The sequence below is a fragment of the Panthera leo genome, chromosome A1, assembly GCF_018350215.1.
Source record: "Panthera leo isolate Ple1 chromosome A1, P.leo_Ple1_pat1.1, whole genome shotgun sequence".
Lineage (NCBI taxonomy): Eukaryota > Metazoa > Chordata > Mammalia > Carnivora > Felidae > Panthera > Panthera leo.
In genome coordinates this window covers 104,367,311-104,437,985 of record NC_056679.1, presented here as the reverse complement: position 1 = coordinate 104,437,985, position 70,675 = coordinate 104,367,311, and the positions used below count along the sequence as shown (strand labels likewise).

Genomic DNA, 70,675 nt, shown 5'->3' with positions numbered 1-70,675 from the left:
AAAGCACTGAGAGGGAAGGATGGCCAATTGGCACGAGCGAAAAGATTTTCTCAGCGTTTGGGTCTCGACGGAAAACTCACAAGTGACTGCCAAACATGCTCCAGAAATCCTCTCCGTGGTCCCATTTGAGCCCTGAGCACATGGGGCACCTGGACCGTCACTGTCCTCTTTGGTTTTAAGCAACAAAGGTGCCAGTGTGGCCAACCTGTCACAAGTGTTGACAGAGCTCCCAATGTCTTCTTCCAGTAGAAATGGAGACGGATCTGACAGGGACGCCGCACCTCTGCACGGGGGAGGCGAGCCACGGGACTCCATGTTTAAATGATTTGGAACAAATCGGTACAGTGGGGACCACGGCAGGGGAGAGCCGACATTTGTCTAAAACGGAAAACTCAGAGTGCACTTTCCAAAGCTTCTGACTGGGAAGTAGTCATCTAATATTCGCTTTTCAAAGAAAAAAGAAAAGCCGATGTTGCTATGCTACCCCTGATTTGATGTTGCTTTTACACACCTGTCTGCACCTGGCTGGGGGGGGGGGGGCAATGTTGGGGGGTGGGGAATGATCCCCTTTCAGGTATGGGTTTCTCTACGTGAGTGACTCACAAAGCCTATCTCCGGGCAGGCTTCAATCCCCAAAACTCCCAATTTCCAGGTGCTTCCAGGTTCCAGCCCAAACCCCATCAGTGACAGAGGGCAGAGTCTAGTCTCGGAGAGCCCCAGGACGGTTCTGAATTCCTCTCGGGGGCTGGGTGAAGGACCTGACAGACGTGGGCACGTTCGCCTCCCATGGTAACAATGATCGACCTACACCCTTGAATCGGTGCCTGTCAATTTTAGGTCCAAGAGCACCCGGGAGAGGGGCCGAGACGCAGGCCGTGGCTGGTGCGGATACCCCCCTGGGGATCTGACCGCTCTTCACTGTTCCGCCTCCATCTGCACAAGGGAGCCCTGACTGGCAGTTGGACTGACTCAGGCTAGAGCGAAACGGCCCTTCGGGACCACCCGATGTCCCCTTAGCTAATGCTGTGCGAGGCGGCGGCCACCATTTCCAACAGGCTCCAGTAACCCTACTACGCACGAAGCCAAAGAAGTTGAACACAGTGAAAATCACGCCTGTCGTGACTGTGAAGGTGTGGGCAGGGGAGCTCTTCCCAGGTGGCGAGAACCCGTCTTTGAAACCCAGCTTCCCACCGGACGTGTTTTCCCAATGGCCATCTCCCATGGGAGACCAGGCGTCTCGAAGCCAGCTGTGTGGTGCCGTCCCACGGCGGTGCGGGGACGTATCTGTGCGATTGTTCGGCTGATGCCCTCCCGGAGCTGCAGCCCCATCGGCGTCAGGGCAAGATTTCTCTGCAACACTGCCTTCCCGGGGCGTAGGGCGCAGCTTGGCACTCTTCGAGCGCTCACGAGACGTCTGTGGGGTTAACATCTATTCACCAAGTGAGTGAAGTGTGGGATGCTTCCGGCATTCTCAGAGGCATTCCTTGCCTGAGCACTCAGCCGACGGGGAGAAACGTCAGCTCTGACCTGCACTGTTCTCACACGGAGACTTCCAGACACGAACAGCCGCGCGATGAGAACCTCACCCTACTTGCCGACACCCCTTGTCAAAAATTCTGAAGTAACCATTCGCTTTAAATGACTACCTATCGGGGGCACCTGGGGGGCTCATTCAGTTAAGTGTCCGACTCTCGGTTTCGGCTCAGGTCATGATCCCCTGGCTCGTTTGTTCGGGCCCAGCATCGGGCTCTGCCTAACGGTGTGGAGCCTGCTTGGGATTCTCTCTCTTTCTTTCTCTCTCTCTCTCTCTGCCCCGTTCATGCTCGCTCTCTCTCTGCAAATAAATAAATACACTTAAACAAATCACTATTTATTTGTTTAGACCTACTGTCTTGGCGTGATCTTTCCTCGGGATCTAATACGCCCATCAACACTCTTTTGCGACAGGACTTTTGGTCTCGGTTTGCGGATAAGCAAATTGAGAAGCAGGAATATCAGCTTTCTCTCGACCACACTTTCTGGGACGGCGACTTCTTGTCACTAAGTGCTGCAGTCTCCAGGGGTTTCCATTCCCAAAGCTGGGTCAAAGGTGAAAAAAATGCTGCCTTTTCTATTTACAGCCCGTCTGAGGAGAAGGCCCACCCATGTGGGGAAGTACAAACTTGGAACATAACCCAGGACCGAACGGGGCATGGTTTACACAATGATTAATTCTCTATCATGTAACAAAAAAACAACACCACTATTTTTTTTTTTTCACCTCCTTACTAATCAGAGCTGAATCACCACCAGTTGCAATCATTCCCGTTACTCACAGGCCGTCCACCACCCGCTAGGAGGACTGGGGGTGCTTGTTCCCGCCCCGGGACACAGCCCACAGTTCCCAGATATATTAGTAACACGTTGCCTCACCGAGGCCCGGCCTGCTCTGCAGGACTTGTTGCGTCTCCACCACCTCTGTTTAGCTTACCTAATGGTGACTATCCCCCAGAGGTGACTTTTACATCACAACACTTCATTACCTCCCTGACGGCAGGAAAAATGCATCCTGCAGGGGAGGCGGCCCGCTCCGGCTCCGGGAAGGGCGGCGCGCGGGCAGCGCGCGCGCGCCCGCCATGGTTCCGACCCCGGAGAACAGAACAAGGCAGAGGCCGGGGGGGAGGAGCCAGGAAGGCACGGCAGGGGGAGGGGCGCGTCGTAGTGGGGGAGGGGCGCGTCGTAGTGGGGGAAGGGCGAGGGGGGTTAGGGGCGAGCGGGGGCGAGCCTCCTGGAGAGCAGTCAGCCCGCCTGTCCCGACCAAGCCACGGCTTTACAGGCTGAGAGGCACAAGTCGGGTCGGAATACATACGTGAAAGCGCTTGCTAAACTGCACCACGCCAGTAATATTTATTACATTCGCCATTAATTTGAGGAACATTCGCAACAGAGATTTGAACTAGGGATGTGGGGATTATCTGACAGCTGGAATTGTTCCCGTTCATTCTGGACAACGAATAGCACGGTTTTCATTTGTAAACCGGCTGTGTAAATTATTTTCTGACAGCTGCCGGGGATAAAGTAGGCAGAGCTGTCGGATACAGGCCTGTGTGAACAGAACGAGTTTTTCAGAAAACCACTGGATCTCTCAGCTCCGTATTCCAGAAGCTTTGTCTGGAGGTGGCCGCCAGGCAAACGCAAATTCCCCGGGGTATGGTTGCTGAAGGAATGAATGAGTGAATAAATGACTTCACCTCTAGGCAAGACAGCCAGTCTGCAAAGCAAGGATACCCCTTACCCAGTGTGGTACAGCAAACTTTAAGTTAGGAAACCTTTAGGGGTGCCTGGATGGGTCAGTCGGTTAAGCGTTTGACTTCAGCTCAGGTCATGACTTCCAGGTCCAGGACGTGGAGCCCCACAGTGAGCCCCGCACTGGGATCTGCACTGACAGCTCTGGGTCTGGAGCCTGCTTTGGATTCTGGGTCTCCCTCTCTCCGCCCCTCCCCTGCTTCTGCTCTCTCTCTCTCAAAAGTAACCGTCAAAGGGGGCACCTGGGTGGCTCAGTCGTTTAAGCATCCGATTTCAGCTCAGGTCATGATCTCATGGTTTGTGGGTTCGAACCCCAAGTCCGGCTCTGTGCTGACAGAACAGAGCCTGGTTGGGATTTTGTCTATCTCTGCCCCTCCCCCATTAGCAAAAATAAACAATAAAAATTTTTAATTAAAAAAAATAGGGGCCCCTGGGTGGCTCAGGCGGTTGAGCGTCTGCCTTCGGCTCAGGTCATGATCTCTCAGTCTGTGAGTTCGAGCCCCACGTCGGGCTCTGTGCTGACAGCTCGGAGCCTGGAGCCTGCTTCCGATTCTGTGTCTCCCTCTCTCTCTGCCCCTCCCCACTCATGCTCTGTATCTCTGTCAAAAATAAGTATTTTTTTTTAATTAAAAAAAACAAAAATATAATTTTTTTTAAGTAAGGAAATCTTTGATGTGCCACACTGCATTTCCATAACCCTGTCCCTGCTGTTTTCTCTTAGTTGTGTCCCTAGAGTCTCCCAGGTGCATGACACAGCCAGGGGCCCTGCTTCAGGCTCCTGTAGGAACTTCTGGCAGGAGGCCACCCTGAGCCTCCCAAACATGCCTCTCTGTGCCCAAACCTTTCCTTCCCCACCCAACGACCCCTCCCATATTATAAACCTAAGCACTGTTCCTGGTGGCCCGCAGCTGCAGCTGAGTCCAGGCCAGACCCACCATCCCCTCTGTGCCAGTAGAGGGATGATTACACAACAGGCACTTAATCAAGACTTTTCAGCTCCTTTTTTCTAAGGTTCAAATTTCCAGTTTTTCTCTCAGCAGGAGAAAGACTTAAAAGAAAAGAGCAACTGAGAAAATGAATCATAGGAAAATTTTGGCTCCACATTTAGCCTGGGTTCAGTCCCCTCTTGACACTGGCTGGAAGGTAACAAAGGAGTGGGGGGGAGCTAGCAGCAAAGAGGAAGGAAGGCTGGGTGGTTTCACAATCCCAGGCTTGGGAAGACAATGTTCCAGTGGCCAACAGCTGGGCCACAAAGTAGCCTTTGGTGAAGGGTGGTGTGAGCTGGGACTCTCCCTGGCTCAAATGGAGAGCCTGGAGAAAAAGAAGGGAAAAGAAAAGAAGGGTTCTGGGATTCAGACTTCGGGGAAGTGAGACAATGAACAAGTCCTCTGAAGACCACGCTCAGCCACTAAACTAGAAAGCCAGCCTCTGCCAGATGAGACCAACTCAGCACAGGATACCCGTGTCCCTCTGGTGACACTGTGGACACTCTAGCTAACACTGGGAGCTTAAGGTAAGTCCTGGCACACAGGCCTATGTGGAAGGCAGTTACGGAAACACTCCGATGGGGGCACCTGGGTGGCTCAGCCGGTTAATCGTCCAGCTCCAGCTCAAGTCATGAGCTTACAGTTCACGGGTTCGAGCCCTGTGTCGGGCTCTGTGCTGACAATTCAGAGCCTGGAGCCTGCTTTAGTTTCTGTCTCCCTCTCTCTGCCCCTCCCCCGCTCACGTGCTTGGTCTCTCAATAAATAAATAAATAATAAACATTAAAATAAATTTAAAAAAAAAGACTCTGGTGTATTCAACAAACTAGACCCTTTGAAAATAATTCCCCAGAGTGTATTATAAACACTGAGGAGAAAGAAATACTGGTGTAGGTACCTCCACTCTATTACAGTTCCATGGGGAGATCTGCCCCCAATGCTGGATGTGTGGGGAAAGTGAAGCCTGGTGGATGTGTCAGGGCCAAGAGGATTAGGACACCCACTCTGAGGGCTGAGTTTATCATGAAAGGAGGCTTAGAAGGCAAGTGGGGGCACATGGGTGGCTCAGTCAGTTGAACATCTGATTTTGGTTTAGGTCATGATCTCATGGTTCATGAGTTCAAGCCCCACATACATCAGGCTGGCTGCTGTCAGCATGGAGCCTGCTTTGGATCTTCTGTCCCCCTCTCTCTGTCCCTCCCCTGCTTGCATTCTCTCTCTCAAAGATAGTAAACATTTTTAAGAAGGCAAGTGAGGATTTTCTTATTCTAAATCAAATAAACCAACAGCAATGTTTAAGAAAATGGTATAAGAAATTTTCAGAGAAACCATTAGGCTCCACACACCAGGGCCCATTTGAAGCACTACAAAGCCAAAGGAGGTATAAAAACTCCTGAAATGGAACAAAAGCTGTGTTTCTCTGAGAGCAAACTTGGCTGACACTTAAACTGAGAATTCCAGTTCAGATTGGTGGAGGAAGCACTCACATAATAAATCTGGGTGGATATGTGCTTTATCGTTGTAACGTTACTTAAGCTACTGAACCGGCTGTCTCCTTGAACTGAGAGGTGCATTTTAGCCTCTGGTGAAAAGTCAGCAAAAGACAGAATTTACTGTGCTGTTAAAAGTGAAGGCAAATATGTAAGAGAAATGAGAGAAGGGGTGTGGGTTCGCACTCTAGGTCCGGTGCCGGTCTCCAGGGCCAACTGGTGACTGGTCAGCCTCCACGATGATCCTCTGCCCTTCTCTTTGCATGACCCTCCAGATCAGCCAAGCTGCATCCATTCCCCACTGATTAACTATTCTTCCCGTTCAGCGTGCTCACATGAAGCTCCCTCCACAACACCTTGAAAACAACTCCTGTGAGCTTTACTTGTGTTTTGCCTAAATATTTTCCTCGCTGCCATCAGTTTGGTTCTGAAAAGTCTCCCTAGTAAGACAGACAAATGGCAGAAACACAGAATACTAGATATTACATCCTTCTGTGCCTTTTTTTTCTTCTGGCAAGGGAGGGAAGGAGTGTTCCCAGTTTCAGAATTCTGGGCCTTCCTAGGTAACTACGTGGAAATACCAGAACATTGCTTCAAGGGGCCCAAGTCATTCTGTTCTCCATGTGATTTGGCCGGGAAAAGAAAGGGCATTCAAATAAGTTTCTTTGTAATTTAAGATTCCATGAAAGGGATGGTGGGTGAGAAACTGAAACCAAAGGGAACATGATTTAGAATCAGCATCTCTCTTAAAATACGTACACATACACACAGGCAAATCGATGTGCACATGCTTGTATTGGTGTGTGATGAGGAAATAACTGACAAGGAGGGGCTCCTTCTATCACTATAAAATTGATAACCTGTAATTAAATCTTTGTTTTAATAGAGAGCCAAGCTTAAAATGAGAACCAAAAATGCCCAGGTGCCATAAAGGAACAAGAATTCAGAGTGTGAAATGGAAACTTTCAGGATGGAGGCTGAGGGGTGGGGGTAGGAAACAGGGCACGACTCCGTGCAAGGGCAGGACCTACCCAAAAGGGAGCTGGTTGCAAAAGGTTCAGAACCATAAAGTGCTCCCACACCTCCCATTACAGCAAGCCCAAAGACCCAGAGCAAAGGCAAACTTTTTTTTTTTGCTAGAGCGAAAACGTGTGCACGCATCGGTGAGGGGTGGGGGGGTGGGGAGAAAGAATCCCAAGCAGGCTTCACACTCTGCGCAGAGCAGACAAGGGTCTTAATCCCATGACCCTGGGATCGTGATCTGAGCCAAAATCAAGAGTCGCACACTCAAATGACAGAGCCACCCAGGCACCCCAATGGCAAACTTCTGATGCAGACCGAGGGGGAGCATGTGGAAGTTACCTGTGAGAAATAAAGAATACCCATGCACCAGCATCCAAGTGGATTTTTTTTCACTACCACCAGATGAGAAAACAGCAACAAAGGTCCAATCCACTATCATCATTGGGGAGCTGGAACAGAAAAGCACCAAACTACCCTGTATGTTAGGCACACAAACCACTCACAGAATAAACACCTGCTGAAGGCAAGTTCACAATCTAAAAACCCCATGAGAAAGCAAACCATTTTTGGCTCTCAAACCATTTTGGCAAACCAAATTAGGCTCTCCATAAGAACTCAGGAAAATATGTTAGAAACCATACAACAAGTATGCCTAAAATGACCTTTAAAAGAAGAAAAGAACTATAGTGAAGAGCTGAATTTGAAAAAAAATCAAATTCCAGAAATTAAAAGTATATAAATTACAAACTCAATGAGCAGGATAAAAAAATACAGAGATAAATAGAAAGAAATTACTGAATACAACAACACAGACAAATCTACAAGATATGAAAGAGAATGGGTTCGATAAAAAATCTAAAAGAAACCCCAGAAGGGAAGAACAGCAAACAGGAAAGAGATCATATTCAACAAAATAGGAGCATCCAGAATTTTCTTAGTGAAGAACAGAGAGGAGACCTACCCACAAGAGAAATTAAAAAAAAAAAAAAAAAAAAAAAGAATAAAGAAAAAAAAAAAAAATCCCTGTCCAAACATAGGGGTGAGACCAGAAAACCAAAGAGAAAGCGGAGGGGAAACCTCATGCTGGGTGTAAAACAGGTCAGTAATCCAGAAATGTATCCCAAAGCTCCGTGGATGTGGAGACACAGAGCATACACAGGAGGCAGGTGCTCGAGCCCTCTGCCTCTCCTGCTCCGTGGGAACAGATAACATGTGCAGCTCGTTTTCAGAGAACCTGTAATTTCACCTTTGTCAGACTAAGTGAATGCCACCAGCTTCTGCTTGCAACACACCCAGGGCACCAAACCGCGTGGGTACAGGGTCCCGGATTTTCCCCCTACATCACCAGACGTGCGTCTACGTCGCCGGAGTACCTACTACTCTTCCGTGTCACGGCCGTCGATTCTTAGTGCCCACCTACTAAAAAGGGTTGGTTTCTAGAACCTGACTTACCCAGCAGGAAAGTACCCTGAGTGTATTTTGATGACAAGAACCCCATCTTGTGGCAAAATCTGTCAAAGCCGAGTCTGACTGCACACTGCAGTGCCACGCTCATTGTGAAGACAAATCTGTGCTGAGAAGTTATTTTATCTGCTTCACCTGACACCGTATCTTGCCCGGCATTTATCTTGTGTCTGTGATGGCACCAGCGTATGCAGTAAATCTGCAGAGCACAGTAATTCTGAGACTTTGTGAGTTATTTTCCAGTGAAAGCCGGGAGTCTTTGCGCAGCTTACTGCAGGAATATTTTAAGGGAAAACCAAACACTGACTCCGGGCTGGCTTCCGAAATTTATCATCTGTTCGTTCGACGGATGGTGCAGGCATTCCACTTCCCACAAGATGAACACACTTGGAGAAAGCAATCACAAGACAAAACTGGCCCAAACCCCTAACAAACGACACCCTAGATTACCACTATACATGACAAAGCCACCCCATAAGCACATGGCCTCCCTGTCACATCGCTCATACCTTAATCCTCTAACAGGTACGGTTACGGATATCTTTTCTCTCTTTTATAAGTCAGTAAAACTAGATTCTAGAAGAGTATTCTCTCCCTCTTCTCCCTTTAAAAGGAATATCTTCCTCAGTGTCTTCTGCCACTGTCCCTGTTCCCACTTGACTTTCCCATTAAAGGAGATTTTGAAAGGTCTAATTGTTAATAAGCTGAAAAATATAAAGCACTGAGCACAGTATCTGACCCCAAAACATAAGCTACTATTATTTTTTTAATGTTTATTCATTTCTGAGAGAGAGAGAGAGAGAGAGAGAGAGAGAGCACGAGCGCACAGTGGGGGAGGAGCAGAGTCAGAGAGGGAGACACAGAATCCCAAGCAGGCTCTGAGCGGTCAGCATAGAGCCCGACACGGGGCTCAAACTCAAGAACCATGAGATCACGACCTGAGTCGAAGTCGGAAGCTTAACCAACTGAGCCACCCAGATGCCCCTATTATTACTTTTATTATTGTTATTACTGCTATTGGTGAAGACAGAGTACTGAAAGGGGGAGGAGGGGTAAAGACCTCAGAGTGGTTTGCGGTTTCCTCATTACCAAAGCTTAAAGAAACACCTAGTTTATTTATTTTTTTATTTTAATTTTTTTTTTTTTGAGAGCGAGCGAGTGCGAGTGGAGGAGAGGCAGAGAGAGAGAGAGAGAAAGAGAGAGAGCCCTCAGGATGGAGCCCAATTCGAGGCTCAGTCCCACGACCCTGGGATCATGACCTGAGCCGATATCAAGAGTCAGATGCTCAACCGACTGAGCCATCCAGGCACCCCAAGAAACATCTACGTTAAACAAGAAGCCAAATTATTTTTATGAAAAGCACAAGTAAAACAATACTTTTCTTCCCCCCAAATCAGGTTTTTAAAGTTAAAAGAGACCAATTAATATTAAAACAGCTTTTATTTGTTAATGTATCATAGGAAATTAAAGCAAGTTACACTATCTTTAAAAACACAGCTAATGCATTTTAAGAGAAACCCGTCCCTCCCACCCGCTATCCCCGCATGAATTAAGAATCTAAGAGAAGTAACCATAAAACAAAGTTTTGTGGAATCCTTCATCCAAGAGTGCTTACATGATGATTAGGTTAATATTGCCTTCTTACAAAATTTCTTTTCTATTAAAAAAAATTTTTTGTAGCCTTGATTGTTTATTACAAAAAAATTCAGTACAAAAGTTTGATATATTGAAAAATGCCCCCCCCCCTCACAGCACCGTTATATATAGCAGAGAGTAATCAAGAGCAGATTGCTAATCTAGATGGAGCAATCTTCAAATTATACCCAGACACACAGTGGTTTATTTACCCTCCCGTCCCCTTCTTGTAAGAACTTAAAAAAACACACATACAAAAAAATGTCAAAAAATTTGAGGAACCCTTTCCAAACAGTACACAGTTAGTTCAGTGTCAATAATTCACATCTTGCAACAAAGTGTATGGATATGGTTTCTTTTACAAAACTTTTTCAGTGTCAAAAAAGGAAATTAAGGCCATCAGATTCGCAGCTTAAAAATTCACATAAAGGAAATATAAAAATATTCTGTGCTTCTGAGAAGGCTCTGCACTGCATGTTGGTAAGGATTACCGTATTTCTTTGTGTTGAGGAAGACCGTTGACTTGAGAAGTTTACATAATTGCACAGCTTCTATTGGATGCTCTTGGGGTTCCCTGACGAGGAAAAGTAGAAAGAAAAATCAGTGCTAAGAAAATGGAGGACAGCACTTTAAAATAAGGCAGAGATAGGACAAAACCGTATTACATAACTTCAAATGAAACTTTATCATTTTCTCATTTTTAACCTCCTCTTATAAACTTCTTCCAACAAATTCCACAACAGTGACACTAAACTCCAGCTGCACATTCAGATCCTGAAGAGCTTTAAAAAAAAATTTCTGATCTGGGTCTCTAGATAAGAATTTCTTATTTAAATGGGGAAGTATATCTATTTATATATAATTTTAAAACTCCCTAAGTAATTAATGATATGCAGCTAAGGCTGAAAGTCACTATTCAATAAAGAACCTTCTTTTGTAACCGGAAACAGGAGGTCAGCAGGCTCCATTGAGAACAACCACATCAGGGAGCCCAGCCGGCTGGGTCCTCTGCTTGCACATCCCAAAGCACAGGCTCCGGCATCGTCCTCGGACGTGAAGTCAACATGGCTCTCTCTGTTCTTGTCTTTCACCACGCACTAATTCCTTAAAACCACACAGTCGGACCTGTCACTCACCACCAGACTGGGCTGAAATTGGTTTCTTGAAGGCCACCAAAAAACCCTCATCAATTCGAAAGGCCACTGGACCCATTCTCTAATGAGAATTCAAAATATCTACCCTTCCATCTTCCCTCTTTTAAAACTTGACATCATTATCTACTCTGATCACCAAAGCTAAACGCCTCACACATCTGCCTTCTTCTCCTTCTCTCCCCTCTCAAGTTCAGTCACTAGGTCTTAATGACCCTCCATTCACAGTCCCTCAGTGTCTCTGTAATCTCCCTTCTGGAGTCAACTGCAGATTAGTATTAGCGTCTCCTTGGCTCCAACATGTGCAGAAGCTCTCTGCCCAGGCAGCCCAGACTGCACACTTACCACCAAAGCTTCCCATTTCATCTATGTATGACGTGTATCCTACGATACAACTGGATAGATACACCTAACACTGACATCCTGACACGCCCTTTGTGGTGAACAGAAGATCACCACAGGTTCTCTGCCTCACTCCTCCCCATCAGAGCTGAGGACTATTTGCCCTTGCCTACGGCTGAAGATGGCCTACAGACTCACTTTGTCTAAGAGAATATGGGCCTAGCCTTTAAGAGATCTGGTGCTCTCTTTCTCCCCCTTATGGAAGACAGCTGCCATGTTATAAACAAGATTTCAACCAAACTACCAAAAGATAAAACAACGTGGGGGCGCCTGGGTGGCTCAGTTGGTTAAGTGTCCGACTCTTGGTTTCAGCTCAGGTCATGCATGATCTCACGGTTTCGTGGGTTCAAGCCCCACATCGGGCTCTGTGCTGACAATGTGGAGTCTGCTTGGGATTCTGTCTCCCGCTCTCTCTGCCCCTCCCCAACTCACACTATCTCAGTCTCTCCCAAAATAAATAAATAAACTTAAAAAACAAAAAAAGATAAAGCAACGTGGAGAGAAACAAGGAGAACATTCCAGCCCCAGCCAAGATCCCAGCTGAATACAACTGTGTCATTAACTTTCTCTCCATCACATGGAGCAAAAGACTTGCCCAGCTGAGCCCAGTCAAACCACAGAATCAAGGCAAGTAAGAAACACTTGTTCTAAGTCACTTATGTTTTGGGGTGTACGTTAATGCAGCCAACAGGTAATGCAAACACCACTGTGGGTCTTCTGATACCCAAATAACTGCCCAACTTTCAAATTACTGGACAAGCATACTTCCCAGGGATCTTCTCAACAATTCTGGTGGCCTAGACAGTCTTCTCCAGCATCTGACCTGCTACAAACCATACTCTGAGCCACTTCTCTGCCACCTTGAGAGATCTCTTACATTGTTATTTTACTTCCACTCATTATAATGCTTCCCACTGGGGGCAGGAAATGGATCTTGTCCTGGTTTCTTGTGGAAGTTAAGGCTAAAGTAGCTGTTCTTGAACAGTCCTCCAAAATGTATTAGGAAGTATCCCAAAGTTCGTTCTACCTCATACAACCCACATCAAGTGGTTCTCAACCCTGGGGGTTAACCACCTAAGAGAATGTTTATTCGGAGTAGGACTGGGGCCAATGAAGCAAAATGAACCGACTTATAAAGCTGGAAACATAGAAACAAAGTCTTATAAGGATAAGGGTAGGAATTTTGATTAATCACCTGACTCAAACAGCTTGAGACTATAAACTGAAGGCTTATTACTTATTAATAATTCCAATTTAATTAATTAAAATCAAATTTGGAGTTTATTTCAAGGGCTCTCAAAAGCCCAAGCATCAGCTAAAATCTATCTTATAATTAGATGATTTGGAATTTAATATAGTTTAACCGACTGAGCCATCCAGGCGCCCCTTGGAATTTAATATAGCAAGAATTTTTGTTTCCCACTGCAGTAGAATATTACTCTGGCTTTTTTAAGTTTATATGCAGATACTCTAATTACTGATCTAAAATAAACCTCTATCACAGAACTCTCCAGTAAATAATTTTGAGCATGCATTCCAACCCATATATACTTATTTATAAGTGATACACAATATGTCCTGCATATTATGTACATTATGAAACATGATAAAAACTGAAATTGGATATAAGGAGAAAAAAATTGTTTTAAAGAAGTGCTATCATTCTCTTCTAACACTCTCTAACGTACTATCTTGAATGTCCCCTCGGGAAAAACAAACCCCAGGTGGCAAATCACTCATCTGGTTCAAGTAATAGGGAAAAAGACCAAATCCACTGCTGATTTTGGTTTCTGTGTAATTCTTTCAATAAAATTTTAAATAAATATATTAAAGTGATACCTGCTGGTGGAAAATCTCTTCCTCAACAACCACTTCAGGTGCCGCTTCCTCCTCCTCCTCTTCTTCAGGTATGGTTGTTTTAAAGACTGTACTTCTTTGAGCAACCTCCTGAAAACAAGAGTAACTTTTAAGTCAACGTCACAACTATCGCAAAGGCAGTTGGGGAGAGGGAACTTATCTTTGCTTAACTTTTAGAAACAGCACCTTTCCTGCATCAGGGATTATTTTCTAAAAAAGAAAAAAGTGCTTCATCAATAGCTTTAGCTAGTGAACAGGATATTTTACACGACTAGTAGCAGCTGTTAGATTTTCAATATTCCCCACAGAGGAGCTACCGGTATCCAATCTGAAATACCGGCTGCAAAGATGCCAATGCTTCTGATCCCATTCGTTTACTAAGAACTCTGTGAACTATCTGGCACACGAGACTCTTTGTAACACTCAACATGAATGCAGCTTCGAGGTTCTGGCTCCTCGCAAAAAGAAGGCACTAAAGAAACTCTGAATTAAATGAAGCTGAAGGCCAAATGCTGTGATCGCAGGCAACATGGTGGCAACAGTCCACCTTCAACAACTTTCCTCTCAGGAGATGGAACCAAGACAGATGAGCGCCATTTACTAATAACACACCAGTGAAGCTCCAATGTATTCTGCACAGAAAATAGTTTCATCATTCACCGTTTCCATTTTCTCCTGAAAGGCACAAGTACAGATGCCTCTCCTGTGGAGAACGCTGACTTGCACAGCACAGCAGTATTTGTGTGTGAGCAAGAGGCTAACCTGACGATCTGGCAGCAAGTAAATGAGTGTCCTACAGCCTGCTGCAGAGCATCTCATTTTATTCTGTACCAAGTCCTAAGGTCACTCAAGAAGGATAACTCCACAGACAAAGATGCTAAAATTCCATCAGTAAAAGCTTATCTGGAATTTAACACACAACCAGCTCGTTTAAAATAGCAGAGAAAGAAAACCAAAGAAGGTTGTCTCACAAATCAGAGTTCAACTTTAAATTTATGTCCAGGGATGTATCTCATAAATGAAGCAAGGTAGTACACTAGTGTTTTGTGGGGAATTTTCATTACGTTACACGGCCAAGGAAGACAGACCATTGTGAGAGTCTCAGCTGGAAACTTCAACTCTGTGAGGTCAGTCAGTGCTCAGGTACACGAACAGCCACTTCACAAACATCAGCGTGCTCTGACCAAATGAGCACTAACAAAAAAGCATGTGAGCCTTACATCAATTCTAATTCTTTGAAGTCAGATATCAATTGGGGGATGGCGGCATACAAAATAGAAGAAGAATTCTCAAAAAGTGCTCAGAGTACCCAGCCTTCCACAATTCATCCTAAAACGAGGCAAGAAAAGTCAAAGAAACCCTGCTACAGAATTCTCACATTCCAGCTCAGGCAGCACGTGACAAGTGTATACACCTCATCTTGCAGACATTCTTAAAGCATGTGACGTTATTTTCCTCAAATGTGAAACTCCGTAAGCAGGAACTTGCCCAACTAAGTTAATTATAAGTTAATTCACCTGAACTACTTTTTATTTTTATTTTTTAAAAAAAAAATTTTTTTTTAACGTTTACTGATTTTTGAGACAGAGAGAGACAGAGCATGAACAGGGGTGGGTCAGAGTGAGAGAGGGAGACACAGAATATGAAACAGGCTCCAGGCTCTGAGCTGTCAGCACAGAGCCTCATGCAGGGCTCGAACCCACAAACTGTGAGATCATGACATGAGCCGAAGTTGGACGTTTAACCGACTGAGCCACCCAGGCGCCCCTGAACTACTTTTTTTTAAAAATGTTTATTTTTAGGGAGAGAATGAGAGAGGATGGGCATGAACACATGTGGGAGAGGGGCCGAGAGAGAGGGAGAGACAGAATCTGAACCAGGCTCTGCACTCTCGGCACAGAGCTCAATGCGGGGCTCAATCTCACGAACCCATGAGATCATGACCTGAGCGGAAATCAAGAGCTGGACACTTAACTAACTGAGCCACCCAGGTGCCCCTCACATTAACTACTTTTTTTTTTTTAATGTTTTATTATTTATTTTTGAGAGAGAGACAGAGCATGAGCAGGGGAGGGACAGAGAGAGGGAGACACAGAATCCAAAGCAGGCTCCAAGGCTCTGAGCTGTCACTGACACAGGGCTGGACCCCACGAATTGTGAGATCATGACCTGAGTTGAAGTTGGACGCTTAACCAACTGAGACACCCAGGTGCCCCTTTAGTTATTTTTAATATAAGCCTGCTGTTAAGCACCTTCCATGTGATGACATTTAAAAACCAAATAGTCCAATGCAGAAGGCCTGTATAGAAAATCACTGTACTAAATAATGTCTAAAAACTGATAGAAAAATCATAAAACACATTTAGAACCAAAAATCGTTGGAAGGTTTGGGCCCAGGAAATTATTAGTCAAGGCGCTAGTAAGTGTCTTTATCCAAAAAGTTCCTCTCATCCAACCCTATCAAGTGCCCTGAAAGACACATATAAATGGCCTCTCTATAAAATGTATTAGGAGTCTGTCCCTGTTAAGCCTTGCACACACAAAGGTACGCTATTCAGGCATGCACTGAAGCCAGCCAGTACCAGCTGATGCGCTCACCTCTGCCAACTGTGCTCAGTCATGACATGCGGATATCCCGGAAACACCACAGTGACAGTATGGGATATCCACAGCACAGAAATCAGCAAATGTTACAGGGCTGTTTTTCGATGGAGGAGCTATTAAACTATGGTATCTCTGTAGAGACAAGCAATCATTCACATATATAAAAGCTTCAGTTATGACTATATTCCAGAAGGTAGAGACTTTTTTATTTCTTATTTCCCTCACAGAAGAACATTTTAACACGTCAACACTTGGTGTTTTTAATCATCTAGCACCTCCTCCCTCATTTCTCAGTGACAGTCCCCAATTTCACCTGGGTACCCATCTTTCCCGTGGAGATGGGACAAATGAGTCACAAGGAGCAGAGGGGATCAAGCTGCTAGAGAGAGAATACTCAAGCTCTCAAGTCCTCCTGACTCCAGGAACCGGGTTAGAAGGGAGCCTGTGAGCCATGCTGGTACGAGGAGAGTAAAGCCCAGGGTGGGAATGTCACAGGGAAAGAGGCTCTTTCCCACAAAAAGCCAACCAGGAATGATGCACTTCCAGGAACTCCAGCACCCATCCCACATCAACCACAGAGACGCTCAGCAAATAGACAAAGAAGATCCTTGGTGACAGTGAGTGAACTCCTGGATCAAGTCCACTACTGCTGGATTTCTGGGTATGTGAGCCCAGATATTCCCAGGAGGGTTGGTTTAAGTGGGTTTTCTGACATTTCCAATGCCTCAGGCAAGAAGAAAATATATGTAAAAAAATAAACTGACTTATTACCTACAAACTCACAGAAAAATGGTCTTTATGGTAGTGATTATGGATTGTTGCAAATATGGTCTGGAATTTACTAATAAACACGGTTTCAGAATTAACGAATAAATACCAAATTTACTTGGCTGGCAACCGCAAAAATAGAAACTGTATTCATCCTACTTTCCTCATTTGACAAAAGTCACTTTAAATAGAGCCTAGCAAGCAAAAGACAGAAGTTTGTTAAAAGAACAAAACCGACCAAGCAAATAATCTAATACTCAATGGTTTAAGTTCTGCAGGGAAACCAAAGCTTCAGTCAGCTTTATCGAAACGTCGCTGTAATACCACCTTCAAGCCTGACCCGAGTCACGGGATCTGCTTTGTTCACATGTCACTCTATCTTGTGGGCTTTAAACTGCTACATTCCAAATACCTTCCCATAAGACCACCTCTAACTAGATAGGCTTTCACAGAGAAAAGAATGGTACACAGGTGATGACTGGATTTCCATGGTTCACAAAAGCCCATCTCATCTGCCAGGGCCCCTTCTAACGGTGCTTTTCAACCTGAGCAAATCGCCACTTTCGGCAACACTGTGAGAGTGTCACGTGTGCTGCCCACGTCAGGTGTCGGGGGAATGCAGCACTTGGATGGCGGCCCCAGCGACCCTGGGAAAGCTTCCAAAGTGCTGACGGCAATAAGCCTCTTCTTTCTCCTGCGGACAAGATCCAACACCTTGAAGACGGAGTAAGCAACAGCAAGTGTCAACTACTCCCCCACCCGAGAAGCTAGCCAAGGACCTGGAGGGGAATTCTTCACGCGTGCCCTGAAATCTCACACGACCGTACTGAGGTCTACGGTCAATCAGAACCACTCTCAGTCTGAGATCAAGGGCACTCTTCATCCAGCAGACCGTGAATTCATGTGAAGAGCAGTCCCAACACCAGCGCATGTGTGCAGTGAGAGACAGACGGGAAGGTGGCACGGCACGGGGCTCCTGATGCAAACACCCCACACCCGCATTGCAAACGTGTTACTTTATTTCTCTGAACTCAAGGGAAGGCCCACGTTTAATTTTTAAAATTTTTTTATCCAGTAAATTCTTACTGAATTACGTGCCAAGAAAATTCACTGTAGGTCCTCACCCTCAATGTGCTGTGCTGATTACTGTAATGAGACAGGCCAACCGGACAAGCCCCGTACAGGCGAGAGGTCTGCACTCGCATTACAGCGGCGGAGAAGGAAGCCCTAAGGGGCTGCTGCGAGTTGGCCTGCAACCGCTCCTTCCTCCGCAGACTCCCACTTCTTGGGTGGGCGTGCACGTGCACATATGGTAGGGGTGTCTTTACCTGACAGCACGGGTAGGTAAGGTTCTTTGATAAGAATCTAGGACAGACATGTTAAAAATAGAAATATCAAGCAGATGTACACTCAAAGGTCTTCAAACCCACAGTTTCACAAACACTCTGAACTAGCAACAAGGTGAAAACATAAGCAGTCACCAGAGGCCAGATGCTGTTGCAAGCATTTCCCAATGATTATCTCATTTATATTGTATTCCTCCCATTAATACCATCACAATTATATTACTTGTCTTTATCATCTCCACTGTAAAATGAGAAGACTAAAGTAAAGGAACTTGCTGAAAGTCACAAAGCCAGTGGCAGTGGAGACAGAACTACTGTCCTGTATGTTCAGTGTCCACAATACATTCCTACTTCACTCCTAAAATCTGAAGTCAGCTTCGCTTGGATTTACTGAGCGGCCTTGGTCTGGTGTAAGCAATCAACTACTTCCCATTTCAATGTGATTTCTGAAGAGAAATAGTCTTGCACAATGAACTTTCAAGGGGAACATACACTGTGGTAGTGCTGACAAAATGGTCTTACCTCTCCCTGAGAATTTTTCAATATCACCTTCACATCTTCACCAGTGCCCCAAGAGTTCTGGTTCTTCCAGATGAGGTCAGTGGGAGGACTGGCTGTGACGCCAGCATTTGCAGCCCAAATCTAGAAAAGAGAAAGGACATCAGTCGATCCAGATCCCAGCTCTCCCACATCCCAACGACAGCAAAGTAACCAAGAGACTTGGATACTTTATAAGAGAACAGATTCTAACTCTCAGAACTGAGTCCCAGGTTCAGAGACCTGCTGTATGACTAGCTGTGCATCCAGGAGAACCTTTCTAGGCCTCGGCTTCCCCAACCAATAAATGTGAATGGTGACGCATATGGATCTGAGGGGACGTTGTCCACATTCACCTCCTAGCCTCTCAACATGTCAGCTGAATGTGTGCAAGTGACCTTACTCTCATTAGGCATGAAATGACAGAAGTGAAACCTGTAACGCATGGGATTACTCTACCCGCACAGAGGGGCTGGCTCACTCGGCAAGGCTCAGCTCTCACTGTCGCTACTGTTACCCTATGGGTTTTATGAGCCATTCTTTCGGGGTGGAGCCCTGTGACCAGCTCCAAGAGTAGCCTCCAGCTGCCTAGAGCAGGAAGTGAAGAGATACCGCTAACTTCTCTCAAAACTTCTGCAGCAGACAGCCCACCTAGAATATTCTAATATAAACTAGTAGGTCTCCAACTAGGGGCTCTGTCACAATACGTCAGGAGTGTCTGATACTGAACTCCCAAAAGAAAACAGGAAAGGAACAAATCACCCATTACTCACTGATAAACAGGAATGCTACTGAAATAGGCAAAACCAAAAAAATTACATTCCCTCCTAATAAGCATGGAAATTCGGCCATATTTTTAATGTATTTTATAGGCAAAAGAGTATTTATTGGTAGAGCGGAGAAAATGTGAGTCAGAAACTCTGGCTCTGAGCCAGGGACAAATCACTCCAGCTCCACAAACTCCATCTGTAGGGACACCACCACCAATCTTGATACTTCTGAAAGAGTGTATGAAAATAGAAAGGAAAGTCTTACACCCCATAAATTATTTTACAATATAAATGGCTACATGATGGCAAAATGGAGACTGGAGATCATACAGGCAGACATCTTTTTAAATGGGGAGGAAAATCTATGAATTACTAACTAGGAGGGAGCCCATCCTCTGTAGATGCTCACCTGAAGCTTCAAGATCTTTCATCAGCATTATAGCTGGAAACGGACAAGGAGCATTTACTGGGGTAAAACAAAAAATGAACTGGAACTGGGCTGTCAGGTTTGTGGAATGTTAATGTTTTCCTCGTTTCAAGCAAGACATTTTCACTAGTCCGTATGGAATCATATAGTTGGTTTAGTGTTGTTAATAATCACAAAATGTCAGTAACCTTACTGGGTAATTTAATCTAAATCTAAAATGTCCCAGAGTCTGGGGTGCCTGGGTGGCTCAGTCAGTCAGGCGTCCAACTTCAGCTCAGGTCATGATCTCACGGCTTGTGAGTTCGAGCCCCGTGTCGGGCTCTGTGCTGACAGCTCAGAGCCTGGAGCCTGTTTCAGATTCTGTGTCTCCTTCTCTCTCTACCCCTCCCCTGTTCATGCTCTGTCTCTCTCTGTCTCAAAAATGAATAAACGTGAAAAAAAAATAAAAAATAAAAAAATAAATTCTAAAAAAAAAAAAAAAGGTAAAATATCTGACTTAATAATTTTTTATAGTGTTCACATGTTGAAAGAATAGTATTCTGGATATACTGGATTAAATAAGATATAACACTGAAGTTAATTTCACATCTTTTTTACTTTAATGTGGCTACAAGAAAATTTTAAATTAAGTACTTTGTGTTCTAGAGCTTTAAATTAATCTTTGCTATTGCCTAGTACAATTTTACAGGACGATTACTTATCACTACTATGTTCCAAAGAGCTTCTTATCATATTTAAGGCTAGCTACTTAAAAAAAAAAAAAAAAAAAAAATCACATTATTTTATATGATAATTGAGCTCCACTAGACCTATAGTATATTTATCTATTTGGTCCCTGAGGAACTATATCTCATGGAAAAAGCCTATGATTGGCATAATGGTTTCACATTACTTTACAGAGACAGAGAGCACACTCAATTCTGAAATCTTCTGAATTAAAATGTCAGATTCTCTCCACCACATTATGCAACCTCCAAAAGACATGTAAGAGGACTGAACAATTTTCTCTCACTATAGTAATGACTAATGAGAAGAAAAGATAGTATGGTTAGAATATTTGTTTCCATTTTTTACCCATTACTACAAAATTAGCATCTCATATTTTCCCAATGTGGTATCAAGCTCTAGGACACTTTTTAAAAGAAAAGTCCTAACTAGTTTGAGCCTCTGATCTTAAACACTAAATGTGTATCAATCATAAATTTAAAAATATGTGTTTAGTATTTTTTAAAAGAAATTGATAAAAGTTACTTCTATATCCTTCAAGAACGAAAATATGAACCATTTTCACATGTTTATCAAAGTTAACAATTTACAAAATCTACTGAGAAAAATAAAGAAATTTTGTGTTTGCTCAATGATGCTACTTCTATAGAAAGTATGCTAATGACATTTAGTAACTATTAAAGATGTGATGTTTCAGAGCACAGCCAACGGTCAGTGAACCACTTAGAACTCAAAATACAGAGTGACACAAAAAGCCCATCTCTCTGCAAATCTAGAAATGTAAACACTATGTATGTAAAAACCACGTTACCCTCGCTAAAATATTATGTTTAAAAAAGTGATTCTGGGGGCACCTAGGTGGCTCAGTCAGTTAAGCGTCTGACTCTTGGTTTCAGCTCAGGTCACGACCTCATAGTTTGCGAGCTCGAGCCCATGTCGGGCTCCGTGCTGACAGCGCAGAGCCTGCTTGGGATTCTCTGTCTCCCTTCCTCTGCCACTCACATGCGTACACGCTCTTTTTCTCTCCCTCTCTCTAAGTAAATAAACTTCAAAAAAAAAGTGATTCTTTCTAGGATCTATCACTTAATGACTATTGTTCAAACCACAGGTCCCTAATCCAACACCAGAGACGGTGACTAAGGGTGAGGTGGGGCCTGGACACCAAAGCACTACCCAAATGATGCTGAAGGTCAGTCACCCAAGGCAGACAACTGTCATTTTAAGGCATACCTTAGCATTAAAAGATTATCCTAATAGTTCTTTATGCTAAGCAGTATCTCCTGAATCAGACTGACTACAATAATGTCAAGAGACAGCTGTTTTATATCTACTGGAGTAGACAAAATAAAGATTATTCACAGGTCAATACTTTCACTTTTAATAGTCAATTACCACTCTCAATAAAATAGGATTTTAAAAATCTTTAATAGTACTTGTAATTCCCTAATAATGTCAAAGATGTTTTAATGCCCACTTCTAAAATGCTTCCCTTGAAGCCAAAAATTTTCTTGAATTACTTTAACTGTTAGTTAAGACACTGAAGTTAAATTAAATGATGATTAAATTCACTTACTGTAACAGTCTGGCCTGCCTTCAGCACATATCTTGAGGTATATTTATAACTGACTGATGTGTCTCCAATTTTTCTGATCATTTCCCAGCCTCCCATTGGCTGATCCTATTCACAAAAAGAGTAAAACAAGGTCACATCAAATATACAGAAAGCGATAGATAACCATATAAATGAACTTACACAGGCAGTTAAACTAAGAAGGCTCTATGGAAGTCTTCCTAGGAATCTATTTTCCTACTATAAAAAGAAAACATGGTTTTGTCATTTAGCAGAGTAGTAACTTCAATAGTGTTACAGTTTTAATATTAAGGTACTTTATTTTAAAGAAGACAAAACTGGAATAAAAGGAATGTGAACCAAACTAAATGGTTCATAGTCACTGCTAGGTCAGGTGGGTCTTTGAAATTTACAACACAATCTAGCGGCCATAATCACGATTATAAACATCTAACATTTGATTAATTTAAGCTTTAAAAAAATACAGACACATAAACTTAAAAACAGATGGAAGAAAATGTGTCCTTTATCTTTTGCACCTATACCACTTCTGCCCACATTTAACTCCCTTACCTCAAAGTATGAGGGGCTGAAAAAGGGTCAGTGATGCAATGAGCCAGTCCCAAGTGAGGTCTATCACCACGGGCCCCCAAGCTACCCAGGGCTGCCTGACACCCGAGAAAAGGTGCAGGGTATTTAAAGCAATTAGCTGGACTGATCTATATCCATCTCTAACTCAAAGCCAGGAATAAACCAGGCTGAAAGCCAGCTGTAGAATAACTCAACACAGGGCTATTAGGCCTTCTGAAAAACAGCCAAACTACAATAATGGAGCAGCAGAGGCTACTCTTTTTCTTCAGGTTTTGAAGTCGTGACTAAGAGGGCATAGAGCCCGTTCTCTTTTAGTATGTGAACTACTAGCTTTCCTTTGCCCATCCAAATTATGTATTCATACACACACACACACACACACACACACACACACACACACACGGCAGCTTCAATAGCTCTGGTGAGAAAAGAAGTGGTTTTCACAAACAACATTTGACAAATCCTGAACAATGCTTCAGGAAGTGACATTCATCCCCCTGCACCCCCCACGGAACCCCCAGGCCTGCCATCCAGCATCATCGCACACACCCCTTCATGGCCTCCAGCTCCATGATGCCTAGCCAGGAAGGAACTTCACTTCTGAGCTCTCAAAAACCCCAGCTCAAAACCTCACAATTCCCTGCTATGAATATTTTGTTTAACTTTTAAACAAATAATTTCAAGATAGGGCTCCATACAATTCTTCATATAAATTAAATCATGAGTTTTTATTCATTTATTCATTTAAAGAGCAAAATACTCCCTGCATATATGTGACTCTAGCCTCACATTTCCTTCCTTTTCTGATGTTAACGGCTGTGAAAAAATATCTCCCATTTTCACACTCCCACTCCAACTTTTCCACCAATCTGGCTAGGGAAGGGTGTAACAACAACTCATCCTTAGGAAGGCCACTGTGAGAGAATGGCCAAGGGTGAGAAAAAGCTGTGGCTCTGTACAGAAAGGCTAAGGAAGGACATCTTTAAATCACTAAGTGTACCCTCTCCTCTTCCTCCTCCTATTTCAATATGTATTTCACTTCGTGAATTTAAGTAAAAAATAGAGGAGGGCAACTCTTATTCTGTGAAGACTACTGAATCCAAATAAAGGCTGAGGAATTATTAGCAATGCAAAATAGTCTACCAATCAGCAAAGCCTTCCTAGAAAAAAAGGGGGAATCTGTTTTTCACCTGTTCAGAAGTGTTCTTCAAGCGGATAAATTTCCCATCAACATCGATCTCTTCAATGCAGACATTGCCAGTGGCCGAGGCGGAATGAGAGATGCTGACGCTACTGCTCGCCTCAGACTCTTCTACGTCAACTCTCTTCCGCTTCCCTCTGGTCGTGCGCACGCTCCTACTTGAGGATGCTCGGGACACTGTCACACGAGATGAAGGGCTTGGAGAGAGCTTCAATCTACAGGGGAAAAATAATCCATTTATGAGACAATTATGCACTTCCAACTTTAGTAAAAACGGTATTAATATCCTGCACATGCATTTCTAAAGCAAGACATCACTGAAGATCTGCTGAACAAGGCTGATATACATCTTAACTAAGACGAAAGTCTTTGTGCTAGATAATGTTCTTTAAAAAATAATATCGGAATGTTTTTCCCTAGGAACAGAATGTAATTGTTATGCAGGAAGTCTGGAAAACATGGGGAGAGGAACCAACCCACCTACTCCAATGTATGTAACACTGAAACTAAATGGCTTCTCATTCTAAATTTTTTTTTTAACATTTATTTATTTTTGAGAGACAAAACATGAGCAGGAGACGGGCAGAGAAAGATGGACACACAGAATCCAAAGCAGGCTCCAGGCTCTGAGCTGTCAGCGCAGAGCCCGACGCGGGGCCAGAAGTCACAATCTGTGAGACCATGACCTGGGCTGAAGTCGGATGTTTAACCGACTAAGCCACCCAGGCGCCCTGGCTTTTCATTCTAAATCAGACACTTATGCTTTGAAACTTTTTTCTAAGAACAGGTATCAAAGGATTTATACACTAACCATATTTGAAAAATAAGCATAAAGGTCTCTTTCAGCAAATGTAGTATTTTACAACATATTAATCAAAATATTTAAAATCTCAAGTAAAAGACTCTGCATCTTGACACAGTCCCGCACTTAAAATAATAGTAACAGGGACATCTGGGTGGCTCAGTTGGTTAGCGTGTCCAACTCCTTAAAATATTTAAGGTTGCCTTAAATGTTAAAATAAAATTTTTGCAAAAGCTCAATCCTATTTACTACCCTTAAATAAAAAGGGGAAGGACAAAAAGTATGGGGCAGAGTGACACTGAAGTTACTTACCTCTCCTCTTCGCCCTCTAAGAGCTTCCTATAAGCACTGATTTCCATGTCCAGGGCTAACTTTACATCAAGAAGTTGTTCATAATCATTGAGCTGTTGCTGCATCTGATCCCTTATTTCCGCCATCTCTCGCTCTTTGTCAGACAGCATGCGCCTAGAGTTGTCTCTTTCTTTAGCGAGCAAGTCCTCCAACTCTTGAATCCTCTCCAAACATGCTCTAGACTTCAGAGTCAAGGGAACACAATTACTTTCTAGGAATGTTTCAACATTAGCACAAAGCACCTATCTTAAACCATTTCCTGGATGGGAAAACAAAGCTAAAAATTTTCAAAAATAAATAAATGAATAAAAGATTCTATCCCTCTTCCTCTGCCCCTCCCCCACTCAGGCTGGCTCTCTCAAAACATAAAATAAGAAGACTGCTTGAATATTTTTTGTTAAGATCGATAGATATATGATCTCCCTCTTTCTCAGTCCCTTCCCACTTACATTCTCTATCTCTCAAAATAAGTAAACTTAAAAAAAAATTAAAAACCAAAATCTCTCAAATACAAAATACAGCCCTTGGGAAGTTTTGACTTGTAAAAGACTTTAAAAAGAGGTAAATTCTTCAAATGCAGTATGTCATAAACGTACATATAATTTTTCTGTATTTGGCCAAATAAAACAAAATTTTAAAAGTTGTGGTTTTAGTAAAAGTCAAGTCTGGCTCCCCTACAAACCTTTTCACTCAAAAGTATAAATTAACAAAAGTAAAGAACAAAAAATATAGGAAACTCAGTAGTAGAGAACGAAAAAGGTAGGAAACTCAATGACAAAAGAAACCTAAGGGTGAAAGTATGCTTTGGAGAACTGCTGGAATTATGCAGAAACCACAGAAAGGGATTCTGGTAACTCCCAGGGACAGTGTCCCTTTAGGACTGCTGCGCTCTCATGATCAGGCAGCATACAAAGACTGTACAATATAGTGTGGTTTGTAAGATACTATTTTAAGCATAAAACTTTGCATTTGGTATTTTAAAAAATGAGAAATCACACAGCCTAAGCCAGAAAGTTCATCTGAGAACCTTGTGGCTCACTAGGTTATTATTCTTCTGCATTTGTCCAAGACAGAATTCATCTCAGTAACCTCAAAAAATGACAAAGGTGATCAACTCAAAAAGCCTGATAGATAGTTCACACCCTTAGAATCACAAGTAGCTGCATCAGAGCAGAATCCAAAGGGCATGTATCGTGCAAAAATTAAACCTAGAAGGCTAAAAATCAAAAGAGGATCTACACTGTGCAGAAACACTACCCTTTAATCAGTTTATGTGTTTCTCACAGGGGTATGGGTTAAAATTTTTGAAAGTGCTTTACATCTATACTTGGGTTGAACAAATAAGTAAACAGGATGGGAGAAACTAGGTTTTTTACTCTCAAAGAGAAAAGTTATAGACAAGCAAACAAGAAAGCCTAAAATGAACCCTGTGGGATGGGGTTAGTCAGAAACATCTATATTAACTTGGGTTTTGTTTAATATAAATACAAGTGGACAGAAATACATTATACATTATAACATAATACCTATAGTAGCTAGCTCCATCCACAAGAGGGCCTAGAAGCAATGACACCCCCAGACCAGTGAGACACTCAGTGTCCAGATCATCATTTCTATATACTATTCTCTAATAAAAAGAACCAAGGCTCCATGGAGACATGTCTGATTCTAGGGCTAGTGCAGGGAAAATACATGAACCTGGAGTATCTTACAGTACTAGAAAGTAAAGAAGTGCTTAAAAGGGGGGAGCGGGACATGATAGGCAATCTGACAGAACTCCTAATAGCCAAAGCTGGGACCATCTAAGCCAATAAAGGAATGTAGAATTCGGGGGCGCCTGGGTGGCTCAGTCGATTAGGCAGCCAACTTCGGCTCAGGTCATCATCTCGCGGTCCGTGGGTTCGAGCCCCGTGTCGGGCTCTGTGCTGACAGCTCAGAGCCTGGAGCCTGTTTCGGATTCTGTGTCTCCCTCTCTCTGACCCTCCCCCGTTCATGCTCTGTCTCTCTCTGTCTCAAAAATAAAATAAACGTTAAAAAAAAATTAAAAAAAAAAAGGAATGTAGAATTGGATTAACCCAAAAGATAAAATAAATATCCATGAGTCCATACTAATATAAACAAACAAAATGAATGAATAAAATATAAATAAATTTTAAAAAGAAAAGACACATCTTTACTAGGGAATTCCACTTAATAAATGTAGATACCCCTTCAGGATGGAAAGCTTATTTCCCATCCCTTAACCCTCAAGAGTGGGCTGGACTTAGTGGGTTGCTTTCCAAGAACAGAGTATAAAAAGAAAGAAATGGTAATGACAGTGGAGAAACCTGGCAAACACTACCTTAACCAGTGATGAACGTTAGTATCACCAATGATGTCATGTGACCCCTGACATGATGAGACAAGAAAGGCACTTAAAACCCAGAACCCCAGGCTAATCATGAGAAAAACACCACACAAACCCAAATTGGGAGACAGTATACACGGTAAGTGGCCAGTTCTTCTCAACACTCTCAAGGTCATAAAAAACAAGGAAAGCCTAAGAAACTGTCACAGGCCTGATGAGACTAGGGAGACAGGTGGTACCCTGGAGAAGGAAAACAAGTGCAATAGAAAATGTGATAAAATCCAAATAGTCTGCAGTCTAGTTAGTAGTACTGTACCAACAGCGGCGCTTTCATTTTGACAAATATACCATGATAATATAAGATGCTTACAATGGGGGAAAACTGGTTGAGGGAGACAGGGGAACTGCCTGTACTACCTTTCTAACTTTTCTGTAAATCCATAATTATGCCAAAATAAAAAGGTTACTTAAAAAATAATTAATTAAAATCCAGAGCAGCATCTGACAGTCCATATCAGAAGCAGGCATTCATCTTAAGAGTGATACTAAACATAATCCCTACCTCGAAAACTTGCATTTATACTGCATTTGTAGGGGCGCCTGGGTGGCTCAACTGGTTAAGCATCCAATTCTTTGTTTTGGGTCTGGTCATGATCTCACGGTTTCTGGGTTTGAGCCCCGTGTCAGGCTCTGTACTAACAGTGAGGAGCCTGCTTGGAACTCTATCTCTTTCCCTCCCCTGCCCACGCTCTCTCTCATTCTCTTGCAAAATAAACAAACATTAAAGGAGTTGATGAAAGGCATGAAGTACCCAAGATTCAGAGGTAACCTCTGAGCCCAGATTTGTAAACCTAAAAATGTCTCTACTTTTCTGCCTCTGATAGTACAGAGCTATATAAGTGGGGAAAAAACAAAATCAAGGTATAAAAAAGTTTTAAAGTTACTCTGAATCATTTAGAAATAAATTGTATATATATTTTTTTAATTTGAGAGAGAGAGAGAGAGAGCACAAGTGGAGTTGAGGGACAGAGGGAGAGAGACAGAGATAGAGAGTGAGAGAAACAGAGAATCTCAAGGAAGTTCCAAGCTCAGCATGAAACATGATGCAGGGTTCGATCCCACAATCCCAGGATCATGATGTGAGCCCAAATCAAGAGTTGGATACTCAACCAAGCCACCCAGGCACCCCTAGGAATAAATGATATTTTAAATAGCTACACAACACCTGTCGTGTAGGCAAACACAAAGAATACAACATGAGAGACAGACCTAGATTCTTCTTGCAAGTCTGCCATTAAGTACCTTCGAAACTCTGGGCAAGCTGTAACTAACCTCACTAAACCAGTATCCACATTTGAAAAATGAAGAAGTCAAACTAGATTATCTACATGTATGATCTTACCCCTCACTCTAAAATACTTTATAGCTGACTTCTGCTGGTTTTGTTTGTTTGTTTGTTTGTTTTAATAGTATGTAACATAATTGTACTAGTTTATTAGGGTCTAGCTACAATAGAAGCTTCCAGAGTCTGAATGTTAGAAAGAAAGAAAAAAAAAACTTAGAGGTGCTTTCAAAGTGCTAATGGAGAGTCTTCTGCAAGCCAGACAGACTGTGATCAACCAATTAATTTGGCCACTAAAAAACTAGACAGAAATAAAAGAAATGCTGTAAGCAATATACGAAATTCCTAATTTCAAAACAGACTACTACTATCGTATCTATGTTATTTAAAAATATTTTAAGTCAGCATTTTAAAGGCTATGTCAATTTTATTTTTTTAGTATTATTATTTTTTTTATGTTTAAGCAATCTCTACACCCAACGTGGGCTCAAATTTCCAACCCTGAGATCAAGAGTCTCATGCTCTACCGCCTGAGCCAGCCAGGTGCCCCAAGGCTAGGTCAATTTTAAATCAAGTTTAAGAAGTACCTCACTAGCATAAGTCAAATAACCAAAAGGAAACTGTATGGCCTAAGAGGCAGCATGAGGAAACAGGTATGGCCCAACAACAAATGCAGTTAAAATACACAATGGCAAATACTGGGAGGGGTGGCTTTTTGCTTCTCTTTCTAAGAGGCTAAAGTTTATGAACTAATGAAGACACTCCTCAAGATATATTACTTACCATAAAATCTGATACCAGTAATGAATAGAGGAAGGACACCCCGCCCCCTGCAGCTCCCCAAAGTCAAAGAAATTTAAAACTATTCTGGCTGAAGGAGGTGCATCTCTCCTATTTCGTAAGGAGTTAGCTCCTGGAAACCCCCAGGGCCCCGCCTAACACTGTTTAAAGACCATTAACCAGAAGTTAACAAAAAACTGTTAAGGACAGGAGTATAACTAAGAAGCCAAGAGGGAAACAGCCCTGAGCCTGAGTCAGGAAAGGTGGCTACCAAGTTTCACAACCTATCACTATTTAAGAGGCAAGTCTGTGCCTCTGTCTGTAAAACATCTATACCTAGCATAACTAAGTGGAATATGCAGCTGCCAAGAAAAAAAAGTGTAGGGGCCATGTGAAATTCAGAGAAAGGGGATGACTAGAGTATGATTTATTAAATGGAGAAAAATAGTAAATGTCAATACATAGTAGGAACACAGAAGCCTATTTTTTTTGGAAAGGTAGCTCTTAAGATGGTGCAAAGGAAAAAAAGATTATCTTTAAAGAGTACGAGGGGTAAAAGGAAAAACAGGGAACTAGGAGAAAAACCCATCTATCAGCCTGCAGCCTCTTGGGCAAGTATTTAAACTCACCTAGATCTGTGTCAGACTGAGTGAACTCAATCACTTCTCTGCCTTTGGCCTAAGATTATGTGCGGACTGAGTGAACTCAAAGATCCTTCTAGTCCTATTGCTACATGAAAACTTCAAAATACTGTCAGGACAAAATAGGTCTAAAATAATTTTTTAAATTATGTCATGAATAATAAAGTACACAAAATAGGCAATGTACAAGTTTCTTTCTTTCTTTTTTTTTTTAATTTTTTTTTTAACATGTATTCATTTTTGAGAGTGAGAGAGATAAAGCATGAGCAGGGGAGGGGCAGAGAGAGAGGCAGACACAGAATCAGAAGCAGGCTCCAGGCTCTGAGCTGTCAGCACAGGGCCCGATGAAGGGCTCGAACTCACAGACCGCGAGATCATGACCTGAGCCAAAGTCAGATGCTCTACCCACTGAGCCACCCAGACGCCCCCTCTTTTTTTTTTTTTACATTACCCCATTTTATGTAACTCACTGTTTACCTTGTTTTCTAAATTCTTGCAAAAAAAAGTCTTCAGTTTTATAATCAGAAAAACATTTTACTAAAAATAATAAAATAAAAATAAAAATAAAAATAAAAATAAAATAAAATAAAATGGAAGGAAAACTTGATCAAGAATAGAGTTTATTCTTATGGGGAAAATTTAAAACAACAAAAATTTCCTCCCTGACGGGAAATGGAGGCTGAAGTTACTTCCCAAGTAATTAAGGTGAGCGGCAGATTATCAAAGCATTCTGCATACTTAAGTGGTCGCTTGTGTACTTTGTGTCCACATCAACACCACCCGTACACTGAGACCGGTTTCGAGCGGCGTCCCCACCGCCTGGAGATGCACCTTCAGGGCCCCATCACAACTGGGAGGCACTTAGTCAGCACAACCAGCAATGTCATCATTTGCAACTTAGGTGTACTGATGAATGAATCAGTTGCTAAATTCTTAATAGGCAACTAATGCTACATCTGATGACCCTAATTATTACGTAGTTCAAACATTGAGAGAATCTGTCCAAAATCACAAAGCATTTACCACTCACAAAGAATTTTTGCATATTTTTCTTATTATGGCTTCCAAATGTGAAGAAAAAGGATGAGGCTGCTAGATGGTTCAGAAAATCTGGGTCCAAGGGGTAAGCCCTAGAAATAAATCAGCATGTCACTTCCTAAGGGAAACCTCTTTAGTTCTGGGTAATCTATTAATTTAGGAATAACAGTCCTACCCAGGGGACGTTTATGTAGTGCAAAATGAACAAACCAGGAAAGCCCTGTGACACAAGAGTGTAGAAAACTACGATGCTCTCTGCACAATGACATCAGACTGAGCCAAGCAGGTGAACGACAGTGGTCAAGGTGGCCTTCAAGAGCAGTTTACATTATTCTTGGAAGAAGACACTTACTAACCTCTTTCTGTAGATTGGAAAGCTGAGATGAAAGGCTCTCAATTCTCATACGACTTTCCATCAGCTCTTCCCTGGCACTGTTGACAGTAGAAGTATTCATCTCTGAGGACAGTCTGGCATTCTCCAGCTAAAAGAAGAACAAGCAAGAGTCAGCCTTATCTAGTGACTTAGAGCAAACAAATGAGGAAGTATGATTCATCTCAAGGCATGTCAGTTCAAACCTAAGCCCTACTAGTAACTGGCTGATGAAACAGGAAAAGCATCATGAAGTTTGCTGACGTGGTATGAATTATCTTACACGTCTTTCTGACTTTAGGTTCAATTCCCAACATATGAGCTTAATGATGGTAATACATGAGGTTCTCTCCCCAAAGTTTATTACTTACATATTTCACCTGAGTACTTCTAATGTGTTAGGTAATACTGCTAATGAGGAGACTAGGTACTAGCAACTTAATTGTGGGTGATGTCTGTAGAAAAATAAACATCACATATCTCTAACCCACCAAATCTAATTAGAGAAGATAAAGCCAGGGGTGCCTGGGAGGCCCAGTCGGTTAACTGTCCGACTCTTGATCTCTCGGCTCAGGTCATGATCTCACCGTTCGTGAGTTCCAGCCCCACATGTGGCTCCAAGTTGACAGTGTGGAGCCTGCTTGGGATTCTCTTAAAATAAATAAACTTAAAAAAAAAAAAAAAAAAGATAAAGCCAAAAGCAGAGAGTACTAACTTATAGATTATTTCCCACCCAGTAGAACACTTCCTTTCAGAAGCAAAATATAGCCCCTTAGACAGAAACATCCTATTTCTCCAAATGCCCATAACATTCAGTTCTGCGTGTGCCTCAGACACATTTTTCTGGACGTTGTTAGTCTGTTGGCTCCCTCTGGGGACACAGTCTATGCGACGGACGAAACCTACGTTATACTTTGGCTCCTTCACTGCCCAGCACAATGCCTAGTATGGAGTATCAGACAATTCAACGTAAGGTTTCAAAGATCCCTCCCTTTCACTAGCCAATGACTACTTCAGAAATGAATTCAAAGCAACATCAACAGTTTGAGGCCATTCAACAGAAATTATATTCAACATTTCGATGACCTTAATTTTTCTAAGTCTTCCACTAACTCTTTTTAATCAAATCATTTACATTTCACACACTGGGATAAAATCATTTATGAGGAAAGCCTACACTCATTGGTGTTAAAGATTTTTGCATGATCTGCTAACACAAGTGGAAAGTTTCTATAGTATTTTTAGATGAATAATGGCGGCAGAGGAAGAAATATCACACTTTCCATTTAGCCTCTGTTCAAAAAAGCTTGAGTTGTGGTGGTCGCAACCAATGCACAATGATGCCATGCAAGTCAGAATGAGGTGCCATCTGACATTCATTCGCTGTTAAATGTACATGTAGGACAGCATGATTAGTACCGGCCACGGGGAGGGAAGTATTTTCAGAAGGCTTGGGTTTAACTATTAAGACACAACTCACCTCTACTAAGAAACCCTTACCCCTGATATGGGTGAAATAACCCTACTTTCTTTCAATAATTTCTAGTATCATTTACGTTATAGAAAACTTTTTTAAAAAGTCCATTTTCGAGGCGCCTCAGTGGCTCAGTCGGTTAAGTGGCCGACTTTGGCTCGGGTCATGATCTCGTGGTCCATGAGTTCAAGCCCTGCGTCGGGCTCTGGGCTGACAGCTCAGAGCCCGGAGCCTGCTTCGGATCTGTGTCTCCCTCTCTCTGGCCCTCCCCCACTCATACACTGTGTCTCTCAAAAATGAATAAATGTTAAAAAAAACTTTTTAAGTCCATTTTCTATTTTCATAGAGACTAGGGGAACTCATTTAGGAAAACTAGAACAAGGCAACCATCAAGTCATGTTCTTCAGGGTGCCTGATGCAAGGGTTCTCAGGACTCAAGCCCGTGCTCACAGGAGACCGCTCACTTTGGCATGGTAAGTCTGCTCCAGCTCCTCCTTGTACAGCTTCACTTGGGCATCGTGTTGCTCTCGCATCTCGTGAAGGGCCTGAGCCAGCTTGTACTCATACTCAATCTGACGTCCAGAATCCACCTCCACCAAGCGAGTTTCATGCTTCCTCCTGGTCTCGTTAATCTCCTGGGGGAAAAAAATTACACGAAACCAAGTTACCTACCACGGCTGCACTAGTACCAGTCCAAGCAACATCGGGGCCACTTGAAGTGTTACACGCTAACCTCCCTTTGTCTCTCCTACAGCGGGCAGGTGAAAAGACCTCGCTTTTGCCTTTGCTTGCAAAGGAGATTTGTGAGATGGAACTAATGACAGAAACGATAGCCCTAAGAATTTTGTGTTTCTTTTCAGTGGCATAGCTATATACTTCTCTCAAGACCAGGAACGGCGTGAAGACTTACAAAAGTACCATACAACCATGGATTAACTATGTGCACTGATTACCATCTGTTTTTCTACACTGGTGTAATGATGATCCTCAGGACATCTCTAGAAAAAATCCACGTGAAAAGTTAAACTTGCCAATCGGGGCAACTTTAACTATAAGATTTATGTATAATAAAACTATCTACTTAAACATACTAAGATGCAAGCTAATTTATGTGACTTATTTTAACAGCTGGTGCTAAGGCATGAATATCAACTGATATGAAACTGTACTAACAATGGGGCACCTTGGTGGCTCGGTCAGTTAAGCGTCCAACTCAGGTCACAATCTCATGGTTTGTGAGTTCCAGACCCACATGAGGCTCTGTGCTCACAGTGCAGGGCCTGCTTGGGATTCTCACTCTCTCTCTCTCTCCCCTCCCTGCTCACATGCTTGCTCGCTCTCTCTCTCTCTACCAAAAAGAAATAAACGTTAAAAAAAAAAAAACATTAACAATATTACTTTACTCTCTCAAGTACATATGATCATTCACTATTTAAGATCAGAAATAGTAGGCATAATCCTTCACTTTATGTTATAAAGAAGTATCCAAAACTAGGATGCCTAGAAAGACAAGTCCCAGAATAAAACCTCCATTCCAGCTTCTAGCGCTGGAAATACAAAAGAGCTGTCTTTAATGGCAATAATTCAAGAGGCCACAAGAGGGGGATATAACCCACCGACATTTGTTTTTGTGTCCTCTTCCTGCACGTGGTTCCCTATGCATTTCCTCATCTTCCTTTTAAATGTTCATTGCAGAGGAAAATGCGCTTGACAGAATCTGAAAACCAGGGTTCAAATTCCAGTTCTGTCTCCCAGGGCTGACATAAACTTGATGAAGCAAATGACACTTAAATCATGAAAACACGCAAATGAAAGGTTTTTAGTTCAACAAATACTAAACACCTACTGATTTTGCCCTTTGTCTACCTCCTTTCCTCCTCTTCCCGTTTTTCATCTTCCTCTTTCTCGCCTCCTAATCCTTAACTGTTCATAGTAAGGAACTTAAGTATATTTATTGAAAAGTATTATATCCTCTGTTAAAAACATGAATATTTTACACTCATTCTCTCATAAAAGGCAAAACCCAAAATATTCAAAGATGCTATGCAACCCCCAAAATACTACTTTTTGTTGGTGCCATTTTTCATTTATTATTTTATGTAGAATCCGTGACTTGCAAAGGAAAAAAAAATACCCTATTCTTGGTTTAAAGATGCAGGAGTCCACACACAGCATAAAAACTAAGTAATGATACGCCATGGGCAATTTTATCAAAACAAACAATAATGTAAGTCAACTTAATGTAAAAATATCTCCATTTATAAAGCAAAGCTGTAGTTAACAATTAAATGACAGCATTCACTATAATCTTTACAAGGAACTACACAAAATATTCCACTTCGATGGTCACCACTCTTAGAAAAACATAGCAAGTATTGGTATTTCACTTTTAAATAAATGACTCAAGAGTTGTCCAAAGTCTGTTTGCCCAGTAAGTGCACTGTGCCCCCCATACCTGTATGTTTTAATAGCATGTAGTTACAAAAATAGTCAAATTTCTATTTTATTATTTTTTTCACCAATTAACAAAAAATTTTAAGTTCTACACTAATTCCCCATTTTTTACATCACTGTTAACAGTTTTCAAAAATTATATTACCTCTAAAATCATGAAGTATTTAATTGCAGGTTCCATATACCCTGGGTTCATTCCAATCCTCTTCAATTTTGAGGAAATATACGTACATTCCCCGTTCTCTTCAATTTTATTACTTGTTTTTTGGCAACAGCTTCTACCTTCCCCAACCAAGGCTTGACCACAGAAGTCAAGGCTTGTAAACGATATTTTAAAATATACATATATAACTGTAAATGCTGTGGGCAGCCTGCCTTCAAGACGATCCCCAATCTTGATTGCTGCCTCCTGACAGTCACACCCTTGTAGAATCCCACAGTGCATCAAGGTTGGTCTGTGTGGTAAGAGAGTGATGGTACATCACTCTGTGGGATTAGAAAGGTTATAGCAGATAGTGAGGCTTCTGTCTTGCATTCTCTCTTTCTCTCTCATCATGAGGAGCCCCATGGAAAAGCCCAAGATGAAGTGACTCTTCATGCCAGCAACCTGTGCATAAGCTCAGAAGCGGTTCCTCCGTCCAGGATGAAAGCCTGACGGCAGCCTCATGAGAGACTCTAATAACAAGGCAGTTAAGCAGCTCTCAGATTCCTGACCTTCAGAAACTGTGACATAACAGAGATCTGTGGTTTAAAGTTGGTAAATTTTAGAGTAACTTATTAACGAAGCAACAGATAACTAATACAAATGCTTAAACAGGCTGATATTAACTGCTATGACCAAGCCTCTATGAATCAGATAAAGTGAAATCCTGTTTATCTTAAGAGTTTGAGTTCTTACATACAACATTTCAGCAGCAGTACCTTGAATAATTCATCTATAAAACCCCTCCAACTTTACATATATATATATATATATATATATATATATATATATATATAGTTAGAACAAATCTTTTAGGATCCCCCCATTTCTTACAAAAATAAAACTATACAGTTACCTCCTCATACATGTTTTTACGAAACTCCAGGTCCTCAGTAAGGCTCTGACAGCGATTCTCTAAATCCACTTTAAGTAAAGTTTCATCTGCTAACTGTTTCTTGGCAGCAGCTAAGGAGGCTTCCAACTAATATAAGGGAAAAAAATTGATGAAAATCACACAGCGATTATTTAGTAATGAATTTAATAGACACCTATGGACTGAATCTAATCAAGTCTTAAAACTTCCGTATCTCTTATCTTTATCTTCTCTTTTACCAATACATGCGAGTCTCTTATTACAACCTTTATCACAGAACTATGTAGTCAACTGCTGGTCCCACCCAGAACGCCACAGCAAAACCTCTCAGATCTGGTAACTGCCAACGAGTAATAGACACATACCGATGATTTTCGCCACTACTTTCATTTGTTTCCTGAGTGTGGAGCAGTGGTATGAGTTTTTCTTTTCCGATCTTACAGTTTGGTGCAATAATGAAAGAGGTTTTGAGAGCAAAAATAAGCATAAGCACAACAAAAACGAAGAGCACCAGTAAGATCTGCATGACCCACAAGTGCAATGACTGAGAAGCGAAGATACTTTGTATGTCAGCTGTGTTAAGACTATCTTTCAGGTAAGCCACAAAAAAAAATCATGATAAATTTTAAAAACAAAAAATATTTTCAAATTTAATTCAAAACTCAATCAATCAACCGCGTCGGATGGGGCAACTAAACTCCCAATATGGTTCAAAGGCAGAGTTTGCCTTACCTGGGCAATCTGATCCTTCAGATCCTCCAAATCTGCCTCTAAACTTTTTTTGTCACCAAGTGCAGTGGCCAGAGCTGCATCTTTAGAATTCAATGCTGCTTCATATTCTCGAAGCTTGATCTGGGCTCCATTAAGATCCGATTCCTTCTTAGCATAACTGTAAGACATTTAAAGGTACAAGATACTAAATTATACCCCTGACTTGAAGCCTTCCCCCTCCTTGCTGAAGGGCAAACAAAAGAAGATGCAGTTTAAATAAAGGCTGCCATAATCTACTAAAATTAGATGAGCAATTCAGGAGCACTGCATCTACAACTCTGGTGGATAACAACATTCTCTTTCAATGCCTTTCCTTCCATGATTACTAATGATTCTAGGTCAAAAAAGAAGTCCATAAGGCCATTGTTCCAGAATCTTGGCTGTCACTAAGAACATATGCCCTTCTTGTTCTATAAGGAGACACTACATATTTCAATAAGAGAAGATGTTTTTGAAGAAGCAGAAAAGTATTATTTTAAAATACAATTAGTATGAGGCGCCTGGGTGGTTCAGTCGGTTAAGCGGCCGACTACGGCTCAGGTCATAATCTCAGAGTCCGTGGGTTTGAGCCCCGCATTGGGCTCTGTGCTGACAGCTCAGAGCCTGGAGCCTGCTTTGGATTCTGCGTCTCCCTCTCTCTGCCCCTCCCCCACTTGCACTCTGCCTCTGTCTCTCAAAAATGAATAAAACGCTAAAATAAATAAATAAAATAAAATTAGCATTAAATCCAAGACCCACAGGACACATAAATCAAGATATACAATGAGATTAAATAAATGAAAATGAAATTATTTTAAAAAGCAGTTTTATGACCTGAAAATACATCATATAGAAATCTTTTAATTTACTTTTATTTGAAGTATAGTTGATACACAATGTATTAGTTTCTGGTGCTCAACACAATGATTTTGACATTTATACTCATTTACAAAATACTTATTACCATGATACATGCAGTTATCATCTATCATCATCTGTCACCATAGAAAGTTGTTACATTATTATTGAGCACATTCCCTATACTGTACTGTACATATCCCCATGGCTTACTTATAACTCAAGTTTGTACCTCTTAATCCCCGTCACCTATTTTACCCAATCCCCATCCCCCTGGTAACCATATTAGTCTCTATATCTGAGTCTGTTTCTGTTTTATTTTATGCAGACACTCCCTCAATATTACATAAGAACTAACTGATCCCAGGCTTGCAAATACTTTCCATTTCTTACAGAGGTGATTTTAAGATTTCCCTAACTGAGAAATAACAGCTTCCCTAATATCTCGAGGAAATACTATTTCAGTTTATACTATTAACCCTACAAAATGAGATGTGAAGTTTCTTTGTCTTCTAAATTACACCACTTTTCATTAAATGAAGTTCTATATTATAGAATTAAGGCTCCTTTTGATATATTTTGTCAAATAATTATATTTTAAAGGAAAGTATTTTTTTCATTCCAAACAATAATTATTAATTAGTGGCACCAGGAAAGCCTCAAGACCAAAATTCTCAGTAACAATTCTTAATTAAACTGCTATTGTAGAAGAACATTTCTACAACTGATGTTTGAGAATGGTCTAGAAGAGGAATCCTTAGTTAACAGGAATTTTTAAATTAATCTTTTACTACTCAAATAAAATGGAAAAAAAAAAAAAAACCTGTCCAAAGTATTCATCTCTTACTCGTTTGGTATCATAGAACAACTATATATATAAAATCTCAGCAGTCCTTTCCCAGTAACTTTTTTCCTAAATTCTGTATTTTTAACAAACCACAAGATGGCATCCTTTCACTGATGTCTTGTTCAGGAGAGGGGAAAAATTAGTTGTTAAAAAGCAATCCCATACAGTCATTAATTTAAAACAAAAATGCTTAGTTCATACAACGGCTGGGTTCTAAGGCAGAGAATTCATTAGAACAAAATCAGTGTTCGTGAGGAGTTCTGTCCCACATAAATGAGCAGAGCTGGGCAGAAACACATGTCATAAAACATGATTTAAAACAAACTCGTATTTTACAGATTATACAATATTCACAAAAAATACTGGCTTGCTTAACAATCACAAAAAAATCTACTACACTATCTTTGTGTGTGTGTGTGTGTGTGTGTGTGTGTGTGTGTGCGCGCGCGCGCATAACACGTGGCTTATTTATTGCTGAGTGAGTGAATAAATTAAGGGGCTACAGATTGAGCCCACATTTGGGGCCTGGGGTTGGGTGGGGGCAGAGAGGGCCTTGGTAAGATTCAGGCTGGGGGGTGGGAGCAATGGGCAGAAATTGGCCACAGGTTCTGAAAGACTGAGTCTTGAGAAGGGCGGGGTCTGCCCCTGCCTGGGCAGGGAAGGGGTCTTACCCGGTAACTGACCAGGTCTGTAGTCTGGGGTCACAGCCTGTGAGGCCAGCCCTCCCTGCCATGTGCCTTATCCTATGGGGCCTGTGTGGTGGGGGACTGCCTTGTCCCAAGGCGCAAGGGACCCCAAGGACAACCAGGGAGCAGGGGTGGGGCACTGCAAGCTGACGTTTAGAAGTCTGGCCAAGTAGGAGCCTGTGAGGTCTGGCTAGAGGCAGGCCCAAGCCCCAAGTATCTCCCCACCCCCCAGTATCCAATGTGTGTGTGTGTGTGGGGGGGGGGGGGGGGGGGGGGGGGGCTTTGGATTGGGAGAAAGAAAGCCTGTCTTTCACAAGCACGTGGCCCAGGCCAGGTTGCTAGAAGGACCAGAACTGAGTGTGGGTTGTATACTCACAGTATCTTATTAGGTACTATTAGGTACCAGTATCTAATATTTAAATCTCAGATCATTATGTAGTGCTTCCAAATGTGGTACCTCTTGGCAAGAAGGAGAACCTGTGCTTCCCAGAAACCAAACGGTCTACCAGAAAGGATACTGAATTTTTTTTTTTAATATGAAATTTATTGTCAAATTGGTTTCCATACAACACCCAATGCTCATCCTAACAGGTGCCCTTCTCAATACCCATCACCTACCCCCGCCCCCACCCATCAACCCTCAGATTGTTCTCAATTTTTAAGAGTCTCTTATGGTTTGCCTCCCTCCCTCTCTTTTTTTTTTTTTCCTTCCCCTCCCCCATGGTCTTCTGTTAAGTTTCTCAGGATCCACATAAGAGTGAAAACATATGGTATCTGTCTTTCTCTGTATGGCTTATTTCACTTAGCATCACACTCTCCAGTTCCATCCACGTTGCTACAAAGGGCCATATTTCATTCTTTCTCATTGCCACGTAGTATTCCATCGTGTATATAAACCACAATTTCTTTATCCATTCATCAGTTGATGGACATTTCGGCTCTTTCCATAATTTGGCTATTGTTGAGAGTGCTGCTATAAACATTGGGGTACAAGTGCCCCTAGGCATCAGTACTCTTGTATCCCTTGGGTAAATTCCTAGCAGTGCTATTGCTGGGTCATAGGGTAGGTCTATTTTTAATGTTTTGAGGAACCTCCACACTGTTTTCCAGAGTGGCTGCACCAGTTTGCATTCCCACCAACAGTGCAAGAGGGTTCCCGTTTCTCCACATCCTCGCCAGCATCTATAGTCTCCTGATTTGTTCATTTTAGACACTCTGACTGGCGTGAGGTGGTATCTGAGTGTGGTTTTGATTTGTATTTTTCTGATGAGGAGCGATGTTGAGCATCTTTTCATGTGCCTGTTGGCCATCCGGATGTCTTCTTTAGTGAAGTGTCTATTCATGTCTTCTGCCCATTTTTTCACTGGATCATTTGTTTTTCGGATGTGGAGTTTGGTGACCTCTTTATAGATTTTGGGTACTAGCTCTTTGTCCGCTATGTCATTTGCAAATATCTTTTCCCATTCCATTGGTTGCCTTTTAGTTTTGTTGGTTGTTTCCTTTGCTGTGCAGAAGCTTTTATCTTCATGAGGTCCCAATAGTTCATTTTTGCTTTTAATTCCCTTGCCTTTGGGGATGTGTCAAGTAAGAAATTGCTATGGCTGAGGTCAGAGAGGTCTTTTCCTGTTTTCTCCTCTAGGGTTTTGATGGTTTCCTGTCTCACATTCAGGTCCTTTATCCATTTCGAGTTTATTTTTGTGAATGGTGTGAGAAAGTGGTCTAGTTTCATTCTTCTGCATGTTGCTGTCCAGTTCTCCCAGCACCATTTGTTAAAGAGACTGTCTGTTTTCCATTGGATATTCTTTCCTGCTTTGTCAAAGATGAGTTGGCCATACTTTTGTGGGTCCAATTCTGGAGTCTCTATTCTATTCCACTGGTCTGTGTGTCTGTTTTTGTGCCAGAAAGGATACTGAATTTTAAAAATCACACCCATTTTATAGGCTATGGCATGTTCTATTTGATTTCACTGATTTAATGGATAATGAAACATGCACATTTCCAAATTCAGAATGTTACAGTGTAAATGATAGAAACCGTGCAACATCTTGAAAAGTACAGAAAATCCAAGAAGTCAAAAGTAAGATGGTGCACTAATACAGGACTAGAATTTGGTGAATTCTTCAACAACAATCAAGACCAAATAAGACCAAAGAGTGGTGGAGTAAAGCGGATGGATGAGAGGAGGATATACTGATGTGTGGTACCTTGAGCCACCCAATGGTACCAGCTGAAACTTGGTGTCAAGTTCTTAGCTGCTTATACCATTGCCAATCTGTAAAAATATAAATTATTCCATTACGAATTCTTTCTTAAAGCTCTGTCACATTAGTAATTAGGCAGAAAAGAAATCAGAAGTTGAAAATGTGCTTAAAATTACAAATAAAAACTTTATGTGCCCGGGTGCAAGATGGAAAAGGAAGAGAGTTAAATAACTGCACCTTGCACCTATCTTATATTACCCTTTCCATACAAACCCGTATTTGTGGATGTACTCGGCTACTTCAACAGACTGAAACTCTTTCAGGGCAAGGGCCATGACTTACGACCCTCTAACTTCTACACAATCTGTAGATAATGACTGTTTTGGTAATTCTTAAAAGAAATTCCCCCATACAGTCCCCAGAAAAACTCACTCTGCTTTTTCCCGCCATATAAAAATACCATGTTTTTTCCTAGAAGGAAAAAATAACTGTGATACTTCTATCATCTCTACAATTCACATCACCAGAGGCCCTCCCTATCCCCTTGCCAATTTCCTAGGCTGGATGTATCATAAGAAAATTATTAAGATCACATGCAATTTTCCATCTAATAAGCTATGAATCAATGAGTTTTACATGGCACATGAGCTGCCAATACCAAGGACACATGGGAGCTGTGCAGAAAGCACATAATCTTGTGACAGTTTTCTAACTGCATTATTATTTTTCACTCATTACAAAGGACACAGGAAGTCTTGATCTAATGATCAGTGCTTGGTCAAATTACAAAAACCCGTGGAACTGACATCCTAAAACATAACACATTAATTGACTATAGCCACCACCTAACCATAGAGTAGCATCTGACGCTACCCCGGAACAAATAGCAACTGAGACAGGAGACCAAAGTTACCAGAAGCTATCGCTTAAGGGCATGGTGGGCATTTTTCGTTGACAATATTTTACTGTTGTTTATTTTTGAGAGAGAAAGACAGAGTGTGGGTGGGGGAGGGGCAGAGAGATAGGGAGACACAGAATCCAAAGGAGGCTCCAGGTTCTGAGCTGTCAGCGAAGAACTCAACACCGGGCTCGAACCCATGAACCATTGAGATCATGACCTGAGCTCAAGTTGGACACTTAACCAATGAGCCACCCAGACGCCCCTCTTTGACAGTACTTCCTAACTGGATCTCTTCATAGTTGCTGACCTACCCTAAGTTATTCCCCACCTCCAGATAAGGAGACTTTCCTGTGTTTTCATTTACATTCATTCAGCATGTGAATCTACCACTAGAAATATGCACACTGCTAAATATTAAGTCAGAAAACATACTCGTTTACAGCAGATGCTTACAGATGAACCGAAACTCCAAATGCAGCCCAGAAAACCTTTATAAAATGTAGTTGACACTCCATCGTAATTAAGCACTGCTTCCCTCAGGGGCGCCTGGGTGGCTCACTCAGGTAAGCGTCCGATTCTTGATTTCAGCTCAGGTCATGATCTCATGGTTCCTAAGATCGAGCCCCATGTTGGGCTGTGCACGGACGGCACAGAGCCTGCTTGGAATTCTCTCTCTGCCCCTACCCTGCCAGTTCATTCTCTCTCAAAATAAATAAAATAAACTTTAAAAAAAATTGCTTCCCTTAATAAAAATAATATGAATAAAACGAAGGCTTTCATTTCAAGAAAACTTGAATTTCACCAGGTGTAACAAGTAACCAGGTCCAATCAAATATATGACCATTAAATAATCAGCTTGACAGGAGACACCTACATTCCTGTTAATATCCTATAGCAATGGCTCAAGAGTAACAGACATAGTTTCAATGATACAGCATGGATATACTTTCCCAAGAGAACCTAGTACCATTAACTTTTGGAAACCAGCCCTACAATCTCCTAGGGTCTATCTGACTAACCTGAATGCAACTGCTCACTTGCCACTTTCGGAATTACTCCTGATCACCTTCTACTTACCAGCAACACCACTGTACTTCACGGCTTTCACCATCTTGGTTTTTCATCCTACCACCTCTTTGACCTTGACTTGTCTTAGGATCATAATTTCAAACCTAGCTTCTGCACTGAATTACTGGCTCTGGAACTCAGTGCTTGAACTTGCTTCGATGTCTGCACTACCCTTTCCATTTGGAAGATTTAAGTCTCCTATCCAAGTATCCTTCATTTTGTCTAAGTGAACCCAACTCCGACAACCTCCACCAATAAAGAAACGGGAGATTCAAAAATGCACTTGAGGTGTGCCTGGGTGGCTCAGTTGGTTAAGCATTCAACTCTTGATTTTGGCTCAGGTCATGATCTCATGATTCGTGAGCTTGAGCCCCACGTCGGGCTCTGTGCAAACATAGAACCTGCTTAGGATTCTTTCTCTCCCCTTCTTTGGTTCAAGCTCACACTCTCTCTCTCTCAAAACAAATATATAAACTTAAAAAAAAGTTTTTTATTTAAAAAATAAAATGCACTCAATTACAGAATCACTAGAAAATGAATGTTCAAGGTAGCTCTTAGGAGAAATACATCATTACTAGGTAATAAATGTAGAGGACTTTTTAAATAAAGTCATACTACATACACAGAACAGACAGAAAGTGACTAAAGACCTAATAAGCATATGATAATAACTATTTGAAAATGAATTAATATAATTAACCACTTAAACAGGAACAAAGAACTAGTGTAAAACAGAAACCAAGAAGTAAACTTAGAGGGACACACACTTAGAACATAATCTGAAACTCATTACACAACAGTTTAATTAGACAATGGCAAATTACTGCCCTTCTGTTAACATTTTGTTGGTCACACAGGTCAGTTTGTATCACAAATGCTCAGCTAAATGAATTGTCTAGTTTGGCCAGTAGCACAACTTTTTTTTTTTTTTTTTTTTTTTTAATTTTAAGTAAGCTCCACATGAGGTTTGAACTCAAGACCCTGAGATTAAGTCACATGCTCTACTGACCCAGCCAGCCAAGCACCCACCCTGGAGCTCAGCTTCTCTGTATCACCTACAATGTATCTGTGAACAAAGAATCTGTGTTAGTTTTCAGGATAGGAACTATACACATGCTTTGCTTTGGTTTGGTTTCCTTCTGTCACAAGTGCCATAATTTTCAATGTATTTTCTCAAAAAAGCCCTTGTGCCCTTGTTCTTTGATTTTCATATATAGAGTATATATGGGTACAAAGAGTTCCATTAAGCAATTCAAAATAAGAGACCCAAATTATAGATGGTCTCTCAGTTGTTCTAATAATTACATACCTAGAAAGGTATGTAGTTTCTGTATGTATGTAAGAAAGTAAGTAAATAAATAAAGTTTCTGGATATTAAATGTCACTTCCATGAAATTCACCAAAGATTATTATGCTGTATATAACCAAGCATGGCCAAGGGCAAAAATTTGTGTTCAATAAATACTGAGAGACTTAAGAATATAGAATTGTAAAAGCTCTAAATTTGACAAACAAAACAAAAACAAGACAAAAAAACCAGACCAGGAATATTCATGCTTCTAAATAAAAAATAGAAATACAAGTATGTAGGGTTTTTTTATTACTACTTTAACAGGTCAGGCAAAAGAATAGTGTAAGGAAACCAAAAATAGACCACTCTCGAGTCAGTTTTAAAATCCACTCATAATATTCTACAGCAAAATACTATGCAACTCTCTGGTTTCTTAGATCACTTCTTAGCAATTGGGAGAAGCGCTTAAAGATTGTCAGGTTTGTCTTATAGAAAAATAGACGCTCGAGGCACCTGGGTGGCTCAGTCGGTTAAGTGTCTGACTTTGGCTCAGGTCATGACCTCAGGGTTCATGGGTTCAAGCCCCACAGTGAGCTCTGTGTTAACAGCCTGGAGCCTCCTTTAGAGTCTCTCTCTCTCTCTCTCTCTCTCTCTCTCTCTCTCTCTCTGCCCCTGTCTGCTTGCACTCTGTCTCTCTCTCAAAAATAAAAACATTAAAATATTTTTTTTGAAGAACAGACACAACAAACAGATTGAAAATTTTCCCTAATGCACGTATCGTGATACCCTAGATGGAAATGAGATGATAAAAGAAAATGAAAAATGAACACAAGAAATCCATGCCAATGACACCCCTTCTCTGTCCAGCTACCTTTCTTAACTCAGCACTCAGCACTAACATTTCACTTCAGGACCATTCTTATTTAGAAAAAACAAATAAATGACAGAGGGTGAAATGAAAAAGCTATTTCGTTTTTCACCTACAGCCAGATAACCTAACAGAAACCATTCTATATAAACCGTTATTTCTAACATAACCACAAAGCAAGGATTTTAAATCCCCCAGAAGAGACCTACTCTACACGGACAGCCAGGCCAAGTATGGCCAGCTGTTTGCGCCCTGTGCTGGGATACACCGTAAGCTTCTTCTCACAGTTGTCTGATGGCAGCTGGACACCACTCCACACGACAGCAATTATTCAAGTGACTATCAGTGCAACTTCTGAGGCTCTCTTCACACATGGAGTTCAAAATGAACATGGCCTTTACCATCTAACCATGGTCTAGGCTTTTTAAGAAAAAATAAACTTCCCTCTGAATTTAAGGTAAAGATTATTAATATACCCAAACACAAACCTTGTCTTTAGTTAAACTAATCTATTTCAAATAACAATGTACTCAAAACGCTATTAAATAAGCATTTGTTCCAATATTCATTCACCAGCTTCAATTCTGTCCCCAAAGTATCTTCCTTTCCAAAGGAAAAAGGAATGTGATCAACAGTAGTTTTACTGAGAAAAATAAATGAATTTCTCTGCAATTAAGCTCAATGTAATACACAAAATCTCTAGAAAGTCATATGATCACAATTTCCATTAACGAGGGTCTCCTCTGGCACAAGTAAAAGGACTAAGATGCTTCTATACAAACCCAAAGGTTGAAATTAATATTTTTTTGTGGGAGTAAAATTCTGCTTGTTATTCAATAAGCTGAGCAGTCAACAAATCAGCAGCAATCCAATCACAATCAGGCAAAACCTAATTGAAATTAGATTATAATTAGGAAAAATACCAAGTAAGACTCAAACTGGACCTCACATCTATTTCTTCGAACGAAAGAGATTCACATAGTTACTTCTGTGCTTGCTTATAGCACAGACTTAGACCTTAAATCCTAACAAAAAATGACCTATTAAGGAAAAAAAAAAAAAAAAAACCAGTAACCGCCACTGTGTGCCTGACCATTTATCAGAGGGCTTGGAAACCAGCAGTGAACAAAATATAACAAGTCCCTGCTCTTATGGAAGGTACCTTCTGGTAGGTAGAGGCACACAGTAAACACATTTATATATGGCAGAGGTAATCAATACTTTGAAGGAAATTAAATCAGAAAAACAAGTTAGAAATTACTAGTATGACTAGTTACTTTACTGCTCCTCTATGGGTTTCACACCACCCAATCTTATAGGAAAATAGCCTCCTGAAAAAATGGTAATCATTAAGTCAATAATTATCTTAGGAGAGCCTAGAGGGTACTGGAAAAATGTACTGATACAACAGGAAACAAAGTCAGACACTAACCCTGTCCACAAAGAGACTCCACTCTCATGAGGGAATCAATCAATCATAGAATTGTCTTAACACATCAAATTTGTCGGCAGCCTTCTTGATACACAGCGCTCCAAGAGTACATGATACAACTTCAGGGTAAAAATGTCACATTAAACAGGACTCCCGAAACTTCTGGGTTAAAACATCACATTACACATGACTCCAGAAACCCAACTAAAACAAGCAAAGGCACAAATTCACAATGACAAAGGAAGGCAAAGGGAAAATGACAAAATCTTGGAAGCTGAACATGGATGGATAAGTGAAAATGAGCTTAGCCAAGACAAGAGTGCTGAATCCTAAGCCAGGCACAGGGATATCTGAGAAGTAACCTACTTTATACTGCAGATATTGTTGATAACAAGAGATACCTTGGTAACTCCGAGGTACAACTAGCTGACAATCCATTACAAAGCAAAGCAAATAACCACTCCATACCACACTCCTGGGTCAATGGACCCTCATCCAGCGTGGCAAAGATGAAAGATCTCCTCTCTGAGGAGAGTGGGGCAGATTCCTAGACCTGAGAGTTACACAACACACCTGAAGGCAGCAGTACCACACAGAGGGTAGGGGAGCTCAGTGGACTCTCCAGACACCAAACCCACTCTCAGCCTCTCTCAGCTTACAGCAGGCTGGGCAGCAAAGCCCAAGGAAGACTTGAAAACATGACAGTGGGTATTCCCAGTGACGTGATCCTACCCTATCACCCCCGGGAAGCTTGGTCAACAAGCCCCACTTCTGCACACAGCTTTCTATCAGCTTCTGAGAAACACTTCTGAATATAAAGGGACATACAACAGTCATCAGACAACTGAGAAAAACTCTCACGTGGATTAACTCACCCAACGTCTGTTCCATCCTCCTAGTTGTGCTTTCCTCAACCGGAAAGGTAAAAATTACATTTTCCAGAATGCCTAGAAGCCAGGATATGGGAGGAAAATGAGGAACTCTAATGCACCTATAAGGAGTATGGAAGAAGGAAGTACCACAGGACCACCTTCTTGGTCCTTGTGGCAATTTTCCTGCTGAAAACCAATCATTAAAACCTGAAGTTTTCCTGTCCTTATGTCAATAACACACACTAATGGAGCTTTGGAGTGAAATTTAAAATCAGAAACTGAATCCTCCGATTTTGTTTTTTGTCAAGATTGTTTTGGCTACTCTGGGTACCACAAATTTCTGTATGAATTTTAGGCTTAACTTGTCAACGTCTGCAAAAAGGCAGCTGTGACTTTGATAGAGATTACACTGAATCTGCAGGTCAATTTGAGGAGAAATGCCACCTTAACATCTTCCAATCCATAAACATGGGATATCTTTCCATTTATGTAGGTCTTCACTTACAGTTTTCAGTGTACAAGTCTTATACTTCTGTTCAATTTATTCCTATGTAATTCATTCCCTCTGATGCTGCTAAAAATGGAGTTTTCTTACCTTCATTTTTAGACTGTTCATTCTTCATGGCTAATGTACAGAAATATACTTGAGTTCTGTATATTGCTCCCATGTCGTAAACTTTGTTGAACTTACTAGCTCTCAAGAGTTTTTTGTTTTTTTTATTAAATTCCTTAGGATCTCCTATGAAACCATGGCACCTGCAAATAGAAACAGTTTTACCACTTCTTTTTCTTGCCTAATCGCCCTGGCTAGAACGCCCGGTACACTGATAACGTTAACAAGTAGTGAGAGTGGGCGACCTTGTCTTGTTCCTGGTCTTAGGAAGAAAGCAGCCAGTCTTGACCATCCAGTATATTAGCCGTAAATTTTTCATAGATACTCTTCATCAGGTTAAGAAGCTCCCTTTTATTCCTCATTCAAATATTTTTACAATGAAAGAGCAGTGTACTTTGTCAAATATTTCTTATGCATCTAGTGAGAGGGTTTTTGCCCTTCATTCTATTAATATGGTTTATTACATTACAGACTTTCACAGACTGAACCAACCTTGCATTCCCAATATAAAACCCACGTGATCGGGGGACCCGGGTGGGGTCAGCGTACCTAACCACCAGCTCAGGTCTTGATCTCAGGGTTGGGAGTTCAAGCCCTGCATTCGGGCCCACGCTGGGCATGGAGCCTACTTTAAAAAACAAAACAAAACAAAAAAGTAAAAAAATCCATATGGAGATAGTATATAGTCCTTTTACATGTTGGTAGGTTTGGTTTGCTAGTATTTGGTCAGGAATTTTTGCACCTATATTGGTAAGAGACATTGGTACGTGACGTTTTTCTGGTCTGAAGTTTTTCCAAAACAGTGTCCCAATGTCCATCTCCAGTTTGCTAGGTGTCATGGGGCAGGTGTTTGCAGCAGCAGCAGTGGCAGCTTCCTGGTCCTGAACTGTAGCTATAAACTATTTTGTTTTTTTTTTTTAATTCGGTGGCTTCAATGGTGCCTGAGACAAAAGCTCCCAGAATCTACAGTGGTCTAGCCATCATTCCAGCTCTCTAACGCTTTTAATAATTTTTTCTAACCACCTGCATCCCGTATCGTTTTCTTTTCTGCTTAAAATATCTAGTGGATTCCATTTCCTGCAGTGAGACACAAAGACCTAAATAAATAGAAAAAGAAATTAACTTGGAGCAAACAAAAACTGTGAAGGAAAAGAGACTTCTTAAAAGGTAAGAGGAAGTACTGCACCTACGAAATGTAAACAAGATCAAGATACTATAAGGAAACATCGAGACAGTAAAAAGAAGGTATTAGAAATTTAAAACAGGACAGCAAAAACTGGAAGGTAAAATGGAGAATATCTACCAGAGAAAAAAAAAGTTTTAAATGAGAAAACTAAGAATTTAAGAAGTCCAACATCTGAATCACATGGGTCTCAGAAAGTATAAAATAGGAGAAAACCATGAATAAAAGAATGTGTTGTTTATATATTTATTTTGAGAGAGAGAGAGAGAGAGAGAGAGACAGAGAGAGAGAGAGAATCCCAAGCAGGCTCCGCATTGTTAGTGCCAGAGGCCCATGTGGGGCTCAATCCTACAAACCATGAGATCATGACCTGAGCAGAGATCAAGGGTCAGATGTCAACCAACAGAGCCACTCGTCACCTCAAATAATTTTTTAAAGTTGCCAAGTACTGAAGAACATGAATTTCCAGACTGAAAAACTATCACCACATGACCAGCACAATGGAAGGAAAAGAGATGCACACCAAGGGACATTCTTAAGAAACTTCAGAACTGGACCAAAAAAGGATACTGTAGGCTTTTAAATTTTTCACTCATAGTGCTTCTTAGCAACAACAAAAGCTAGAAAACTATAAAGCATGACTTCAAAATCCTAGGAAATGTGCTTTACAACTTAGAATTCTATAGCCAAACTATCAATGCTGATGTGACATAACTAGCCATAGAGAAGAGCATAAGCCTCCAAATGTTATTTCTTCAATAACATAAAGCTAATTTAAAAAAAAAAAACAACTCATGATTCCAAATGACTTGATGTTTTAAGAGTTAGTATCAAGTCTTTCTATATAATTAGATAAAACTAAGTGGGAAAAAATGCCATTTCCGTAAGTAAACAAAAGATGGTATAGGGAAGAAAAATTAATGACTACTGAGTTCTGTGGGAGATTATGTCCGTAGTATGTCCAGGCATTTCTGCCCTAACACAACATATGTGCTCCTGAAAACCCTTCCACTAACAGATCAAATGGAAAAATAAAGTTGGAACAATCCTCTCAAAACCTATGCAGTTTTGTAAAAAGAGCACTAGCAATAATAATATAAAACTAGTACCTCAGGAAATGACTTGGACAACCCAGGCAGAGAGTTGTGTGGCTGTAACTACCTCAAGAGATACTTATAAATGCACAAGAGTGGTCGTGCAGGCTTGCGGGAATTGAGATGAGACAGAAAGAAGTAGAGCTCTGAACATACCAAAGGGAATGTACCTGTTTGGGAGAGGGAATCCTGGGAGCAGCACTCATGTTTAATCTTCTTCAGAAAAAGGTGAAAAGCAGAAACAGACTCATAAATGCAGAGAACAAACAGATGGTCGCCAGAGGGGAGGGGCATGGGCAAAATAGTTGACGGGGAGAGGAAAATACAGGCTTCCAGTTACCTAATGAATAAGTCACAAGGATAAAGGCACAGTACAGGGAATACAGTCAGTGGTGTTCTAACAGAGTTGTACAATGGTATTCAAGTAGAGTCATACCTTAACAGACGGCAGCTACACTTGTGGTGAGCACAGTGTAAGTATACAAGTATGGAATCACTATGTTGTATACCTGAACCTAATGTAACAGTGTGTCAACTACACTTCGATTAAAAAATAATAAAACTAAAATAACATAGAGCTGAAAGTGCAACTGAAGGCTTTCTCTACCTCTAAATTCTACTCCTGACCTTCTGGTTCCTTTACTAGGAAAAGTCACATATAAAGCAATACAACCTCCAATTACAGTAACATCATTTCTCGATTTAAAAGCCAAATATGAGCTAACTGGTGTTAAAGAAGCATCTGTAGCACCACACTAAATTAATACTTCAAATACCAAAAACCGACCTAAACCGGTCCAAAATAGAATGTACGAGGCCAGTCACAGGAAGAAAATGTGTTATGGAGAACACAATGAAGAACTCAATTCCCCATCTTTCAAAGCACAAAGTCAATAATGTCATTTAGGTAAAAATTCCAAATGAGCAGTGAAAATAGTTGAAGGTAATTTCTTTTTATGAGAAGCCTTGGGAGAATCCTTGGAGTCCTTAAATTATGTACACACATACACACTGCTGTATAGTCCTGGGTTATTTTTTGCTTTGTTTTGTTTTTTCCTTTTTTCCCAAGACTCAAATTGAAAACATCTGATAGTCAGGAAGGACTTCCCTAAAAAATGGATGCAGTGGACATCAGAGAGATGAGACGTTAACCCAAGGACAAGAGAAGTCCAGACAAGGAAATCACTTTTGCAAAGGACCTATTAACAGGGAGCGTAGTAAACAAGGTTGAAAAAAGGACTTCAGAGTGAGGAGAGAGAGCAAGACCAAGTATGGTGGGAGATACAGCTGGAGTCAGAAAGCAGCCAGCTCATGCAGAGAAGTCTGAGGTAGGATGACCATCTTGTCCCAGTTTGCAAAGGGCAAGTTCCATTCATGCCAGTTGTCCCAGCATAATTTATACCTCCCTCTTTCACACACAAAAGCATCCCTGTTTGGATGCTAAATTATATGGTCACCCTGCAATTAGGCAATACTGAGGGTCTTATTAGTCTTTATCCTAGAAGTTACTAAAGTGTTTTAGGCAAAGTGGGTTAAGTGCATTATCTTAGAGGGTAAGTGTTCTGGTCTCCTATCCAATGTTTCGTGATACAAAGTTGAAATGAGAATCTATTTTTTTCTTTTTTTGATGTTTTTATTATTTTATTTCTGAGAGCGCGTGCAAGCAAGAGAGGGGCAGACACAAGAATATGAAGCAGGCTCCGGGCTCTGAGCTGTCAGCACAGAGCCCGACGCGGGACTTGAACTCACGAACCATGAGATCATGACCTGAGCCGAAGGTGGACGCTTAACCAACTGAACCACCCAGGTGCCCTGAGAATCTACTTTAAATAAAACTTTAAAAATGTCTTCTCTTCACAGCCAACATTCTTATACAAGTAATCTCACAATCTTTCTTCCCACTCCTTCCTTCATTATAGTCCATGGCTTTGATCCCACTGCCAAAGTTACTAGCATTACGCACTCCTCACAATCAACAATAATCTGCCAGCCACCAAATGTAATAAATAACTTTTAGGACTTATCTAACCAAAATTGTCCTAGCATTGCTTTATAAATCTCTGTCCCATGACTCAACTCTTGTCCTGCTTCTCTGGCTATTGCTTACCATCTCCACTTTTCCTTTTTCTACCCAGTCCTCATATGAAGATGTTTTCCACGTCTTTGCCCCTCCTCTCTTTTGTCTTTATCCCCAAATATCAGCCCTGCTCCTGCAACTGTATCTCCATTCAAAGTCTCTCCATAGAGCTCCAGGCAAGTACTCTAGATTGCCATGTGACATCTCCACCTAGAAGTCCAACAAACACCACTAATTCACACTAACCTGAGTAGGTTCTCTAAACCAGTCCCCTATCCATCAAGGTCTAAAAGCAACACTTCCCCCAGGCACCCATGCATGGAAGCAGGGTCACCCTCAACTCTTCTCCTGACTCTCCCATGCTTAGTATCTCTTAAATCCACTTTCTATCCTTTCCCACTGCCTACCTGAACTCAGGGCCCGCCTCAAGTGTTCTTACCTGGGTTTTATCTGTACTCTTTGTTTCCTCCACAGAATGGCCAGACCATTCTTCTGTTCATGTCACTTTTCTACCTGAAATTCTTGAGGCTCATTTCCTAAAATCCAACCGCCCTCTACCACATACGTGCATGCGTAGGTATGTACACACACACACACACTCGCACACACGCACGCGTGCAGGTCTAGTTAGAGGAAACTAACTGCCATTTGGGTAACCACCCTCTCCTAATGCTTTCCAGCCAACTCCTAGTTACTTACCTCCCAACACTCAGCCCAGTTCCCTGGGGATGTCTTTCAAAACTTCAGAAGGCTCCTGTCTGCCTTAGTCTTTTCTTCCACAGCACCATGTAGATACTGCTATCATAACACTTATTACACTGTATTAATATACCACATTAACAGTTCACAATAGCATAGTGTTTGTTTTATGCTTTGCCCATGAGACTGTCAACAACTTGGTAACAAGAACTGAGCGTCCCATCTATTCACGGCATCTGGTTCAAGGCCTGGCATATAGTATTATTTCCACAAATGTGTGCTGAATAAAAAATGAAAAGAACATTTCTCAAAAAAATAATTCAAAAAAACAATATTTCTCTCATGAGTATTAAAGACTTAAGAGATTTTAATTCGTCTTAAAATTATTATTAAGACATAGAGTAAAGTAGGAAAGTAGCTTTCTAAGAAGGAAGATAAAAGAAGTCTTTTTCAGTAATTCATCTTCACCCTTTCCTCATGAGCGAACAAAGCCCTCGGTATTTCCAACAGCTGCTTCCATTACTGCACCCTCCTGACAAATCCACAATCACCTCCAGGGAGCTATGAACTATCACTGTGAAAAACACACATCCAGTACCATTTGCAAAAGTAACAACCAAATGGACCTGAAAATCAGCCATCCTATGTAAGATTTCAAGTCCCAACCCAATGATAGTGCATGGTGAGCCTGCTTCAGACAGAGAAACCAAAATCACACCTGCAAAACAGCAATGATGTAAGGATTACAAGAAATGACACGGGGGGGTGGGAGGCTGGCTGGTTCAGATGGTAGAGCGTGCAACTCTATCTTGGAGTTGAGTTCAAGCCCAGCGTTGGCCATAGAGCTTACTTAAAAATGAGTAAATAAATGATCCATGTAAAAACTCTCTGACAACGCTGTAACACAGAGCTCAGACCTAGTCTAGCTCTACCACTAATCTGCTAAATTCTCTTAGCCTGAAGTTTCCTCACTCATCAAACAGGGTTATCACACGGCTTAAAAGACAGTGCATCTAGCAGAGTGCGTGGCAAACATGTTAAGCGCGAAATGAATCTTAGCACCTTCTGTCCTGTATCTTTGATAAGTACTTTAATCTAGCTCTCAGTTTCTGCATCCACAAATCAAGTTGGTTAGACGGCATGATCCAAGACCCCTTCCAGCACCAAAAGGGCTCTGATTTGATCTGTGATTAATGAATGTAGATGCAGTGAAGGCAAAAAATTATATTTAAAAAGGACCAACTAAACAGATTAGCTAAGGAAAACGTCATTTATCATCTAGTCATACACCAAAAATATCAGCAGAAACCTGAGATTATAACCTAAGTTTCAATCATTTTATGCCTTTATACCAGCAATATGACCCTAACAATATAAAAATGATCAAGAACTAGAAAGATTCCAAAATTAAAATAAATTCCTCAGACACTCATCTGTTGCTGGTAGCATCAAAAATTGGCAAAATTGTCATTTCTTCATCCAGTGGTTAACATTTAACCAGTCAATTAGTTAACATTTAACCATTAAGTTAACCAGAGGAAAAAACCTGTTAACTGTCAGCAAGAGAAGATAAACATGGCCCTCTAACCATCTTGGAGAAACTGGGGACATACAGTCACTGAGAAGTACACATGCTTGGTCACAGCAAGATAAGTGACCAATAAAACTTATCAGTGTAGCTTTAAAATGTGTTAAATGATAGTATAGTACATTAGCTGATGTGAGAAGATAATCACAAAACAGTGCTGCATGAAAAAAGGTTACAAATCAGTATTTAACAGGAATCGTTTTTTGTTAACAATATGCTTATTAATAGGAAAACTTCAGAGTTCTTTTTTATGGAACTAAGGATGATTTTTACTTTCTTCTTGGTGTTTACCTGTATTTTTTAATTTCCCATAACAAACATAATTTTTGTGTAATAAGAAAGCTTTTTTTTTTTAATTCCCAAAATATAACAACCAACACACAATCCCTTATCACAGAAGTACAGTGAAAAAAAGAAGTTAAAAACCCTGATTAGGAAACTTCCTTAGACCCCAATAATAATTGGGAACTTCAGTTATGCTCCCATCACTCAAGTAATGCCTCAGCCTCAATCTCACTATTTGTGCATGGAACAGACCTACACTGAAGATATAAAATTCTCAAGATCTCTAACTCAGACATACCAGAGGTGATGTCATCTGAACAAATTAAAGGACAAACATTAATAGATTGTGCTGGCGGGGGGGGGGGGGGGCGGGGGGCGGGTGGGAAGAATCGGGGCACCTGGGTAGCTCAGTCGGTTGGGCAACCAACTTCACCCATGTCATGATCTCACAGATCGTGGGTTCGAGCCCGGGATCAGGCTCTGTGTTGACAGCTCAGAGCCTGGAGCCTTTTCAGATTCTGTGTCTCCCTCCCTCTCTCTCTGTCCCTCCCCCACTCACGTTCTGTCTTCAAAAATAAACATTAAAATTAAAAAAAAAAAAATCAACAGCATATTTTTTTACCGCTTTATCTTTCATGCTGTGTTTACTTTCTTGAATCTGGGTACACTAAAAGATTACCTAGTTTATAGGATTAAACCTAAGGATTAAATTCCAACAACTCTAAAAGATATCCTGCTCTACCAGACATCCTTTGAAAGCATAGGAAGGAAGTGTTATGACAGTTTAATTACCTAGGATCTGCTTCCTAGATTTTGACACCAATTCTAGGGGTTTCGTCCTTCCAAGTATTTCCCTGAAAATTAAGTTTAGCATGCAGTTTTCTAGCTCTTATATTAAGGCCGGGGTGTTGCGGTCAACTTGCTTCTACCAGAGCAAAATTAGGACATAACCGAAAGACGAGGCAATACATGTGATGAAGGTTTTTGTTTTTAAACTAATCATCCTATGTCCAAAGAAAATTCCCTAAAGCAGGTTAGCATGTATTATTTTAGGTTTGAAAACTGAATACGAATGTTAGAACAACCCTGCTGATGTTGTTTAGTCTGTGCACCTTCCCGAAATGTCATTCTGTGACTAAAATAGGTAGAAAGCCAACAAAGGAAGTATATATATGCACTAAGTCCAAATTTATAGTAAATCCCAACCCCTTTCACCACTAGGAAAGTAACAGGAAAAATTATTTTATCATATTTACATTTCAAGTACTCTTTAAAAGTGCTAAAATTTTAGCAACTTTCCTTAGTAAATTATCAGCAATATTTTATCCAACTATTACTGGATAAAAATTCATCCATTATTATGACACAAGTAAATAAGAGGCTAAAAAATGATATAAGTGTCTTAATTCTTGCTGAGATTCACAACACTACTACTTACTCCTTATCTCAATTATACAGATCAGGAAACACAGGCTCAAAGAATTCAAGTACCCGAGCCACAAAAAACTAAGAAGTTGCAACTTTGTGAAGTACCCTTGCTCGATACTACCCAACCTCATGCTATTGTGGTTGACAGTGTCCCAACATACTTGTTAGTAGCACTTAAGTACCTGTATGCATTTTTTAATTACAACACACGCAAATCCAAATTTCCCATTAGAAGTTTCCTTACTAGGGGCGCCTGGGTGGCTCAGTCGGCTGAGCCTCCGACTTCGGCTCAGGTCATGATCTCACAGTCCGTGAGTGCGAGCCCCGCATCAGGCTCTGTGCTGACAGCTCAGAGCCTGGATCCTGCTTCAGATTCTGTGTCTCCCTCTCTCTCTGCCCCTCCCCTGCTCATGCTCTGTCTCAAAAATAAATAATAAAATAAGACATTAAAAAAATAAGTAAACAAAAAATATTAAATTAAATTAAAAAAAAAAAAAAAGTTTCCTTACTAAAGCAAAATCAAAAGAAAGTTATTTCCCCCAAAGGAATACAAAAATAGGCTTGATCCCTCAGTCTCAAACCCATTTTCCTCAAAGTAATGATGCTTGGGAATGGTGACAGGAAGAAGTCTACAAATCTTATGGTGCATATATGCCATGAAGAAACGCAACACTATACTGTTGGAGAAAAAAAATTTTCCTAAAATTATATTTAAAAAGCACCACTTGTTTTGAAAAGGCATGAATTTATGCTTTAAGTAATTAAATTCTGTACAGTATCTCAAAAATTAACTTGAAAACACTGGCTTTAAGGCCTAACACCTATAAAACATTAAACTATGTTTCGTGGGACATCCTTTGTAACTCCTTTTAAATGCCAAGACAGTATGGGGCTCCTGGGTGGCTCAGTCGGTTGAGCATCCAGCTTCAGCTCAGGACACGATCTCACATTCCATGAGTTTGAGCCCCGCGTCGGGCTCTGTGCTGGCAGCTCGGAGCTTGGAGCCTGTTTCACATTTTGTGTCTCCCTCTCTCTCTGCCCCTCCCCTGCTCACGCTCTGTCTCTCTTGCTCTCAAAAATAAATAAACATAAAACAAAAATTTCTGAATGAAAGGACAGTAAAATCGGCTTGCTCAAACAATCCTACAGCATCCATTATATTTGTTATATACCAGTGAGCACCCATCACCACTTTCCTAATTCCTAACCCTCAAAAACAGAAACTTAAGAGTTCATTTTGCAGCTTTTCAAGCTTTAATATTACCATAAGCCAAATGGGGAATAAAAGACAACTTTTAGAACCTGATGAATCAGGTGAATTTAATAAAAGCAGTTAATTTAGGGGCGTCTGGATGGGTCAGTCAGTTAAGCATCCGACTTCAGCTCAGGTGATGATCTCACGGTTCACAGGTTCAAGACCCTAGTCGGGCTATGTGCTGACAGCTCAGAGCCTGGAGCCTGCTTCCGATTCTGTGTCTCCCTCTCTCTCTGCCCCTCCCCCACTCGCACTCTATCTCTCTCTCTCTCAAAAATAAATAAACATTAAAAAAAAATTGGGGGGCGCCTGGGTGGCTCAGTTGGTTAAGCGTCCAACTTCGGCTCAGGTCAGGATCTCATGGTTTGTGGGTTCGAGCCCCGCATCAGGCTCTGTGCTGACAGCTCGGAGCTTGGAGCCTGCTTCGGATTCTGCATCTCCCCCTCCCTGATCCTCCCCCACTCATGGTCTGTCTCCCTCTCTCCTTCAAAAATAAATAAAAACACTAAAAAAATTTTTTTTTATTTTTTTGAAGCAGTTAATTTAAAAACACAAATCCATACTCTCTTACATGCACTTCCAGAGTTTCTAAAACCTAAAATTTTCATTAATTCATTTGGTGGCAAAACCTGACCTAAATGGATATGAGGCTATTTTTAGTTGTCTTTCTCCACTGACTATAACTATTAATATCTTTCCTTGCAGAAACATGTTTCACAGTGGAGTGCCACCCCAGACCCCACTGGGGGTATTCTATATGGTACATGCATATTACCTTAAAATTGAAATTGTTTTTACTTCTATAACACACCGGGCCTTAAGGATTTTACATAAAAAACTGTGGACCTGTATCAGCAAACGAAAAAAAAAAAAGTATGCATCCGAAAAATTAGTTATTGAACAATTGACCAACAAACTTACTTTTCTCTTACATCTATCTACCTTTCCTGTATAATGAGTTAACACTGAAATTCTGAAATAATAATCTTCCTTTACTTTTTTGTTTCAAGTGTTGACTGATGGCACTCATCATCATTCTTGGAAACTGTTCACCAAAACAGCTTCCAATGACATATAATTAGGTTTGGACTGAATCAGAGTAGCTGTATCTTAAATCTGAGATGTGTTCCTGTGAGAGACCACATGGATGGAAGCGGATGTCAAATTCTCTCCAGCAGGACCAAGCACCTCCAAGAATTATTCTGTCTTTAGGTACATTGTGTACTGAGGAAGCAAAAAGGGACTAAGTAATTTCGGAATCTATGATTTTTTTAAATCCACTTACATGATATACTAACTTACAAAGACTCTTAACTCTAAATAAAAAATTAAAAACTGAAAATTATTCTTAAATAAAAGAGCTAAATGGACCCAAATAGACAAAAACAACTTCTTGCTTTACATCTTACAAATTATACTGCAACTATTGTTCAAAATTAAATTATTCCCAAGATTTCCAAGAATTACTACATACAGGCAGCATTAGTCTACCCACTAGACCCTAATAAAAAGGCAGTTAAATATGCCACATAAAATAAACTTGTATCGGGGCGCCTGGGTGGCTCAGTCAGTTAAGCATCCAACTCCAATTCAGTTCTGATCTCACAGTTCTGGAGTTAAAGACTCACTCAGCTCTCTGCTGTCAGCTCACAACCAGCCACTTCAGATCCTGTCTTCCCTTCTCTCTGCCCCTCCCCCGCAATTGTGCCCTCTAGCTCTCTCTCAAAAATATATCAACATTTTAAAAAAATAAATAAGCCTGTCGCACCAAAGAGAATGGGAGAAGGATCATTAAACATTCCAATGAACTTCTAAAAAACGATGAAAAGCAGATAAAAGTACATATCACAAAATATGCACATAAGGACTACAGGGGAAAGTGAGGGAGACTTAAAATGGGGGCATTAACTCACGAAACAGCTTTATATCTGATTCTCCTCAGCATCCCTTAGCCTAACTGCAGGCTTTCTGACAAGTTAGTCCACAGCACATCCCAATGAGATATAAAGAGGTCCTAATGTGTTCTTCCATTAGAAAAGCCAGCGAAGGAGCTACCTAAACTAAACAACTAAAGCACTAATGCTCAACCAATTCATTTGTAAATGTTGACAAGCGAGAAGGATCACACATGTGACAAAAATCACTTGCAAGAAAAAATCCAATCCAAACAAAAAGAACTGAACAGGGAGGAAAAAAGAGATCATCCAGTGAAAAGTATTTTGAAAAGAAAATCCTAAATATTACCTTCAGACAGATTAAAGAAAATAATACATCCTTAAAATAGAAACAAATTGGGGCGCCTGGGTGGCTCAGTCAGTTAAGCTTCTGACTCTGGCTCAGGTCATGATCTCACAGCTTGTGAGTTCGAGCCCCACATTGGGCTCTGCGCTGACAGCTCAGAGCCTGGAACCTGCTCAGATTCTGTGTTCCTTGTCTCTCTCTGCCCCTCCCCTGCTCACACTCTGTCTCTCTCTCTCAAAAAATAAATGTTAAAAAAAAATTTAAAAATAAATAAAATAGAAACAAATTGAATAAAAGAGAAATATCTGTACAAAAAAATTTCTTGGAATTAAAAGCATGACTTCAGTCTTTAAAATGTCACTACTGAAAAATAAATTAAGTAATTAAATAAAAAGTCACTACTCAACTAGGGAAGAATCAAAGTAATTTCCCAGAATGGAAAAAGAAAAAAAAGAGACAAGAGACAAAAGTGGTTAACATCCCAACCAGAAAAAAGAAAGAAAACAAGGAACAGAAAGATTTGGAATAAAATAAATTTCCCAGAGCTAAATAAAGTTCAAGATTTTAAATAGAAAGAAACCACTTGTAACAGGTGGGATGCATAACAGAAATATCCTTTCCTAGACTCATCGCCATCCAATTTCAGAAAATCAGGATAAAAGAAAATTCCAAAGCTTCCAAAGAAGAAAACCAAAAGCAATTACCAAAAGAAAATAACTGTGACTGACATCAGACAGATACTACAACACAGGCCACTAGAAGACAAGGGAGCAATATCATAATTCCCAAGTTCTGAGGAAAAAGGTTAGAACCAATATTCTATACCTAACCCAACTACTAACCAAGCATGACAAAACAAAGTTATTTTCAGACACATGGGACTCAGAAAGTTTAAATCCTGGTGAACCTGCGGGGGCTCAGTGATTAAGCGACCAACTATGGATTCAGGCTCAAGTCACGATCTCACAGTTTCTGAGATAAAGTCCCACTCAGGGTGCTGACAGCAAAGAGTCTGCTTGGGATTCTCCTTCTCACTCTGCCCTATTCCTGTTTGTACTCTCTTTCTACCAATAAACTTAAAAAAAAAAAAAAAAAAAAAGGAAGTTTACATCCTGCCATCTTTTCTGAGTCAGTTGCTTAAGGATGTTCGCCAACAAAATGAGGGAAGAAACCAAGGAAAGAAAAGCATGTGATCTAGGACAGTGGGTCAAAATCAGGTCAATTTCTAGGATGTCAGCTACACACAGCACATTTTTTTTAATTTTTTTTTAATGTTTTTTTTTTTTATTTTTGACAGAGCATGAGCGGGGGAGGGGCAGAGAGAGAGGAAGACACAGAATCCAAAGCAGGCTCTGGTCTCTGAGCTGTCAGCACAGAGTGTGACACGGGGCTCGAACTCACAGACCTCGAGATCATGACCTGAGCCAAGTCGGTCGCTCAACCGAATGAACCACCCAGGTGCCCCTACACACAGCACATCTTAAGCCCAGAAAGCTTCAGAGAAAAAATAATACTCATGTAATAGATATTATGATTACATATTTTCAGAAAGACTTCTTTAGTCAACAAGAAAAATGAAAGCCCATTTAGGAGCAAAATTCCTTAACCACACCATCCCTTCACCCTATTTTATCTTTATTACCCTGGCACCTATTATTACGTAAAATTACATCACATACGTTATTTTATTGATTCTAATACATGTATATTTTACTTTTTAATCTTGCTAAAACTAGTATGCATCTTACAATCCACACACAGCATTTTTTTCCACTTTTTTTAATGTTTATTTATTTTTGAGAGACAGAACACAAGTGGGGGAGGGGCAGAGAGAGGGAGACAGAATCTGAACCAGGCTCCAGGCTCTCAGCTGTCAGCACAGAGCCCAACATGGGGCTCAAACACATGAACCGTGAGAGCACGACCTGAGCCAAAGTTGGACGCTTAACCGACTGAGCCACCCAGGTGCCCCGCATGTTTTTACACTTTAATTGACAAATAACTGACACACATCACTGTGTAAGCTCATGGTGTACAGCAAATTGTTTGATTTACATATACTGAGAAATGATTAACACAATAGGTTCAGTTAACATACATCTTCTCACATAGATACAAAAAGAAAAAAGGAAAAAAATTTCTCCTTGTGATGAGAACTGTTAGGATTTTACCTCTTAACTTTCCTATATATCACATGATGACCTATAGACATCCTGTTATACATGACATTCCTACTACTTTATCTTGTAACTGTATGTATCTTTTGACTGGCTTCCTCTATTTCCCCCTCCCCCTCCATAGGCAGCATTTTAAAACTACAGTCAGCCAGGTGGCAGTCTTGTTACTGTATTAAAAACCTTCCGTAGTTAACTTCTGAAAAGATTACAAAAGCATCAACATCGAAATGCCTCAGACTAGATGAAATAAGACCTTTATGTGCTTGTTAGGTATCTCCCCTACAGTACTCAACTCAACAACACAAGGGCAATAATTTATTTCTTTAAAACAATCTCTGTAGTCGCTCAACATACAACAGTGACTGGCACATAACAGATGCTTAATCTGTCACATTTTAACATCTCTGAAACAAATATGGGCCCAACAGAATGGATCCTACATAGCTGGTCCTGACATTTTTTTCTTAGTGGTGCATTTTATAGCAAATCGGCATCTAGGATTTGAAGAAATTCAGTAACAAAAATTGGACAGTAATGTGAGTGCAATGACCCATTTCAAAAGATGCCTCCAAAGGTTGGTAAATCCAAGAAACAGAAAAATAAGCTTATTATTGAGTTTCGAAACTAAACACCCAAATAAATAAACACAAAAAGAGCTAAACACGACTGCCTCCTGGAAATAGACAATAGATTGTCAACAGTCTTTCACCAGAAGTCAGCCTATTTTTTTTATCAAGTGCACACACTTTTTATGAACCATTTTTCAAATATTAATAAGGGGGAGGGGTAGATTCACGCATACAAAATCAGAGAGAGACAGGAGCATTCACACAGACAGAAAGACATTCACGGGCAAACAGAGTCAAAGTCGGAGTCAAGCATCTCCAGAAATTTCAATGAACAATGGAGGATGGAGACCGAGTTCTGGAAGCAAATTTAGCAAATATCTAAAGCATGACATCAACCCTAGTTGCCTACTGATTGATTACAAGTATGCCCTTTTGCTCACCAGAAAGTCAAGGTAGGCTCAGCAAAGGCTTACTAGTTTATCCTAGTGCCCTGGTCTGAAAACTCAGACCTCCTTAGGTGGAATAATTACAAACTCGCCACAGCACTTCACGTTTACACAACAACCCTTACACCTGCCCTGGCCTGTCATTAATTACAATGACAGACGCGGGCGCTGAAAAGGTCTCTCCATTACCAGAAAGACCAACTGACTACATTAAGGGGGTGCAAAAGCTCGGGGAAAGAGACTGCTGCCGCGGGGTGGGGGAGGAGGTGAGTAATGTGGTCCACGAATCAGAGAACGGTGGTCACGCCATCCAAAACCCCAGCTTTCAGCACCCAAGGGGACCCGCGACTATCTTCTTAGAAACGGCACCTTTCCCTAGAGAAAGCTAAAGAGCTTAAAACCCCAACTCGGCCTGGGCCGGCAGAGGCGCTCAGTTCAGACCCCGCCCAAGACAGGCGTAGAACGATTGCAAAATGTCACAGGGCCCAGATTGAGCGCGCCAAAGCGGGACCCACCCCCGGGAGACCGGGACGCTGGAGGCAGGTCCCTCCCCTTCCTCTCTCCGCCCGCGCACAGCTCATTCATTCTTGAGGCGGGCAGCCCATCTTCCCGGCCAGCCATCCCTGCGCCGCAAACCCACCAGCCGCTTTGTCTCTGGCCCGGCCGGAAACAGGAACGCGCATTGGAGCGCGCGCCCAGACGCCACCTCCCCACACCTGGGGCCCGCCGGGCATTCCCGGTCGGAGAACCCTTCTGGATCTCGGGGTTCGAGGTCCGAAGGTGGCCAATCCACCTTGGCGGCCTCAGGTGCGCGCTCCACCCGGCCCTGCTAAAGAGCGGGCAGTCGGAAATGTGCATCTCTCGGTCACACCGTCGCTACAACTCGAACCCTCCTCCGCGACCCCTCTCCCCGCTAAGAAACACTGTATTCTTTCTCCTTCCAAAGGGCGTGGGCACTCGGCCCCGGTCTTCCCACCCTGGGGCTGCGCCCCCCGCCCCTCGCGTGAGCTAATGCGGCCCCCAGACGAGCACTCACTTGAGGAGCAGCTGGTCGTGCTCGGCTTTGAACTTGCCCAGCTCGATCTGCAGCTTGGCGCGCTCGCGGGCCGTGTCGTCGAGCGCGCGTCGCGCGTCCGCCAGCTCGGTCTCGTAGAGCGCCTTGAGGCCGGTGAGCTCGCGTCCGCGCACCTCCTCACGCTCCGTCACCTGCAGCTGCAGCGCGCTGTTCTCTGTCTCCAGGCTGCGCACCTTGTCGATGTACACGGCCAGGCGGTCGTTGAGCTCGCGCAGCTCCTCCTTCTCCTGCAGCCGCGACAGCCGCGTGGGGCTCAGCGGCGTAGCGGGGCCGCCGGTGCGGCTACCCGACCGCGGCGGCACGGGGGTCGCGGTCGCCATGGCGGGCGGCGGGGCGGCTGGCGGGCAGAGCAGAGCGGGGAAGCCGCGGGCAGCACGGGACGCGTAGGGAGCTGCAGAAGGCGAAGCGATGATCCGAAGGCACAAACCGACGACCCGCGCCCGCGGAGAAGCCGGCGTGGGAAGGGAGAAGCACCTGGGTTGGCAGGAGCCGGGTTACGGCACAAAGGGCAAAGGGGGAAGACTGCCAATCAATCAATCGTAAAATGCCCTTTTAAGAAAACACGCACACACACTCACACACACTCCGGAAGATTTGGGGCGAGGGTGACCGGGAGGGGCCGAGCTGGGTCCGCGCGCCGCCGCCGCCACCGAGTCTCCCGCCCGCAGCACTTTGTTTCCTCTCAGGCGGCGCGGAGCGGCGGGCGGGGGGGGTGGGGAGGGAGGAGGGCGGCGGGGGGCGGAGGTGGCGCGGGCAGTGGCGCCGCACTCTCCAACATGGCCGGCGCGCGCCGGCACCTCCACGTGACCGTCGCCGGCCAATGGGGAGCCGGCGGCGCGCTCCGGGGCTCAGGGGCTGGGCCTGTAAATTCAAAATCGGGGCCTCGGGCAACCGTCAGCTTGGCGCGCGGGGCTGGGCGTGGCTGGGGACGGACTGAGGGCGGTGGAGCGGGGCGCCGAGGACTGCTCGCCGGGCGGCCCAGAGCCCAGCGCCGGCCGGGCCTTCCCACCACCCCGCGGGGACCCCCGGAGGGGCTGGGCCTGCGGGTGGCGGGAAGGAGCCCGGAGGTTTTCCGGGGCGGGCCAGCGCCGCAGCCCACACCCAGCGGTTCAGGGAAATTCAAACATAAACGGCCGTAACAGCCGCTCGCACAACTCGTGGAGGCCGGGACAGTCGCAGACGTTGTAACTTTATCCCCGGCAGCCGTGGAGTTACGTAATGGACTCTGCTGTCTGAGGTTCAAAGCCCGCTACGTGCCGGTGCCAAATGCAAGCCTTTATTTTTCTCTGGGACGGAAAACGGTGTATCCAAACACCTCCTCCCAGTCAAGTCGACATACGCGTATCTTGAAGCGACAGAGACCGCACAAAAGCCAGAAACCCTGACCTTGGAGTCATTTGCTACCAGTGCTGATCTGATGGTCCGTCCCTGATCGGTTGGTTTCTGAACAATTAAAGGGTTTATAAAATCAAAACCACCTCGCAAGAAGTAAATAGCACAAGCTGTGAATTATCTTGCTTCACTAAAGTCCGATGGCATCAAAATCAAAGCTTGTGCAAATTTAGGTAGAAACGACTTTTTGCTTGAAAAAGGGATCCTTCTAAAATGTAATTGTCAGCTAGTTCTAATCAAATGTCCCGTTAATCCCTTTGAAAAGCCTTTACCTTGAGGCGAACTTTCATTGGCTTTTACTGTGCCCTGCAATGATCCGTCCACGCAGACGCTCTGTGGTATGGGGATTGTTTTCGTTTGAAAATTCACGTTGAACAGACGAAATTCCTCAAGGCTGCCCAGCAAGTGACAGGACAACGTTTGAACCCAGGCAGTTTCGGCTGACCCCAGAGCCTAGCCCTTAACTATAACCTAGGCCACCTCACGATGTATTAGTAAAGTACACCTTACATCTGTAGAGTAATTACAGCTTAGCTGCCTTAATAATGGTAGAAATGAAGACCAGGATGTTCTTTAAATATTAAGTTACGTACATAACAAGTAGTGAAGGGCACCAGGCTGCATCATCACCCTGGGGGGATTTCTGGGCACCCTGAGTGATGATACTGTCCTTACCAATGGTTCTATTTCCTGTCCTGTTACCTAAAATGCCTTTCCTTAACCTCGCTGAGAAAGAATTGAAAAGCTTGTATTTTAGGGGCGCCTGGGTGGCTCAGTAGGCTAAGCCTCCCACAACAGCTCAGGTCATGATCTCACGGTGGGTGAGTTTGCCGAGTTCGAGGCCCGCCTTGGGCTCTGTGCTGACAGCTCAGAGCCTGGAGCCTGTTTCAGATTCTGTGTCTCCCTCTCTCTGACCCTCCCCCATTCATGCTCTCTCTCTCTCTGTCTCAAAAATGAATAAATGTTAAAAAAAAAAAAAATAATAAGAGTCAGACCCTTAACTGACTGAGCCACCCAGGCACGCTCATGAAGCTTTCTCCTGATAGAATCAATTTTAGATTCTTTTTAGGAGACTCAGATTGTGTCCTTTTGTCTGAACGACAAATACATTGGAGTCAATTAAGGATTTGCCATTGATTGCTGTGTAACAATGGAAGTTATTCCTTGGTTTCCTCATAGAAAAATTGGAATGATTTCTACATTCCAGGAGGTTCGTAAAGATTAAATTGTAAACATATAATATGAAATGACTAGTAATTCTTCCTAGTAGTAATTCTATGTCTCCAACCAAAAGCAATTTTTAAAAAAATGGAAAATCTCTTAGCCATAAAATGAACCAATTCTGCAAACATTTGGTCAAGAACTTTACTAAATGTACATTTGCCTTACTCTCTTGACTATTCCCATGCCTAACCCTGTACCTGGAGTACCTTCCCCCTGCTCTTTCAAAATGAGAGGCTGTTCAGCCCTCTTAAATAATTCCTGTAATCCCATCGCTGCCGATGTGTTTCCCAATTAATTAGAACAGAAGTAACAAATACTATGTTTTTGGTGACAGTGCTTTCACATTTACCAGGATAATCGTATTTTCAAATACTCTGCCTTGTTTTTATAAATCTTTACTTTCTTGTCATGGCACATGTTCACGTTGCTGGTTAGGCCATACATATCACCACCAAGCCTCAAGTTGCCGCGACATTCTTTCCCTCTTCAATACTCCTTCCACTGCACAGACCTACTTGATAACATAGACACAGCTTATTTGACATTTGCCCTACTTTCTGTATGACATTTGGATCTGGGACAGAAAAATACAGGACACCTGTCCTACCTGGACAGAAGGGGCCCAGACTAGGATGGAGGTGGGGAGGCAGGAAGAAGGGAAGGAGATACTGAACGCTTGCAGTACCCCACTTACGTCCCAGGGGAGAGGAGTGACAGCTGGCAGTTAGCTGAGCATACAGTGCAAACAAATGGACTAGCTAGGACTGCAGGGCGCAATGAAGAAACATATTGCTGGGTGGTATCCCCTCAATATATGTTTGCTGAAAGAATGCAAGAAGATATAAATACATGGTGTTCCTCCAGGCCACATTGTTTCTGTTTAATACACTTTGCAAAGTTAATATTTTTTCCAGTTACCATAAAAGCATAACAATAAGTCAGGTTTCAGACGGTTGAATGACTATCCAGAATCCCTTCAAACTCTGATTTTGATTTTTGTGTTTTAAAAAGAGACTAAGGGGCACCTGGGTGGCTCAGTCCCTTAAGCAACCAGCTGTTGATTTTGGCTCAGGTCATGACCTCACAGTCCTGACCCTGAGCCCCATGTTGGACTCCCTGCTGGGGTGAGAGGCTGCTTGGGATTCTTGCTCTCCCTCTGCCCCTCCCCTGCTCGAGTTCTCTCTGTCTCTCTCAAAATAAATAAACAAAAATAACAATATTAATAAAAAGAACCTAAATAGTTATAAAGGTCTCTTTATCATCTTCAATAGCATTCTTCTCTTAGCAAAGCTGCATGACATTTACATATGACTCAAAACTGTTTTCCAAATTGTTAAGATCTGGATAATTTGGCAATAGTAGAAATGGCACAGTTATTTTAACTCAGTGGTTCCATTTTCCTGAAAACGCATGAGTTGATCAAAAAGAGAAACCAGGGGCGCCTGGGTGGCTCAGTCGGTTAAGCGGCCGACTTCGGCTCAGGTCATGATCTCGCGGTCTGTGAGTTCGAGCCCCGCGTCGGGCTATGTGCTGACAGCTCAGAGCCTGGAGCCTGTTTCAGATTCTCTGTCTCCCTCTCTCTGACCCTCCCCGTTCATGCTTTGTCTATCTCTGTCTCAAAAATAAATAAACGTTAAAAAAAAAAAAAAAAAAAAAAAGAGAAACCAATGGCCCCTGGGTGGCTCAGTCTGTTAAGCATCTGATTTCCAATCAGGTCATGATCTCATGGTTCATGAGTTTGAGCCCCACATCAGGCTATGTGCAGACAACTCCGAGCCTAGAGCCTGCTTGAGATTCTGTGTCTCCCTCTCTCTCTCTACCTCTCCCCTACTCGTGCTCTGTCTGTCTGTCTCTCTCTAAAATAAATAAATATTTATTTTAAAAAAAGAGAGAAACCAATCTTCATGCTTACATTTCAGTTTTACTTTATGCCAAAATACGGTCATAACACTACTTTATTTAAAAAGAATATCTTTAAAGCCATTTAATAAGCTAGTATTTATGTATCTGATTTTTAAAAAAAAAATTTTAAAAGCCTACCAAGATATGCTCCCTCACACTATATTCTGCATCTTTATCATTAGAGTAAAAAATAATAATAATAACAATAAAGACTGGAGTCAAAGTGTAGAGTTTATACATAGTTCAGCTGTTTGTGGTCTGATTGGAACTGACACTACTCAAAAGTTAAGGGCTTTCCTTTTTCATGATCCATCTCCAGTCAGCCAGTATATTTATCTTTATAGATGGTTTTATCCCTACACAATAACATTCAAACGTATTCATTACGTGAGACGTTTCTCACCTAAAACATCTTTGTTTCCAGACCCCATGGTTGAGTTCAAGAAAGCAGAGGAAAAATGAAAATACAATATTTGCATAGTTGATATTCTAAAATAAAAGAATGAATTTTCAACCAGATGTTAGTGTGTTCATTACCACAATTCTGGGGTACCATTCTTCTCAAGATGGCATTGTAAAACCAGGATGAAAGACAATCACACCATTTTCAGCTTTTAAGTTTAATAATTTTGATATAGGTATAGGAAAAGATTTGAAAAGTAAGGTAGTCTGGCTGAGCCAGTCCCGTCCATTCCATCTTCCCATCCCAACCTTCTCAGCCCCAGTAGCTTTTTCCTGGCTCTCCTGGCTTGCCAACATACCCTACAGGTTTTGGTTAACCTCCCTATTCACATGAGCCAATTCCTTAAAATAAATTTGTCTATATATACATATCCTGTTGAATCTATTTCTTTGGAATCGGTTGCATTCCTATTCGCCAACAATGAAGCAACAGAAAGATAAATCAAAGAATCGATCCCATTTACAATTGCACCAAAAACCATAAAATACCTAGGAATAAATCTAACCAAAGAGGTGAAAAATCTATACACTGAAAACTATAGAAATCTTATGAAAGAAATTGAAGGAGACACAAAAAAATGGAAAAAGATTCCATGCTCCCGGATAGAAAGAACAAATATTGTTAACATGTCAATACTACCCAAAGCAATCTACATATTCAATGCAATCCCTATCAAAATAACACC

General features: G+C 41.8%; 1 protein-coding gene across 1 annotated transcript; it reads right to left on the bottom strand.

The window, feature by feature from the left end:
* Positions 1–10,219: 10,219 nt before the first annotated feature.
* On the bottom strand, positions 10,220–65,707 carry LMNB1 (lamin B1). The gene is made up of 11 exons (XM_042934064.1): positions 64,971–65,707; positions 37,238–37,394; positions 36,488–36,613; positions 33,440–33,610; positions 31,488–31,613; positions 24,945–25,165; positions 23,820–24,045; positions 22,042–22,146; positions 18,531–18,650; positions 13,273–13,380; positions 10,220–10,454 (listed from the first exon to the last, which is right to left on the bottom strand). Exons 1-11 carry the CDS (start codon positions 65,327–65,329, stop codon positions 10,413–10,415), a joined length of 1,761 nt encoding a protein of 586 aa, XP_042789998.1. The 5' UTR covers positions 65,330–65,707; the 3' UTR covers positions 10,220–10,412.
* Positions 65,708–70,675: the final 4,968 nt, after the last annotated feature.

What these genes read in the sequence shown, in the direction of transcription:
- LMNB1 (XM_042934064.1), bottom strand. Translation starts at nt 65,329, where the DNA reads ATGGCGACCGCGACCCCCGTGCCGCCGCGGTCGGGTAGCCGCACCGGC. An exon ending in TGAAAAATTCTCAGGGAGAG is followed by an intron (nt 13,381 to 18,530) that starts GTAAGACCATTT and finishes TCTTGTTTTCAG; the next exon opens with GAGGTTGCTCAAAGAAGTAC. An exon ending in AAGAGATTTTCCACCAGCAG is followed by an intron (nt 10,455 to 13,272) that starts GTATCACTTTAA and finishes TTTCCTCGTCAG; the next exon opens with GGAACCCCAAGAGCATCCAA.